This window comes from Simochromis diagramma, unplaced genomic scaffold (assembly GCF_900408965.1).
Source record: "Simochromis diagramma unplaced genomic scaffold, fSimDia1.1 OVJJ01000551.1, whole genome shotgun sequence".
NCBI lineage: Eukaryota > Metazoa > Chordata > Actinopteri > Cichliformes > Cichlidae > Simochromis > Simochromis diagramma.
The window spans coordinates 60,720-126,918 of record NW_024387068.1 but is presented as its reverse complement, the minus strand read 5'-3'; the positions used below and the strand labels follow the sequence as shown (position 1 = coordinate 126,918).

The following is a 66,199-nucleotide window of genomic DNA, read 5'->3' as shown; positions in this document are numbered from 1 at the left end:
CATCCCCTTGTCTAGTTCGCGTCTATGTGTATCTTAAGTTCCTATATCCCCGTGTTCAGTCAGTGTTTTGTGTCTGCCCTGTTCCCACGTCTCTGTTCCCTTTTGTTATGTGCCTGCCCGGAGTCTGTGTTATGTTTCCTGTTTTACTTTGAAAGTCCATGTCTGATGTTAATGTGTCTGGTTTTGCTTCCCCTTGTCTCGTTAGGCCTGATTTGCCCCAGCTGTGTTTCCCTCCTGTTACCCATTCCCTGATTGCTCCCTCTGTGTATTTAAGCCCTGTGTTTCTTGGTGTCTGGGTCGCGATCTACCGTTTACCAAGCTGTGTGTTCTGTCAGTCCGCTGGTATTAGTTTGTTTTTTGATCGTTTCCAGTTATGCTATATTTGAGTTTTACATTAAAACGGTTTTTGAGTTTACATCTGTCTCTGGAGTCTGCACCTTGGGTCCTTTTCCTGTCTGCACACAGCCGCACCTAACAGAAGATCGCGACCAGAACATGGACCCCGCAGACTCTTTTTCCTCGGAGTACAACACCGAGATGGAGCGGATGGTGAGCCTGCTTGACCCATCGCCCAGTCCCCTGATTTAAGGACCATGGCAGTGGGGCTGAGTGCGGTGGAGGCCATCATTCGGTTTAACCCCCGGCTTAGCCAGTTTGCTAAGGACACTAAGTTGAACGACACCATTACTGCCTGGAGAGAGCAAGTCAAGGCTGGTGAGCTTGCTCTCTCTCTCTCTACATCTTCCCCACCGTTACTCCAGGACTACACACACTTTCCTTCTGTTTCAGCACTGCCACGGACTTCCTCCCCTCCCCACACCAGCTGGGTTCTCGTTCACCTGCCTTTTTCCTGGCAGCTATGTGGTCAGAGGATGAGGAGGAGGTCTCTTTTCCTCCACTGGTTCCTGTTTCCTCATCCCGAAGGAAACGGCGTTCTAGCCGCTGCCACAACAGAACTGTTGAGCAGTTTGACTCTGGACTTCTGACATCACACCCACTTCATCTGTTCTGCAAACTGGTTCTGCTGGAGGGTCCGAGGGGCCCGTTCAGCCTCCTGTCTCCGCTGGAGGGTCCGAGGGGCCCGTTCAGCCTCCTGTCTCCGCTGGAGGGTCCGAGGGGCCCGTTCAGCCTCCTGTCCGCGCTGGAGGGCCGAGGGCCCGTTCAGCCTCTGTCACGTCAGCTGGAGGGCCGAGGAGCCCGTTCAGCCTTCTGCCACGTCAGCTGGAGGGCCCGAGGAGCCCGTTCAGCCTTCTGCCACGTCAGCTGGAGGGCCCGAGGAGCCCGTTCAGCCTTCTGCCCGTCAGCTGGAGGGCCCGAGGAGCCCGTTCAGTCTTCTGCCTCTGCTACGTCTGGTCCGGCCTCCGAGTCTGCAGCAGCCTCTGTTCCTGCTTCGGCCTCTGCAGCAGCCTCTGTTCCTGCTTCGGCCTCTGCAGCAGCCTCTGTTCCTGCTTCGGCCTCTGCAGCTTCGCCTGGTCCAGTCTCCGAGTGTTCAGCTTCGTCTGCTCCTGAGGTCTTCATGCTGTTTGTTCCTGCTCGTCCCGCCCGGCCTGCACGTCCCGCCCGGCCTGCTCATCCTGCACGTCCCGCCCGGCCCGCACGTCCCGCCCGGCCCGCACGTCCCGCCCGGCCCGCACGGCCCGCCCCTCCTGTCCGGCCTGCACATCCTGTCCGGCCGATGACTGGACGTCGTTGCCGTCATGGACGGCCCCCTGAACTACTCCGCCACCAGTGCCTCCCGCCCGGCCGGCCTCCTGACCTGCTCGGTCGCCGTCGGTGCCTCCCGCCCGGCCGGCCTCCTGACCTGCTCGGTCGCCGTCGGTTGCCTCCCGCCCGGCCGGCCTCCTGACCTGCTCGGTCGCCGTCGGTGCCTCCCGCCCGGCCGGCCTCCTGACCTGCTCGGTCGCCGTCGGTGCCTCCCGCCCGGCCGGCCTCCTGATCTGCTCGGTCGCCGTCGGTGCCTCCCGCCCGGCCGGCCTCCTGATCTGCTCGGTCGCCGTCGGTGCCTCCCGCCCGGCCGGCCTCCTGAACTGTTTTCTGGGCTCTTGGGCCGTCAGCCTCCGGGCCGGCCCCCTGAACTTTTTGTGAACTGTTTTTCCTGGCTGCCTGCGCCTGTCATGAGCCTGTTTTTTGTTCTGTTGCTTTCCGGGCTCCTGTGTTTGCACTTTTTTTTTTTTTTTGTTTCTGGCTCAATGTGTTTTATTTGTTTCGAGCCCTCCGTCCTGTTTCCCCCGCCGCCCACCCTGGTTGGGTTGTTTTTGTTTTTTTTGATTTTGATGTTTTGGTTTGGGCTGTCTGGAAGCCAGCCCTTAAGGGGGGGGGTACTGTTAGGATGCCTGGGTCGTCGACCCAGGGTTTTTGAGTTATGTATTATTTATACTGTCTAGTTTTTGGTTTCTTTGAGTTCTGTCTTATGGCTTAGGTCTCTGTCTTCTTTAGTTGCTCTGTCTCCCCTATCACCTGCATCCCCTTGTCTAGTTCGCGTCTATGTGTATCTTAAGTTCCTATATCCCCGTGTTCAGTCAGTGTTTGTGTCTGCCCTGTTCCCACGTCTCTGTTCCTTTTGTTTTAGTGCCTGCCCGTGAGTCTGTGTTATGTTTCCTGTTTTACTTTGAAAGTCCATGTCTGATGTTAATGTGTCTGGTTTTGCTTCCCCCGTCTCGTTAGGCCTGATTTGCCCCAGCTGTGTTTCCCTCCTGTTACCCATTCCCTGATTGCTCCCTCTGTGTATTTAAGCCCTGTGTTTCTTGGTGTCTGGGTCGCGATCTACCGTTTACCAAGCTGTGTGTTCTGTCAGTCCGCTGGTATTAGTTTGTTTTTTGATCGTTTCCAGTTATGCTATATTTGAGTTTTACATTAAAACGTTTTTTGAGTTTACATCTGTCTCTGGAGTCTGCACCTTGGGTCCTTTTCCTGTCTGCACACAGCCGCACCTAACATCATTGATATTTATATTTATCTCCTAACCCAGTATGAACCTTCCAGATCCCTCAGGTCATCTGGATCCGGTCTTTTATCAGTTCCCAGAGTCAGAACCAGACACGGAGAAGCTGCATTCAGCTTTTATGCTCCTTATAGGAACAAACTCCCAGAAAGCCTCAGATCAGCTGAAAACTCAGTTTTATTTAAATCCAGGTTGAAGACTCACCTATTCTCAGCTGCATTTGAATAAAGCACCAAATCCACACTTTTAAGCTTAAATTTCAAAACTTACACTAACTACTGATCTTATCTATTTCTGATTTTATCTGTTTTGATCTTATATACTGTTTTGTTCTGATTTTATCTGTTTTGATTTTATATACTGTTTTGTTTGTTAAGTGGGTTTAGAGCTCTGGGTAGCTCCCCAGCTGGGTCTAGACTGGGTCTAGAGAGTATTTTAAATTCAGGGAATTTAAAATAGAAAGTAGCTCGTCCACAGAAGGACTGGTAGCTCCCCTTACGATAAGGGTTCAGATCGCGCGGACAGGTGTGGGATTAGAGCTCTGGGTAGCTCCCCAACTGGGTCTAGACTGGGTCTAGAGAGTGTTTTAAATTCAGGGAATTTAAAATAGAAAGTAGCTCGTCCACAGAAGGACTGGTAGCCCCTTACGATAAGGGTTCAGATCGCAACAGGTGTGGGATTAGAGCTCTGGGTAGCTCCCCAACTGGGTCTAGACTGGGTCTAGAGAGTGTTTTAAATTCAGGGAATTTAAAATAGAAAGTAGCTCGTCCACAGAAGGACTGGTAGCTCCCCTTATGATAAGGGTTCAGATCACGCGAACAGGTGTGGGATTAGAGCTCTGGGTAGCTCCCCGACTGGGTCTAGAGAGTGTTTTAAATTCAGGGAATTTAAAATAGAAAGTAGCTCGTCCACAGAAGGACTGGTAGCTCCCCTTACGATAAGGGTTCAGATCGCGCGAACAGGTGTGGGATTAGAGCTCTGGGTAGCTCCCCAACTGGGTCTAGACTGGGTCTAGAGAGTGTTTTAAATTCAGGGAATTTAAAATAGAAAGTAGCTCGTCCACAGAAGGACTGGTAGCTCCCCTTATGATAAGGGTTCAGATCACGCGAACAGGTGTGGGATTAGAGCTCTGGGTAGCTCCCCAACTGGGTCTAGACTGGGTCTAGAGAGTGTTTTAAATTCAGGGAATTTAAAATAGAAAGTAGCTCGTCCACAGAAGGACTGGTAACTCCCCTTATGATAAGGGTTCAGATCGCCGAACAGGTGTGGGATTAGAGCTCTGGGTAGCTCCCCAACTGGGTCTAGACTGGGTCTAGAGAGTGTTTTAAATTCAGGGAATTTAAAATAGAAAGTAGCTCGTCTACAGAAGGACTGGTAGCTCCCCTTATGATAAGGGTTCAGATCGCGCGAACAGGTGTGAAATGTGTGTGTTTAGTTAGTTTGTTTGTTTGCTTGTTTTAATCAATTTTAAATCATGCTTTTTATTTGTTTTTGTTTCTAATGTCTCTGTAAAGCACTTTGAATAACCTTGTTGTTGAATTGTGCTATACAAATAAATTTGCCTTGCCTTAAAAGTGCAATACTGTAATTTTCTGCTGCTCATTCCTGTTCAATATCCCATCTGCCCTCCTGTCATATTTCTTCAAGATTTTCTTATTTAATCACTAGTGTACATATATTTATATTTATATTTATATTTATAGATACATATATATTTAGTCATCTTTACCATGTCTCTCTAATATTTTGCTCCTTACTATTTTTCTATTTTCTTTATTATTTTATTTTATTATATTTTCTCCTACTGTATCATGCTGCTGAGTGACTGCTGCTCGTCAAACACATTCATTGCAATGTGACCCTGTGCTAACTTGGCATATGACAAATAAAACTAAAACTAAAACTGAAACTGAAACTAATCTCCACCTCAAATGTTTGACCCCACTGACTTTATGCTCAGTTAGTCAAACACATGTTGAACTTAAGGAACAAAAGTTGTGAACCACAAAACTACAAAAAAATCAGTTCAATTTTTTAGATATTAGTGGCACAGGAAGCTTTTAAAAGTGGAAAGGATAAGATCCGTTGAAGATTCAAATGAGTGAGTAAATGATCTCCTGATCCATTTTTGATGTGCGCGGTTTGAACAATAGTTTTACAGTTACACCACAAATTATCGCACATATTTGTGAAATCATGTCTCATAGACGCAACTTCTGCCCATAAACCTTCAGCTCAGTAGGTGACTGCTGTGACTGTTGTTCGTGTTGTGTACCTGTAGCTGCCGAACATCATGCAGCAAGCTGGAACAAGCTTGCTCCTTCAGCTGATATCCACAGCTGATATCCACAGCTGATTCCATGTTGCATCCAGTCTTCAGGGCATGAGTGTGAGTGCTCTCTGATGAGTTTTGAGTGTTTCAGAATCAGAATACTTTATTAAACCCTAAGGAAATTATGTGGATTACAGTTGCTGCAAGACAGTAACAGTAACAGACTAAATATTTACTTAATACAAATAATAATACAATGCATTACAGAGTTTACCACTCTAACTACAAGGTAAGGACAAAGAAATGAGTAAGAAAAGTCAAGCTAAAGAGAAAAAGCAGGAGCAACTGTAACAGACATGCACATATTTTTCTTGTGACAATCTTTGTCTCACAAATAAAAGGGTTTCCAACGTGTAACTGTCATTCCTAACACAGCAGGTGGAACAGGCCCTGGATTCCTTTGCTTTTTGACAGATTAGATTGACTTATAACACAAAGATGGAACTATAGTTTGTGGAGTTATTAAACTTAATGCTCTTGGCTTCTCACAGAACCAAGTGCATGCTGCTGTTAAAGTGACAAAGGACAAATGTATTCTTTAAACTTTAAACAATGAAGAGCAGAGGTCGTGAACATCAGACCAACAACAGCACAATGAGAACACAAACATTGTCATGTTCTGTATGGATCCAGCCCCTCAACATGGACACAAATCTCTACAAATATAAAAATATAAAGCAAATTTGTGTTCATATAGATGAAATAATGGAAACCTGCGTTCAGAAACATGAGGCGAAAGATTAAAAGTTATGAATATTAACTGCTGTAAGACATGAAGTACTTTTCACATAATTGATTGAGTTTAATTTTTGTTAAGTCCTCTATAGCTGAGGCTCAATACCAGTTATTGTGGGAAGCCTTAGGAGACTGGTTTCAGTTAAACAACTGTTTTAAAGTTAAAATAGTCATATATATAATATATATATATATATATATATATATATATATTAAATGATTGATAGGAAAAGATTCATAATTGTGTAAATCTTGTCTTGACCGATTCACTGACAGAATAATGTTTCAGATCACAAACACTAAACTATGGACATAAAAATATTTTAAACATTGCAGCTGGAATAAAAAACTCATGTACAGATTTTAAATTTCATCTTCACAGATTAGATTGCTTTTGTGTCATTAGGCGGTTCTAGCTATGGACAGGAGTAGGCTCACACCACCCAAACACCGGCACACAGTGTATGGGTGGGTGGATGTTACCACCCAATCAAAAGTGAGGAAAATAAGGCTCAGAGAAAACATGAGCACTGTTTCTAACTTCTGATTGGGTGGGCAGTGTACAGCCCATCTTCATATTCTCTGACTGAACACCTTCATACCGTCATCAGATCATCATCAGGTGCAAACAGACAAAGAAGCAGACGCCGTGCTTCGCCTGTGAACTCAGAGGACGACAAACAGGTAGAGCACAAATTTATCTGCCGTTTTTTTCTCAACAGTTAAACTCATCAATAAATGTTTGTTTTTTATGTTTTGGATACTCTGCAGATCTGATTAAATTAAGATACTTTCAATCTTTTCCTGATTTACATCTTTTCATTTTGGCTGCAGGGCACTGAGAGTGAACCCTGCTACTGTGTGTGTTATGATACAGAACTATAATTTAATAAACTGATTTTTTGATAATACTCTTTTATGAATTGACTGCACTGAATGAGCAAAAACATTAAAATAAGGTTATTGTTATATAAATATGATGACATAAATAATATTCATCTCAGCTGACAGAAAAAATTGTATTTAAACCGAAGGGCGAGACAGTTGGCTGAAGAGGAATATTTTAATGTTTTATCTATATGAAAGTTTTAATCTCTCCACTGAAACTGCCACAACCCCACCCCCCATGTACACGAATTATGTGCAGCTGCTCACCTATACCCAGCAGGCTGGAACATGTCCTTGGTATTCCCTTGGTTTTATTGCAGATATCGCCCACACACTCAAATCGGTTTCACTTTATGAGTTTTCAGACTCTGTGATCTCTTCTTATCATCATTCTAGAAAGCCATTTGCTAAATGTAAGATGTGAATATGGTATAATGCAGGTGATGTGGTCTATAGTTGCTCATTTCTATCCAACTGTGCAGATCAGATTTAAATGTGTGCACGATCTGTCATAATCTTCTATGATTAAAAGTAATCGTAAGATATTTGTGGACACACAAGTACATGTGTCACAAATATCTTCAGCTACTTATGGACTGTAAGATTTCTGAAAGCAGAAATGATCTCTGAGGTTGAGAATGTGGAAATAAATCATTCATGCCTCTCCCCCCCCCCCCTTTTTTTTTATATAACACACTCTACATGGTGACCCAACTCCAGACCAACTGAAGCATTGCAATAACCAACCAACATCACAATAAAAACTTTTCTTTTTTGTGCTGTTCCATTTGATCCATTCATGCTTTCCCCGTGAAATTCAAAGAACCTAAAATGCATTTTTTTCCCCTTCCAGTTCATCCCCTGGTCCTTTCAGAAAAGGACATCATGGCAACCAAAACAGCTGGTGAGTCCACTCAATTTCATTGACTAGCAGTGAGGATTTTGCACTTCACACATGTCCAATGTGTCACAGAGAGTAGATTTAGAGAGTAACTGTAACATCTGTTCAGGTCTTGGAAGTAAATTACACAACAAAAAGGTGCAGCAGCAGGGTGGAGCAGGATCCAACTGCCATGTTCATACAGTACTGTTGATAGGAGCAACGTTGGCTGATAAACGTTATACCAACATTGCTCACGTACATGTTCTGCCAATCAGTTAATTCATTTTATCATTTCCAGTCGCTTCAGTACTAAAAGAATGAATGTAAATAAAAAAATAAATACAAAAAGCTGCTTAAAGGCTACTGTGTCTTTACGTGCCCAGCTAATGCATTTCCTTTGTGTGGGCTGTCAAGTTACATTCAAAGACTGACACCACCAACAAGTGTATCTTTGTTGGTGGAGGTTGGGAAGCGTATCTGTAACCGGAAGGTCGCTGGTTCGATCCCTGGCTCTCTGTCATGGTGTTGTGTCCTTGGGCAAGACACTTTACCCTACCGCTACTGGTGTTGGCCAGAGGGGGCCGATGGCGCGATATGGCAGCCTCGCTTCTTTCAGTCTGCCCCAGGGCAGCTGTGGCTTACAACTGTAGCTTGCCTCCAGCAGTGTATGAATGTGAGAGTGAATGAATAGTGGTATGTAAAGCGCTTTTTGGTGCCTTGAAAAGCGCTAGATAAATTCAATCCATTATTATTATAATTTCTACCAGCAATTCCAACAGATGTGTCTCTACCTGCCCTTGATAGACAACAACGTATAGCTAAACCAGCACAATGCTTTCACATCCCACCTAGTGTGCAAAAGCGGGATCAAAAAGGGTTACGTTTTTTTTTTCCCATGCACTGGAGATATTCTGACAGTATATGTGTTCTTAAATCTAATCCATCAATTCAAAGGGTCTGTGGGTTTTTACTGTGCAGTTTTGTTACTTAAAAAAAAAAAAAAAAAAAAAAAAAAATCAGTTTGTTGTTTTTTGTATCCAGAGCCTGTTCTAGCTTTTAATTTCTTCTATTATCCTCACTTTTCACATTCTTGAACTTCTTAGGCCAACATAACTCTGCTATAACACTTAGATCTGCTACTCAACTACTGCGTTTGCTCTGGCTACCCCGGTACCGTGGAATAACCTCCCTCTCACTTTCCACGCCTCTGATTCTATTGCATTGTTTAAATCACGACTAAGGACATATTTATTCAATCTTGCCTTTCCTTCTACTTACTATTGACTTGTGATTTTACATATGTAATTTTATGCTTATTTTAATTCTTTGTTTGAAATGCATCTGCTGCTTCTCCTATCAGTGACAGTGATCTGCTTGCCATACCTAGTTCTTGTTTTGGTCCTATTTCTTTTACCTTTCTTTTATTCTATATATTCACGTGTTAAGCACCTTGTATACACTTGTTTTTAAGTGTGTTTTATAATTAAAGCTTCTTCTTCTTCAGCAAAAAAGCAGATGCCCTTGTGACACGGCCCTTTCCATTTATCTGGGCTTGTGGCCCTCTGTGGCTGGGTATTTGAATATGAACTTTAGGAAGAAGGAGGAACAGAGTGAAATATAAGAGTGGAGGAAAGAGCACACAGGTGGATTCTTGACCTCAACAGGAGGCCGAGATTAAGAGGTCAAGACGTTCACTGGGAGTGAGCAGGGTGGACAAGATTTGAAAGGAGTCCATCAGAGAGGCTAAGATGGTTTGGACATGTGCAGAGGAAGGACAGTGGATTTACTGGATTAATGGACAAAGGATGATGGAGATGAAACTACCAGGCAGGAGGAAAAGAGAAAGACCTCAGAGAAGATTCGTGCCATGAAGGAGGACATGCACAGGGGTTGAGGTGGCAGAGGAAAATGCTGGGATTTTTTTTCTTGTTCCTATGTTTAGTCATCTTGATAATTTCCTGATATATTCGTTTTTCAGGAAAATCAGGGAAATGGTGAACAGGAGGGAAAAACAGCTGGAACTAATTGGGCAGATGAGCCGGGGAAAGAGGCTGAACACAGAGAACCAACACCTAAGAACTAGAAAATCTCAAGATACATAACCAGAATTAAACCAAAAATAAGATAATAGTAATCAAAACAAAACACTGAGTCATCAGACTAAGGAGCATGACAACAGCAAAAAGAAGAAAGCACAATGAGATGATAGCCAGGGTTTCACCAATGGGTGTAGTTCAACAATTGAGCTATGACCAACTTTTCACCACTGCCAAGAAAGCATGGTACCAAAAACCCCTGACATAATGGCTTCTTGCCGACAACAAGAAACACAAAGAAGCTGTGTTGAGGGAAAACAAACAAACAAATGTGGTGCCTCTGTGCTACGCTGAGATGCTTTCTTGGTTTGTTTTGAAAGCAATATTTGGATTTCTTTACTTTCTCTAGTCAGCACTTAGAAACAAGAATTAGAGTCATGGTAGTGATACTGAGATGTGCAGAATAAAGATGTCATATTACTGTGAAAATTTGCTCCATCTATGAAGATGATCAGAACTTTTTAAAAGTATCAGAAGCACGAGACCTGATGGCACATTCATGTAGTACTAAGAGATTTTCCATGTTTAAGTGTTGAGAGATAATTTGAGTTCTTTGTATTTTTGCAGAAGATTTTCAAGAAACTAGAAGATAGCAGCTCTGACATCAACGGACTGTAAGTCAAACTAACAACATTCATGTATCATGAGTAAAATAAAAACAATTTCATTTAAAGTATCAGTTGTAATGCCAAAAGCTATATAATTTAGAAAGGGAGGAATAAAGTTCTACTAATCCTACAATGACATTTCCTTCCTGTGTTGTTAGCCATTGGTCAATCAGATTTTAATCCCACCAGCATGTTCTGGGTCTGGCCTTGGGCCTCCTCCTGATAGGACATGTCCAGAACACCTCACCAGGAGGTGCCCAGGAGGCATTCTAGACATAAGGTGAAACTAAATCAATAAGGTGAACCAAATCAATGCCTTTTGATATGGAGAAATAAGAGCTCCAGTTTGAACCTCTCAAATGACTTAATGTCAACGGCCATGGCCACCAAAACTCAAGTGTACACGAAACACATACAGTTGGGGAATTATTGTTTGCCTTTTATTTACTTCACTATAAATAAAGAAACCTTTTCATTGCAAGAATCCTGCATTTTGGGTCCTACTTCCCCACTCACCCACTGTCTGCCACGGTGACAAATTCAGTACTAAAAGAGAAATGATTGAAATTGTAATATAGTCATCAATCATCATATTCTAATCAGCTCATGAAATGTAATATAAATTTTAAATTATTTACTTATATTCAGTGAATTTGGTTTGTCCGAACATTGACCTACATTTTAATCTCTTAACTCACACTGAGAGTTTTAAAATTCTGCTAGAAGAATAAATTGTTTGGGCATATATTGCTGCACTGCATCATCAAATCAAAAATTCAAATCACTTTTATTGTCACATCACATGTGCAGGTACATTGGTACAGTACATGTGAGTGAAATTCTGTGTGGCAAGCTTCACAAGCAACAAAGTTGTGCAAAATACAATAATGTAAACAAGCAAAATACAAGAATGGCTACATCTGAAACTAATAAATATATGTTCAATATATGATAGTATATGCATTTCTGGATGTGTATACTAAATATTTTTCTGTGTGTGTGTGTGTGTGTGTACACATATTTTACAAATTAAATAGAGTAAACAATAAATAAAATATATAAAAATATACAGGGTTGAGACATGTGCAAAACAGTGGCATTACTAGTATGGAGTGCATAATGTTGAAGTTCCAGTAGTGAAGCTGAGGTGTCTAGTGAAGCTATGGCTATGGATTGAAAATACCCCCCACACCCCACCTTATCTCACTTTTTTTATTTCAAACAATCGACAGAAAATTTCACAGACATATTTTTATGTAATGTTTTTTAAGGCTGCGGTGTTAATTTCTTTTGTAACATGAGCCACGCAGCAACGCTAGGCTAACACGAACTAGCTAGCAAGATTATAAACCTGGTGCTAAACTAAGAGAAGCCACAAAATCAGTTTGAATAAGAATAAACATGTACTCACCAAGTCAGTGTATCAGGTAAAGATTCACAGCAATGACAATAATCTCTTGAGCTGACGCTTTTCCAGGTTTGCTCAACATATTCCATAACAAATGCTGGCACCATGAACATGCGGACTGATCCGAGAGGGAGGAGGACGGTAGTGACGTGGCATTTTCAAAACACATCCTTCCGCACTGAGAAGCAAAACTTCCAGCTTACTACTTAGTTTTCTAAGTTAAGACAACTCAAATAAATTGAGTTTATCAGCGTTTTTGCATAAAATGCACTGGTAAATTATTAAAATCTAGTTCTAATAACAAATTGATAAAAACTGAGTTCAGCCTATTTAATATTTTTAATTAAACACAATATTACATTTTACAGTGTATGCTATTTCGTGGCTAATTATGTTTTGTTTTTTTTTACCCATATTGTTCATATTTTTTTCCTGCCCTCCTTTTAACTAATTCTTTTATTTTGTCTTATGCTATTGCTCTGACCGACTGTGAAGCACTTTGGTTAACTTTGTTGTATTATTATGTGCTATAGATATACATTTTGATTTGATTTGACCATAAATATTACACTAAATTACACTAAAACACAATTTTAAAGTAAAATTAAATCCCTTGTTATTTTAAACTTTTCGACATCCATATCAATTAAAATTAAAGTTATTACCCATATATACATGCTATAACTTGGGTAAAATATTAGAAATGAACACACTAGGTTTTTCTCATACATGTTTTAAAAGCTGTTTTGGGCTGAGGAGGAGCATTATTATTGTACAAAAATGAAACGAAAATGAGGTTAAAAATACCACAGACGGAGACATGAATATTGTTGTTTAAAAAATTTATGAATAAGCAAAATAAAGTGTATTTACATTAAATTTCCATTTTTCAGTAATTGAACTTATTTTTTTAGTGTCTGAGATGAGGGCTGTCCTGATGGGGAACAGCTGGTCTAAGAGGAGCACAGTGGGGAACTTCATACTGGAAGAGACTGTGTTCAACTGTCATGATGAAGCAGACCTCTGTCTGAGAGTCAAAAGAGAGCTGAAAGGGAAAGAAATTGATCTCATCAACACTCCAGACCTGCTGTCACCTAAAATCTCCCCAGAAGATCTGACAAAACATGTTGAGAACTGTGTGAGACTCTCTGCTCCTGGACCTCATGTGTTTCTGCTGGTCTTCCAGCCTGCAGACTTCACTGAGGATTACAAAGAGAGGCTACAAATGGTCCTTGAACTCTTTGGTGATCCATCACTTGATCGTGCACTGGTTCTGATAATGCCCAAAGACAAGAGTTCAACTTCCATTGAAAAGTATCTGCAGCATCCACAGTTAGGAGACATAATCAAGAAATGTAGTGGAAAATTGTTGTGGCAGAACCTGGAACATGAGCAACTGTTAGCAGCCATAGATACAGTGGTGAAGAAGAGCATGGGGGAGGATGTTTCCAGAGAGGAAACATCTGTTTCACTGAGTCAAGATGAGGAAGATAAAGTCCCTGCCAACTTGGATCCTTTAAGAGGTGGTGAGTCTAGGAACAGTATTTTTTGTACAGTATAATGTGATGGTCAGGTTTAAGTTCAGGGTTTTCAGCAGTGTACAAATACTGCAATCCAGGGGGGCTAAATGGACACCACTGCCTGGAAAACTCCTGACAGCTGCTGGAACACTACCTTTCTGACTGAAATACTGAAGATGACATTTTTTAAATGATGCAGTTCTTAAATATTCCACAACTCAGGTTTAGCAGTTTGGTGAAAAATAAAAGAGGCTGAGATGATTTGGAAAAGTGTAGAGTAGGGATAGTGGACATGTTGGAAAACAGAAGATGAAGCTGCTAGGCAGGAGGAAAAGAGGACGATCAGATAACAAGTTCATAGATGTGGTGAAAGAGGACATGTAGAGAGTTGGTGTGACAGAGGAGGATGCTAGAGATTGAGGCAGTTGATCCACTGAGATAACCTCTGAAGAGATCAACTGAAAGAAGACGTATCTCTTAAATATCTCATTCTCAAATTCTACTCATTCATAAATTAAGGTTCTCTTTGTGAGAGTGGTGTTTCGCTTGAAAACAGTTACTGGAACTAGTTCCAAAACTCATGAAACCTAGAGAAGTTGAGTTCTTCTGCTTCTAGCTGTAAACTTTAAACTTCAGTTCAGGTTTGAAGGATCCCAGTTTGAAACAAGGGTCTGAATTCAAGCCCTCCACCTTCACTTGCCCACCACCTTCAGTACATGCTGGGCCCATAGAAGTGCAGTCCCAATAAGTACATTACTCTTGCGCACAGCCAGACCCACCAGTTTGATGGTGATTGGTGCGATAAGCCCCTTTGCTGGGCCTGGTTCCAAGGAAAGGTCCTTGGTATCCCCATTTATATCTGGGGGTAAAATAAATACTGAACACAATACCAATTTTCTAAATAAATATTTTTTTAAAGGTGCTGTGCTGACATGAAACTCTCACCAGATGTTTGTGTCAAACTGTCCGATCTACACACTGAAAAAAGGAATGAAACCATGGTTGTCCATATCCAAAAGTTGATTCCGTTCATCTGGACATAGCGTTTTGTGGGAGAAACGTTTCGTCACTCATCCAAGTGACTTCTTCAGTCTCAGCTGACTGCAAGTTTCCACAATCTTATAAACAGTACATTTTTCCTTCATTCTTTCCTCATTCATTTCTTTCCTTACATTGTTCCTTCATCTGCCCACTGAAGGAACAATGGGCTGGGAGGTCAGTTCCTGAATCTTAATTATGCAAATTCTCATGACCATTGATCAACAAAAACTGACCAAAACCCACTGATCAAAGCCCACTGATCAATGGCCATGAGTACCATTCACAGAGAGTTGGGGAATGACTGCAATCACAGCATTGTAAGATGGCGAAAGATGTGCCATTAGGCCCCCTCCTCGAATCAGAGATGGTCTTTCCCTTTTCACGTAAATGGCCTCTTTGACTCCGCGCTCAAACCAGCGTTCCTCCCTGTCCAAGAGGTGTACATCCTCATCCTTGAAAGAGTGTCCACTGGCCCTTAGGTGTAAATAAAGCTGGAGGCTATAACACAGAGCGAACACCATTCCCACAGACACAGCGGCCAGGGAGGCAGAAGAACAGCACATCAAGAAGGCCCGGAGGAAATGTGGTTATCCCAGCTGGACTTTTGTAAAAGCAGGGAAGGCGCCAAAAGAAATCCAGGAGATCGTCCTTCCAGGAGAGAAGGACAACCACTGCCCAAGCGAAAATGTGTAGTGATCACGAATGTGACTGGAGTATTGGAGCAGTTGAGACGCATTTTTTCTAAAAACCGGGACTCTGTGACTTTTAAACCCCAAAACACCATCCATCCATCTTCATCCGCTTTATCCGAGGCCGGGCCGCGGGGGCAGCAGCCTAAGCAAAGAGGCCCAGACCTCCCTCTCCCCAGCCACCTCCTCCAGCTTATCCGGGGGAACACCAAGGCATTCCCAGGCCAGCCGAGAGATATAATCTCTCCAGCGTCTCCTGGGTCTGCCCCGGGGCCTCCTCCCGGTGGGACATGCCTGGAACACCTCACCCAGGAGGAGCCCAGGGGGCATCCTTGTCAGATGCCCGAGCCACCTCAGCTGGCTCCTTTCGATGTGGAGCAGCAGCGGCTCCACTCTGAGCCCCTCCAGGATGGCCGAACTTCTCACCCTATCTCTAAGGGAGAGGCCAGCCACCCTTCGGAGGAAGCCCATTTCCGCCACTTGTATCCGCGATCTCGTTCTTTTGGTCACTACCCACAGCTTGTGGCCATAGGTGAGGGTAGGGACGTAGATCGACCGGTAAATTGAGAGCTTCGCTTTTACACTCAGCTCCCTCTTCACCACGACGGACCGGTGCAGCGTCTGCATTACTGCAGCTGCAGCCCCATTCCGTCTGTCGATCTCCAGCTCCCTTCTACCATCACTCGCGAACAAGACCCCGAGATACTTGAACTCCTCCACTTGGGGCAGGAACTCATCCCCGACCCGGAGTGGGCACTCCACCCTTTTCCGGCTGTGAACCATGGCCTCAGATTTGGAGGTGCTGATCCTCATTCCCACTGCTTCACACTCGGCTGCGAACCGTTCCAGTGCAAGCTGGAGCCCCTCACCCGATGAAGCCAACAGAACCACATCATCTGCAAAAATCAGAGATGAGATTCTGAGGCCACCAAAGCGAAAGCCCTCCGCCACTTGGCTGCGCCTAGAAATCCTGTCCATAAAAATTATGAACAGAACCGGAGACAAAGGGCAGCCCTGGCGGAGCCCATCACCCACCGGGAACGAGTCCGACTTATTGCCGGCAATGCGAACCAAGCTCTTGCAACGGTTGTATAGGGATTGAATGGCCCGTAGCAATGGGCCAGACACCCCATACTCCCGCAACACCTCCCACAGGACACCCCGAGGGACACGGTCGAATGCCTTCTCCAGGTCCACAAAACACATGTAGACTGGTTGGGCAAACTCCCATGCACCCTCAAGTATCCTGGAGAGGATAAAGAGCTGGTCCAGTGTTCCGCGACCAGGACGAAAACCGCATTGTTCCTCCTATATCCAAGGTTCGACTAGCGGACGAACTCTCCTCTCCAGCACCCTGGCATAGACTTTCCCAGGGAGGCTGAGGAGTGTGATCCCCCTGTAGTTGGAACACACCCTCCGGTCCCCCTTCTTAAAGATGGGGACCACCACCCCGGTCTGCCAGTCCACAGGCACTGCCCCTGATCTCCACGCAACATTGCAGAGACGTGTCAACCAAGACAGCCCTACAACGTCCAGCGCCTTCAGGAACTCGGGGCGGACCTCATCAACACCAGGGGCTCTGCCACCAAGGAGTTGTTTAACTGCCTCAGTGACCTCGCCCCCGGAAATTGGCGGGTCATACCCCTCATCCCCAGACTCTGCTTCCTCCTCGGAAGACGTGTCAGTGGGATTGAGGAGGTCCTCGAAGTATTCCTTCCACCGCCTGACAATTTTCTCAGTCGACGTCAGCAGCGCTCCGCCAGCACTATACACAGTGCAGGTAGAGCACCGCTTTCCCCTCCTGAGACGCCTGACGGTTTGCCAGAATCTCTTTGAGGCAGTCCGAAAGTCTTTTTCCACGGCCTCTCCGAACTCCTCCCACACCCGAGTTTTTGCTTCAGCCATTGCCCGAGCTGCATTCCGCTTGGCCTGTCGATACCTGTCAGCTGCCTCCGGAGTCCCACAGGCTAACCAAGCCCAATAGGACTCCTTCTTCAGCCTGGTGGCTCGCTTCACCTCTGGTGTCCACCATTTGGTTCGGGGATTACCACCACGGCAGGCACCAACCACCTTGTGGCCGCAGCTCAATGCAGCAGCTTCGGCAATGGAGACGCTGAACATGGTCCATTCGGACTCAATGTCCCCAGTCTCCCTCGGAATGCTGTTGAAGCTCTGCCGGAGGTGTGTGTTGAAGATCTCGCAGACTGGGGCCTCCGCTAGACTTTCCCAGCACAGCCTCACTATGCGTTTAGGTGCACCAGGTCTGTCCAGCGCCCTCCACCGCCACCTGATCCAACTCACCACCAGGTGGTGATCAGTTGACAGCTCAGCCCCTCTCTTTACCCGAGTGTCCAGAACATATGGTCGCAGGTCTGGTGATACGATTACAAAATCGATCATCGACCTACGGCCTAGAGCGTCCTGGTGCCACGTGCACTTATGGACACTCTAATGTTCGAACAGGGTGTTCGTTATGGCCAAACTGTGATTAGCACAGAAGTCCAATAACAAAGCACCACTCGGGTTCAGATCAGGGAGGCCGTTCCTCCCAATCACGCCCCTCCAGTTCTCGCTGTCATTACCCACGTGAGCATTGAAGTCTCCCAGCAGGACAACAGTCTCCAGGTGGAGCACCTTCCAGCACCCCCCCAGGGACTCTAAGAAGGCTGGGTACTCCGAACTGCCACTCGGTGCATAAGCACAGATGACAGTCAGGACCCGTTCCCCGACCCTAAGGCGCAGGGAACAAACCCTCTCATCCACCGGGAAAAAACCCCAACGTACCCGCAGCAAGCCGAGGGGATATTAGAATACCAACCCCAGCCCGCCGCCTCTCACCAGGGGCAACTCCAGACTGAGTCCAGCCCCTCTCCAGGAGACTGGTTCCAGAGCCCAAACCATGCGTAGAGGTGAGTCCGACTATATCTAGCCGTACCTCTCAACCTCACGCACTAAGTCAGGCTCCTTCCCCACCAGAGAGGTGACATTCCATGTCCCTATTGCCAGTCTTGGCAGCCGGGGGTTAGTCTGCCAGGGCTTCCGCTCCTGGCCGCCACCTGGCACACAATGCACCCGACCCCTATGGCGCCTCCTGCGGGTGGTGGGCCTGCTGGAGGATGGGCCCATGTCTCCTCTTCGGGCTGTGCCCGGCCGGGCCACCAGACGCTCGCCCTCGGGCACCCTCCCCGGGCCTGGCTCCAGGGCGGGGCCCCGGTGACCCTATCCCGGGCAGGGTAAACTGTTCCCTTGATGTTCTTTTCATAAGGGTCTTCTGAATTGCTCCCTTTCTGGTCCCTCACCCAGGACCAATTTGCCATGGGAGACCCTACCAGGGGGCAAAAGCCCCCAGACAACATAGCCCCTGGGATCCCTGGGACACACAACCCCCTCCACCACGATAAGGTAGCGATTCAAACACGCTGCGCCAAATATTGGTCCACCCCAAGGATCAGGTCCCCCGACTCAGCTCTGTGCTTGTCCTGCTAGACCTCAGTGCAGCGTTCAATACTGTCGACCATAATATTCTATAATATTATAATATTCAATTAGAGCACGCTCTAGGTATTACAGGTACTGCTCTGCAGTGGTTTTAATCATATCTATCTAATAGACTTAAATTTGTGCATATAAATGGAGAGTCCTCTTCACACACTAAGATCAATTATGGTGTTCCAGCGGGTTCAGTGCTAGGGCTAATTCTGTTTACATCATACATGCTTCCCCTAGACCAGGGGTCAGCAACCTGCGGCTCTGGAGCCGCATGCGGCTCTTTAGTCCTTATAGTGCTGTTTGGGAAAATAAATGATAAGTATTTAGTAGGGGTGCAACGATATACAAAATTCACGGTTCGGTTCGATACTTTGGTGTCACGGTTCGATATTTTTTCGATACAAAAAAATGTTCATGCCTTTTTAATTTCTCATTTATTAAAATTATAAATATATATTTTAACTCAAAAGTACAGTTTTTAAATTTAATGATGCTGAAACAAAGTAATAAAAAAATAAATCTATCTGATCAAGAAATCACTCATCTTTGGAAAAGAGAGTTTATTACAGAGAAATGGCTCTTTCCAAAATAAAAGCTATATTATACTCTTCTTCTGGGTTATATTCTCAGCAGCATATTAAACATATCAGGTCCCCATAAGGAGAATCACGTGCTAACGGCTGTCTCAATGACTCTGGTAAAGTTTGTAGCATTCGTGCTTGTTGTTTTTGTCTGCTTCCACTTGTCTTTAGACTAGGATGATGTCGGAGTAAATGTGCAGTCACAATCGTTGTGTTCCCACTAGTGCTGTCAGCGTTAATCTCGTTGAAATGACGTTAACGCCACAACACGGCAAATCTCCGTTAACGAGCTACCGCGGATCGCCCCGCGCATGGGGCTGGACGGCCAACACGTTAACGAGCTAACTGGGCTAAAGCACTAGTTCCCAGCAATATAATTGAGCATTGCATGGCACATCCGACCTACTGTTTTACTTTTGTCCATGACGCGCTTACCTTCAGGGTCATACTTCACATGAAGACCAAAACAGTTCCAAACGCCACATCTGAATCAGGGTGGGGGAGGTTCAATTTGCCATGGTGCAAGGAGAGCTTAACGTCTGAGCTTAACTTCAGGGCAAGCTAGCCCTGCGCTCAGTGAATCTGCGTTCGACTACTCCGCCTAGGCCACACTGTCAGCGCAGATCCACTGAGCGCTCAACACAGACAGCATCGTCAGAAGGAAAGTTGATAAAATAAATTAAAAATTTTGTATTGTTCGATACATATGCGTACCGAACCGAAAGCACTGTATGGAACGGTTCAATATCGATACGAGTATTGTTGCACCCCTAGTATTTAGCTAAAGTGTATTTTATTTATGTTAGTTCTTTTTTAACATGTAGTTCTAAATTGGAAGATTATTGTGATATTGAAATATAAGAATAAAATTATATTCTATTACTTTTTTCATCGCTCAAAATAAGCGTCACACTCGCGGAAGCCGGTATACCCGCCGAAACGCCATGCATTTATCGAGACTTTCAACCCCAGGTAGGCCAATTATGGATCTTCGGATCCACATTATGTCAGCAGCTATTCTCCATCGTGAACTATGTTAAAAAACAAACACCGCTCACGCCTCACCGATGACAGCTTACAGTCCTGCGTAAAGATGAAAGTGACTTCGTACAACCCCGATTTGCAGACACTGTGCGCAATGGTTCAGGAGCAGAAGTCCCATTGTAAACATACCACGGCAGACCAGACGATGTTTCCATGAACATGCTTTTCAGCACCTCTTTATTGACCACTTTTCACACAAGGTTGCTGTACACATACAGCAAGCCGTAGCTTTTCAGCTCACAGCCCGACACACACCAACACAACAGCAGAGAGAACACAAACGTTAAGGCGATGAGGCGTGATTGCGGGTGCCACTCAGCTGCGTCCGCCTCCGCTGCAGCGGCGCTGCAGACCACGCCCCGCCACACACATTAACCAGGTAAAACACACATTTAGGCAGAATTTTGAAAATATCCATTTTCCTTTTTTTTTTTTTTTAGCAACATAGTGCTTTTTTCCAATTATTTTTTAAAAGTCAGGTCAAGGCTCCAAAAGCCCAAAGGCGATATAAGGGTCGCATCTCACAACAGTTTTTGTTTGCTACATGGATCATTTAAGTTCAGCAGGGTGTCTTTCCTTTTGTCATATTTCTTTAAGAGTTCAAAATGTGTTAATTACATAAATAAAATGTAATTTTCTCTGTAGCACTTCATGGATTTCAGAAGAAACACACCTTAGTTTTTCACACAAAGCATAAAGGTAAAAAACAATATATACAGTGTTATCTTCATTTTAGATGTCAAAAAGTATTTGCGGCTTCCAGCGTTTTCCTTTGCCTGGAAACCGGGTCCAAATGGCTCTTCGGGTCTTAAAGGTTGCTGACCCCTGCCCTAGACAGTATCATTAGAGGACACGGTATACATTTTCACTACTATGCAGATGACACCCAGCTCTATCTGTCCATGAAGCCAGATAACACACACCAATTAGTTAAACTGCAGGAATGTCTTAAAGACATAAAAACCTGGATGGCCACTAACTTTCTGCTTCTTAATTCAGATTGACTGAGGTTATTTTACTCGGCCCTGAAAATCTTAGAAATATGGTATCTAACCAGATTCTTACTCTGGATGGCATTACCTTGGCCTCCACTAACACTTCACTTTGTTCCATTTGCGCAACCTCTCTAAAATTAGAAATATCCTGTCTCAGAATATGTCTGTGAAGGTTCTCAGAGTGATGCTGAAAAACTAGTTCATGCATTTATTACTTCCAGGCTGGACTACTGTAATTCATTATTATCAGGATGTCCTCCAAACTCCCTGAAAAGCCTTCCGTTAATCCAAAATGCTGCAGCAAGAGTACTGAGAGGGACTAGAAAGAGAGAGCATGTTTCTCCAGTATTGGCTTCCATTCATTGGCTCCCTGTTAAATCCAGAATTCAGAATTCCTGCTCTTCACATACAAGGTCTTAAATAATCAGGCCCCATCTTATCTCAATGACCTTGTAGTACCACATCACCCTATTACTAACTTAATATACTGTGTTGTGTTGTTTGTGTTGCGTTGTGATGTGTCATACCGTGTCGTGTTGTGTTATATGTAGTGCTGACGTAGGACAGTTTTCCAATTTCATTGTACTACTGTACTATGTATGACTGTGCAATGACAATAAAGAGTTATCTTATCTTATTAGAGCACTTCGCTCTCACACTGCAGGCTTATTTGTTGTTCCTAGAGTATTTAAAAGTAGAATGGGAGGGAGAGCCTTCAGTTTTCAGGCCCCTCTTTTGTGGAACCAGCTGTCCAGTTTGGATTTGCAAGACAGACACTATCTCTACTTTTAAGACTAGGCTTCAAACTTTCCTTTTTGCTAAAGCATATAGTTAGGGCAGGACCAGGTGACCCTGAATCCCCCCTTAGTTATGCTGAAATAGACGTAGGTTGGCGGGGGGATTTACATGATGCATTGAGTTTTTCCTTTCAAGTCACCTTTCTCACTCACTATGTGTTAATAGACCTCTCTGCATTGAATCATATCTGTTATTAATCTCTTTCTCTCTTCCACAGTATGTCTTTATCCTGTTTTCGTTCTCTCACCCCAACCAGTCGCAGCAAATGGCCGCCCCTCCCTGAGCCTGGTTCTGCCGGAGGTTTTTCCTGTTAAAAGGGAGTTTTTCCTTCCCACTGTCACCAAAGTGCTTGCTCATAGGGGGTCATATGATTGTTGGGTTTTCTCTGAATCTATTATTGTACGATCTTCTGTACAATATAAAGCGCCTTGAGGCGACTGTTGTTGTGATTTGGCGCTATATAAATAAGATTGAATTGAATAATTCTTTTCCCTCCTCTGTCTGAAATCTTGCGGAAAGCACCTGGTTGTGGTCAGTTTTTTGGTGAAATTATATTCATTCCACATCCAGAATATGTCCCCAGCATTGCTCACAGAAACCTTCAGTTTTTCGAAAGTCTTCTGTATGCACTGCAATCAATAGTCCAGAAGCACCTCACACAGAATACTCGGTTGAATGCCTTCTCCAAATCCACAAAACACATGTAGACTAGTTGGGCAACCTCCTTGCACCCCCAAATATCCTCGAGAGGATAAAGAGCCAGTTTACTATTCCACAACCGTGACTAAAATGCATTGTTCCTCCTGTATCCAAGTTTTGCCTAATAGATGGACTCTTCTTTCCATCACCTGGGATAGACTTTTCTGCAGATGTGGGGAATGTGCTCCCCCTCCATGCGACACTTTAGAGACATGTTAACCAAGACAGCCCTACATTTTACAGAGCCTCCAGGGACTCAGGGCAAACCTCATTCACTCCAAGGGCTTAGGCAACAAAAGGTTTTTTAACTGCCTCAGTCACATCACCCCCACTGATTAATGACTTTCTCTCCATGATCTCCAGACTCTGCTTTCTCAGTGGAAGGTTTGTCAGATGAATTAAAGTGGTCCTTGAATTGTCCCTTCCGCTGCCGGACAATATCCTCACTTGAAGTCACCTGTATTTTACACCATGGGGGTATAGCACCACTTTCCCCTCCTTGATGATTTGGCAGGATCACTTAGAGAGATTAGATTAGATTAGATAGAACTTTATTAATCCCTCGGTTGGGTTCTTCCGGGAAATTCCAAACTCCTCCAAAGCTATGTTCCACTTGTTCTGCTGGTAACCAATGTCTGCCTCCGAAGTCATAAAGACTAACCAAGCCCAAAAGGACTCCTATTCTTCAGTCTGGTGGCTCCTTTCACCTCTGGTGTCCACATCTGGTTCGTGGATTACCACCATCACTGGCAGTCACAACCTTGCGGCCGCAGCGCAGTGCAGCAGTCTTCCATCTTTCTAGCCACCTCTTCTTACTTATCTGGGGGAATATTGTTTCCTGAGATAAGCTAGAGGCATTCCCAGGGTTCACACACTAGTTCAGGCTCCTTCCCCACCAGAGAGGTGATATTCTATATCCCAGTCTCCAGTCTCTGTAGCAGGGATTGGTCAGCCAGTGTCTCAAACCTTGGCCACTACACGGCACACATTGTACCCTATGGCGTCTCGTGCAAATGGCTCACCTAAAGGAGGCTGGGCCCATGTTCCTTCTTCAGGTTGCACCCAGCAAGAACCTATGGGCTAAGGCTGGCCACCAGATGCTCTCCCTTAGGTACCCTATCAAGTTCTACTGTGCGAGTGGGGCCCGGGTAACCATATGTCTGACAGGGTAAAGTGTTCCCTTGGTCTGGCAATCATAAGGGTCTTAAATTGCTTACTATCTGGTCCCTCACCCAGGACCAATTTGTGATGGGAGACCCAACCAAGTGGCAAAGCCCCCCCAACAAAATACCCCCCTGGGATCCCTGGAACAAATAATCTGTAGTTGTTTTTTTAAAAAAGAAGAAAAATGGTGGTGGTGTAAACATTAGCATTTAACAAATCGGATGATCTGATCAATAATTCAAAAAGTATGTATGTAACACAATGTAGTAAAACTTTGGTTACAGAAATCTGTATTTCATACATTTTGAGGTCATTTACCACTTTCATCTTTTTTTTTTTTTTTTACAGCACATGAGCTCAGGATAATGCTGTTTGGAAAAAGTGAGAACAAAAAATCAGCCCTGGAAAAGCTCCTTATTGGAAAAAAAGACTTTAAAGTCCGTGGAGGAAAGCAACCTCGTGCTGCCTCTGGAGAGTGGAAAGGGAAACCATTAACAGTAGTCAAAACCCCTGACATCTTCAATCTGTCTGTGAAAACTCTGTTAGAAGTGATGAAGAGCTGTGTGAGTCTCTGTCCTCCTGGCCCAAATGTTTTGCTGCTGTTAGTGAAACCTTCTGATTTCACTGAAGAGGACAGACAAACTCTGAATTTGGTCCTGAGCTTGTTTGATCAAGATGCTTTTAATCACTCAATGGTCATTATAACTAAGAAAAAAAGAGACAGGCAATAACTCAGTGGAAAAACTCATTGAAGACTGCAACCAAAGGCAGAACTGGTTTGACAAAATGTATTCTCCTACAGATTACTCAGAGTTGATGGAGGATATAAATAAAATAGTGAGTGAAAACTGGGGAACATATCTAATGTTAAAAGAAGATGTTAAACACAATCTGAAGTCCAGTCTAAAACTGGTTCTGTTTGGGAGGGAGAAGACTTCAGTAGTCAAGTCCATTTTAGGTCAGACAGAGCTTCATTCAGTCTCCAACTCATCAGAGTGTGTTAAACATCAGGGAGAGGTGTGTGGATGTCGGGTTTCCCTGGTGGAGCTGCCTGCCTTGTATGGAAAACCTCAGGAGGCAGTGATGGAGGAATCATTCAAGTGTATCTCCCTCTGTGATCCTGAGGGTGTCCATGCCTTCATCCTGGTCCTACCTGCGGCTGCCATCACTGATGAAGACAAGGGAGAGTTAGAGACCATCCAGGATGCATTCAGCTATCGAGTCAATGACTTCACCATGATTCTGTTCACTGTGGACTCAGATCCTACAGATCCAGCTGTTGAAACTTTTGTAAGTACAGACCAACACATCCAGGAGCTCCTTCAGACCTATGGACAAAGACATGTGGTTCTCAACATCAAAGACAAAAAGAGGATTCCAAAGATGTTTGAGGTTGTGGACAAAATTAGTGAGGCCACAGACAAACCACACTGTTATACAGCTACAACCTTTCTACATGCACAAATGGAGAAAGTCTTAAAACTTGTCAGTGGTAAGTAATCTAGATTAATATTTTCCATTGACATAATGACTCTTGATGTAACTATGTACAAGTGTCAATCTTTAAGCTAACTCAGGTTGTTTTCATGTTTTAGGTGATGAAGTTGGAGAACAGGACTCGAACTGTCTCAGGATTGTGTTAATTGGGAAGACCGGCTGTGGAAAGAGCTCTACAGGAAACACCATTTTAGGAAGAAAGGAGTTTAAAGCTGAATCAAGTCAAATGTCAGTCACAAAAAATTGTGAGAAAGCACATGGTGAGGTGGACAGTCGTCCTGTTATTGTGGTCGATACTCCCGGTCTGTTTGACACAACTTTGACCAATGATGAGGTTCTAGAGGAGATGGTGAAATGTGTCAGTCTCCTGGCGCCAGGACCACATGTCTTCCTGCTAGTGGTACAGATTGGTAGATTCACAACAGAGGAGAAGGAGACACTGGAGCTCATCAAAAAATTTTTTGGGAAGAACTCTCAGAAGTTCACTATCGTCCTTTTAACAAAAGGAGATACACTGGAGTATGACAGCTTCTCTTCAGAGGACTACATCAAGAACAAATGTGATGATTCCTTTAAGAAGCTGGTCTCTGATTGTGGAGGAAGATACCATGTGTTCAATAACCATGACAAAGACAATCAAAAACAAGTCAGTGAGCTGATAGCAAAGATTGACACAATGGTGAAGAAGAATGGAGGACACTGTTTCTCCAACAAGATGCTGCAAGAGGCTGAAACTGCAATAAGGAAGGAGATGGAGAGGATTCTGAAAGAGAAGGAAGAAGAAATTGAGAGAGAAAAGAAAGCAATTGAAAGAAAACATAAGGAAGAAATGGAAGCCATGAAACAAAAAATGGAAGAAGATAGAAAAAAAATGGAAAAGGAGAGGGAACAGAAAGCTCAAGAACTCCAGGAAATGGCAGATAAAATTAAGGAAGAACAAGAAAAAAGAAAAATAGAAGAAGAAAAGAGAGAAAAAGAGAAGAGGGAAAAGGACGCTGAAGAAGAAATACATCGACAACAATTCAAAGAAGAACTTGAAAAATTGGACAGAGAAATTCAGTTGGAAAAAGAAGCAAAGGTAAGTGTTGACAGGAAGCTGGAAGAGACCAGAGAAGAGATGCAACGAAAACAAGAGGAGTGGGAGAAAGAACGAAGAGAAGAGCAAGAGAAACAACAACAAGAAGATGAAAAGAGACGACAGGAGAAAGAAAAACTGGAAAAACTTGAGGAGAAATATAATACAGAAAAACTAATATATGAAAACAAGAAACAAAAAGAGGATCAAATCAGAAAAGAGCAGGGAAGAACAAAAAATACAAGAACTGGAGAAACAACACACGAAATCTCAGGAGGACCTAGAGAAGAAATATAAAGAGGAAATCAGAAAGCTAGCTGAAGAGCTTCATGAATCCAAAATGAAACACAAGGAGGAATTAAAAAGTCAGAGGGAAAACTATGTGAGGGAAATTAATAACTTCATGAAACATGTGATCAAAAAGAGCGAAAACATCAAAAAAATCAAGACTTTAGTGGAAAAAACATGAAAGAGAAATGAGGAATGCAAAAAATGAGGAGAAAAAACAACTTCAGGAAACACAAGAACAACAATTATTTGACCTGATACAACAAATCAGTAATAAGACCAATGACCCATCAGCCTGCAGCATTTTATGAAGAGAAATGTACAGTTTGAGATGTGATTCTATTCCTCCTGTTTAGATAGCAGAATCTCTAAACAATAAAAGTTCATTGCCACAGAAGTCACTTCAGATTGGGTATCAACTAAAATGTCAGATATACTTAAACACTGTTTCAGATAGTCTCCAGTCATGGGAATAACGGCGTTACAAGTAATGGTGTTACTAACGGGGTTCATTTTTGTCAGTAACAAGTAATGTAATTAATTACTATTTCTATCGTTACAACACAGACAGTTGAAGCTGTCTTCAGCCTTATATCAGTTGCACGGAAGTAGCCGTCTACATAAGAAATCTGGGCGCCACAGCTTTAAGCAGCTGCGCATGCTCCCGTAGACGGCAATCACTTTCTGCCAGATGATCACTTTTTGGCACAACACCTGTAGCAAGGGGGCAAAACAATCGCATGAATGCTGCTGTTTGGCTGAGGAAGAATAAAAATGTCTTGGTAAGCCAATCACATGACCACTTCAAGATGACAGAGCAACAAGGTGATGTATAACAGCTTTTAAATTGTGTTCATAGGCGATGTAAAACCAGAGTCATGATAAACAATATACACGCGCCGTTTTTTCCTGAATAGTTTCGTCACGTTTACTGTCTAAGGACAGCGCTAGCAAGCACTCTCTGCTTATGACCAAAAAAAAAAACAACAAAAAAAAACACCCCTTTCATGTTGGTGGGAAAATGCACCATGTCGACCAATTAAAAAAGGATATGCCGACATGACATTTGGTTCTTTAGGAAGAGGGGAAATATTTAGGAGTGAAGGCGAGAGAGAGAGAGAGAGAGAGAGAGAGAGAGAGAGAGAGAGCAGAACAAGAGAGAGAGAGCAAGTTTTGAGATGTGAGAGATTTGTAACGTTTACTATGTATCGAGTGTGTAGTTAATATGTTGTATTGTGTAGTTAGTGTGTAGGGTTGTGGATAGTTTTGTCTTGTGTGTCAGAACAATGAGGCGACTGCTGTCTCCAGGTAGAAAACAGGAGTGATACACCTGCTGCTGTCAGACCATCAGGTATCAGGCTTGTGATTTTCTCCTTTATAGTGGAAAGAAATATTTATTTTGAAGTGGCACAAATAATTTGTGTGGCATCTTATTGAATGCAGAACATCTAATTGTTATGTAAATAGTTTGAAATGGTTATATAAAAAGAGGGTAAAAGGTAAATGGATGCTAATAACGTTGTTGTTTGGAAAACTTGTGCATATGATTTTAAAATTGACAATTTATATTTGCATTTAAAGTTATGAAATATGATTCAATAAACATGTTTGCGGTTGTTACAGTAAAAAATATAACTTTTTCTACTCGGATTTCTTTTTGTCTGATTTTAGATCAATTGTGTTAATACAGTGTGCCAAAATGAAAACATAACTATAAATTCAGATATGTGAGGTTGTGCTGGAAAGGATGATACCAAACAAGGCAAAGTAAATAGTTTTTAAAGGTGAAATGTTGAGGGGAAAATCAAAAGTAGTTAAAAATGGCCATTTATACCCTGGACCCCAGAGGGTTAAACTTTTTTTTAAAGTAACAAATTAGTTACTTTTAAAGTAATTAATTACTTTTAGAATCTTGTAACTCAGTTACTAACTCAGTTACTTTTTTAATGAAGTAACTTATAACTATAATTAATTACTTTTTCAAGGTAACTTGCCCAACACTGACAGTTTCACCATTTATTTTTCTCACCTGGCTTATTCCAGCTTTATTTGATAGACACAGTGAAGGAAGGACAGGAAAGCATGGACAGAGAGAGAAGGGGGAAGACATGCGCCAAATGCACCTATTATTTTTGTCAACTTCTTGTCATGGTTGAATGATGGAATGATGGAAGAATCTAAGTTAAAGAAGAAGAAGAATCTAAGTTAAAAAAGAAACTGGGAAAAGATACTTTTTGAATGTCATCTTGATGTCCTTGTCAGACTTTTTAGTTTAAGTTTGCACTAGGAATTGTTTTGCATGTAATCTTCCATTTCAGTCAGTAGAAAATCTTCATGTTTTGTATTCATTTATGATATATTTCTTTTTGTGGGAATAGATCAGCTGTTAATGATCAATTGTTTTTCCATAAATCCATGTGTGATTAGTAACAAACTGTTTATTATAATGAAATGACTGAACAATCAATCATTTGTGTGTTTTAATTAGATATAATTTACTCTGCTTTCTCTGTGTTGTTTAAATTAGAAATATGATATGAATATCATTTAAACCAAGGGGCAAATCTTGGTTCAGAGTTTTTGTGTTGCTCAGCTCCCAGTAATAATGTCATACATACAGTGGGTTGCAATTAATATTAACCCTTTAAGACCTACCATAGAACCAAGTCCGCCAGAGCTTATATTATATTTTTACATGCTGTGGAGCCATTTTTGGGAGCATTTCAAGTTGCTATACATCAATACAACCATTATAGCCCAGATTTTAATAATATGTATTCATTAATTGCATAGTAATTACATAAATTGCAAAAAAGTGCAATAAACTACAAAAAAATTGAAAATCGTTTTTGATTTTTTAACATATATTTGTAGTTAGAGAAATTTAAGAGGCTTATCCCTCAAAACTGTAAATACAAAAAAGTTGCACAAAATAGTTTCCCACCACAGGAAATTTATTTTGAGTGTCTTCATAGTTTATTTTTGAAATACACCAATTTTTATACATTGCAGGAAAAACGAAAATAAATATTATACTGCAAATTTGCAAAAAAGCAGCATATGCATCAAAATTAACTATTTCCAGCAGTGCAATATGAGTCCTAAGCATCCCAGAAACGACACAGAAAGTCATAAAGTCAAAGATAACTTTTAAAAAGAGCAGTATAGGCCCTGAGGCCCTGATGGCAAAAAAGACTACATTTCCGCGAAAATGACGTCACTTCCGGTTTCGGGCAGGTAATGGCGGAAATGCAAAAGTTCGCGCTGACGTCTATTCCAACGTAGGAAGTGTTATGAACAGCTGATCGGATCGGTAAAGCGTGTTTCTGGAATATTATATTTTTGTTCCTGCAAGCGCTTTTTATGCAGTTTTTGCAAAGCTTTATGTGGAAGGAAACCGTGACCTAGGACAAGCTGATGGCATAAGATGTAAGTACAACTCCTCCGGTTTCATATGCAAAAAAAATTTTTGCGCTAGCTTATGTGGTTGCAGTGCTACTGGGATTTAAAAATAGTTATGCAAAACAGAGCGTTCCCGCTCCGATCGGCTCTAAAGGGTTAAAGGAACGTGATACTTGTAGTTAATCCTTTTCTCATTTGCAAACCTGATTTCAGTTTGGTATATACTATGTTACCTTTAAAAGCAGCATAAATAGCTCAGTAAGCTATTGCTGTGTCCAAGAGTAATTCACAGTGAATAATCACAGATTTTGATATAACACACCAGTTTAAAGGTGGAGCCTTCAGTTATCAAAACTGAGACAAAAAAATAAGTCAAATAACAATTTGTGAAGACAAAAAAGAAAGATGCACAACATTGTTTCAGTCTCTAAACACATCCAAATCCAAATCCAATTTATTTACATAGCACATTTAAAAACATAAAGTTTGCCTAAAGTGCTGTACAGAAACAAAGGGGTAAAACACAAGATAAAACCAATGACACTGACATAAACACATAATAATACACATATTGAACATATCAACTCACACCAGTATAAATGACAAAAGGTATGTTTTGCAAAAGCAACTTAAAAACAGGAAACGAAGATGCCTGTCTAATATTTGAAGGCAGTATATTCCAAAGTTCGGAAGCCATAATTGAAAAGGCTAGTTCTCATCTACATTTAGCCCAGATTTTGGGACAACCAAAATCAGCTGGTCAGCTAATCTAAGGGCCCGCGAAGGTTTTTAAGGCTGAAGTACCTGAGAAAGGTATGGGGGAGCAAGACCATTTAGGCATTTACAAACCAGCTTTAGGACTATGAAATTAATTCTAACATGAACAGGAAGCAGATGAAGAGAGGACAGGATACCAGTCAAGAGGCAGGCAGCAGCATTTTGAACGAGGTGAAGACGTGCAAGGGATCCTTGGCTGACTCCAACATAAAGTGCATTACGGTAGTCAAGCATAGTTGAAATAAAGCCATGTATTACCTTCTCCATGTCATGTCTTGACAAAACTGGCTTAAGGTTTGCTATTTCCCTTTGCTTTATTAATTTTTTTTATTTTTTTATTTATTTTTGCAACACAGAACGAATGTATTTATTCAATTTAAAATTCAAGTCCATAATGACTCCCATATTTGTCCCATGTTGTCTGATATAAGACACAAGGCCACCACAATTCCCAAGTGGGTTGCATGGAATCTTATTAGGTGTAAATACAATCACCTCTGTTTTACTCTGATTGAAACTCAAAAAGTTCAGAGCCGTCCAAGCTTTGACATCTTTAAGGCAGTTCAGAAGGATTTGGATGGAGCCTGGGCCATTTGGTGCTAAAGGCAAATTAATTTGGCAGTCGTCTGTGAAGCAGTGAAAGGATATTTTGCGTTTTCTAAAAATAGACCCCAAAGGGAGCAGGTATAATGAAAAAAGAAGAGGGCCAAAAATTTAGCCCCGGGGCACCCCACAAGAAAGGGGGGCTGAGGCGGACTCAAAATTTTCAACATTAACTCTGAACGTTCTGCCACTCAAATATGAACGAAGCCAAACCAGTGCTGCACCTTTGATGCCAACCGGGTGTTCCAAATGGGAGATAAGAATATTGTGGTCAATGGTATCAAACACTGCAGTAAGATCTAAAAGCCCAAGGATCACAGAACTTCCACAGTCATTAGCTAAAAAGATATTGTTAAAAACCCATAAAAGTGCTGTTTCAGTGGAGTGGAGATGTTTAAAACCTGACTGAAAAACTTCCATGATACCATTAGTATCTAAAAACATATTCAATTGGGTATGTTGTGGAAGTTTTCCATTAAATAAAGCCTGCAGAAAAGCGGTGAGCGGTAGCTAACATTCTTTGATCACAAACTAATAACAGAAAACCAAGCTTGGTGGAGAGCATGCATGATCGTGGGGCAGACGGTCAGCAGAGTCTCTCTGAGCCTAGCATGGCTCTCAGTTAAATACCTTCTTCTGCCTCTATCTCGAAGAGACAAAAGATTCTTCCTGTGGAGTCGTCTGCTTCCCCCAACTTCCTTACCAGACCCCCACTATCTGTCTAACTGCGTGAGTGTGAGACTGTCACGGCTGGCGGAGTGAGCCGTGTGGAGTGGAGGAAAAGGAGGACCCAAAATGCAGCAAACTGATGATACGAGTGAAGTTTATTTACACGGTGGCAGTGGCAAAAACAGGCAATGAAGCATGAGTAATGACAAACCTAAACTGGGAGAAACTAAAGAGCAAACCTGAAATCTACAAAACGGAGAGCGGAGCAGAGAGACGCAGACTAAGGAACAGGATACCAAGAAACACAGACGAGCCGACAACGAACACAGACCGACACCCACTAAATATACACACACAAGGTAATGAGGAGATGACATGCAGGGGTGGACACAGCTGACACTAATGGACATGATGAGAGGCAGACCTACAAAGTAAAACCGGAAACACACAGACTGTTTTGCAACAAAAACGCAGGGACCTGAACGGAGCACAGAAGGGAGACACAGGTAGGGATAATAAACACGACAACCAACCCAAAGAATTAATACAGAATCAGGATAAACACCAAACACAAGATGAACCCAAAAAGAAACACAAAACGCTGGGTCAACGACCCAGGATCATAACAGTGACATGCTAAAATCCAGTGGCACCAAGGTATTATACAATAAAATAATGTGAATAATACATAAATAAAAGAAATTTCTATACAATTCCACCCTTTGATTCTTAAATCAAACCTCAAGAATCACATTAATAACAACATTTCTTTCCTGACATTCTGTATATCACATCAACATTATTGTACACTTAAAGCAGTTTCACACTGTGTATCCTCACTTCAATTCTCCTACCACCCTTTGTTCATCTTTAATCATCCTCACAATCTAAGTTCTCACATGCAAATGGCAACAACAATGATACAAATAAAAGCCCTCTCCAGAATGGTAAATGGCCTGTATTTGTATAACTCTTTACTAGTCCCTAAGGACCCCAAAGCCCTTTACACATTCAGTCATGCACCCATTCACGGCAACCTACATTGTAGCCACAGCCACCCTGGGGCACACTAACAGAGGCGAGGCTGCCGGGCACTGGCCACCGGGCCCTCTGACCACCACCAGTAGGCAAACATGGGGTTAGTATCTTGCCCAAAGCATGCAGCCAGGTGGCAGCCTGGGATCGAACCACTGACCTTCTGATTAGTGGCTGACCTGCTCTGCCACCTGAGCTACACCCACCCCAGACAATTGAACTACACAGCAAAAGCATTGAACTCCAAGTAGGCAAAGTTCTTTGTGTTACTCATATATGAGGGAGAGAACCACGACAAGCGCCGAAACTATTTTGTGCAACTTTTTTGTATTTACAGTTTTGAGGGATAAGCCTCTTAAATTTCTCTAACTAGAATTATATGTTAAAAAAGTTTGTTGCACTTTTTTGCAATTTATGTAATAACTATGCACTTTATGCATACATATTATAAAAATTTGGGCTATGATGGTGTTATTGATGTATAGCAACTTGAAATGCTCCCAAAAATGGCACTACAGCATGTAAAAATATAATATAAGCTCTGGCGAACTTGGTTCTATGGTAGGTCTTAAAGGGTTAACAAATGGTTCAGCCCATAGCAGGACCGGCTTTTTTCTTGTTTTCAGTAGCAAGGAATGCTTATGATTGTGCCAGAGCACATTTTGAACAACACCTTGGGAATTTCGGATTTTACACAGGTGGTTGGATGTTACACTCTGGAAATGGAAGGAAGGTGAGTGTTATTAACCCTCTGTGGTCCATGGACAGGCTGCACCTCCAAATCACATGATTGATTTAAGCTGACATAGCAAAAAGAGTCTCTATTTCAGCCCACATTGAAAGTTCGGACTTCAAAGTTTTTAAATTTTAATTACAGGCCAGTAAATTTCAGAGTTATGATAATATATATAAGCCACGCTTTTTTCTAAATACTGTCGTCATGTTTTTGTGTGTGTGTTAAGCATTTTATAAGGACAGCGCAAAAACAGTAAAGAAAGGAAAAAAAAAGCCACCTCTTTCCTAACGGTGGAAAAATGCACCATGTCGACCAATTTAAAAAAAAAGTCAACACGTGGGATTGGGTTGTTTAGGAAGAGGGGAAAGTTTGGGGGGTGACGGTAACGGGAGCGAGACAGAACGAGCGAGAGAGAGAGAGAGAGAGAGAGATGTGGGAGATTTGTGACGTTTAGTGTGGCGTGTATACTTAGTGTATTGTGTTGTCTTGTGTAGCTGTTCTGTTGTGTAGTCGTTTTGTTTTGTGTGTCAGTGCACTAATGAATGTCACAAAGGCACATTGCAGTGTAAACACTGTCACTAAGTAGAAATCCAGCAGAGTGATACACCTCCTGTTGTCAGGCCTGCAGGCTTATCCCTGTGCTGTTCTCCTCTGTCTTTTGGTGGACAAACTTTTTTTTTTTTTTTTTTTACTGGCACACATCATTTGTGGGGTATCTTATTGGGAAACCTGATTGTTCTCTTACTTTAGTTTTAGTAATGTTTTTAATGGTTGTAGAAAATGAAAAAAACGGCAGGTGTATTGGCTGTATTTTTAGACAAATAGTTGTATATGTTTACAAAATGTACAATTTATATTTGCATTTCAAGTTATAAAAATTTACTCAGCATGTCTGTGTTTTTTTTACAGTAAAAAATACTGCTAGGATTTTAAGTTCTTTTCAGATCAGTAATACTAATGCAGTATGTCAGTGAAAAAACAACAAAATTCAGTTGAGCTGAAAAGAATGAAACCAAACAAGGCAAAGGGAAAAAATGAAACAATTTGAGGGTGAAATACAAACGTAAACTCAAAAGGAGTAAAAAATGGCCGGTTGTATTTCAGACCTCAGTGGGTTAATACAACAAATCATGAAAAATTAGGTTTAAATTTTTGTTCATGACAGTGCAGATTTCTGACGTTTTGTGTAATTTCAGCATCTAACAATGTGATTGTTTTCTAATAAAAAACAGTGAAACTTAAGTTAGACTTGTGTTTGTAAACAAACCACCCCATGTTGTGTAGCTTTTGTATCATTTTAACCATATGTAACCACCTGCATCTGTGTTTGGGGGAGGGGGGGGGGGGGCTTTGATTTTGCCACCCCATTTGATTTTTTTGCCACGCTCATGCCACCCTAAGAAAATTTGTCTAGATCCGCCCCTGCCTCTGACTTTTGCTGTTTTGCTTCCACCACACTTCATGCACAGCTCTCTCTCTCTCTCTTGCTCTCTCAGTATACTTCAAGAACAGTTTCCGGTCTAAAAATCTGTTTTCTGTTCGCTTGCTTGTTACGCACAAGTCTACCGTTGTTTACAGCACTGTCGGCCGCTGTTTTTTTCCCTTTACTTACTTCCGAAAAGAAAGTCTCATATCTGCTTCTGAACAAATGTAAACTTTTTAAAATTATGCAAAATGCAAAACGCTCAGCTGTGTCTCTAATAAAACCGCTGTAACTTCAGAGGTAATGTTCATATGTTGATTAATGGTTTTCTTTCGTTTTTGATGTACTGCAGAATATTTTTATAAAATCCCAGGCCAGGAAAATCACCTTCATGTTTTTCTGTGTTAGATCTTCAACGGTAGCGAAAGCAGCAATTCTGTCATGAACAAGTCCAAAATCACATCCATATAAACTTGTTAACACATTTTTAAAGATAGCCCCCAGAAATAACTAAAAGAAAAAGTTAGTTTGAGGATATATTTGCAAATATTTCACAAAAAACTGACCTTAGCAGCAAATAAAAGAAAGTGCTTATAGTTGATCCTGTCATCTCTTACATATAACATTTGTATTAATTACACAATTGAAAATGTAAACTAAATTAAGAAAAACCTGAAAAAAACAACACGCTTTTATGAATAAACAGATTTACACAAATATAACTTGTGTAATATTTTATAACCGTTTCAGCTTCTGTACAAGTATTTACCTGTACAAGATTTCAACTAAGTTGAGCCTTAAATGACATTGTTACATAACTAATACCAAACACCTACATGAATTTTAATCTTCATTTTAAACATGTAAGCAGGACATTAAGGTTGACTTAGAACATATTGCTAAAAATCATCAGTAAAAATTTCTTACAACATGATACCAAAAGGAAAAATTATCCTGCATTGCAGTCACATGAGGGGAAAGCAATAAAAACATAAGCAGTATAACGTTACTGAACACAAAATGAAAAACTGCAAAGAATTGCAGAAGTGCAGTCTTTGACTTCTCAATGAAACAGATGGTTTTTGAAAGCAAGGACTTTAGAGAGTTTAGCTCCATCCAGTTCCATGAAAGCCTTCTGGAAAACGTCAAAGTTGTAGCGAAGGTCCGCAGGCTAGGCAAGGTTTAATGCATACATGAGTCCAAATATCATTATCACAGCAAATGCTACATTATCCAAATTCTTCGCCACTCTGATGCCTGCAAGGACAACTCTTGTTCATCTGCTGAAGCTTGCTCTTTAAGAAGATAAATTCAAACAGTGGTGTCTTCAACAGTCTCACTGATGGCATGTTCTTCCATGCCCTGTAAAAAAGAAGCCATGTCATTTCATGCCAAGTAAGTAATATGACACTGTGGAAAGTCCGAGAAAAAAAAGACAAGTACATACCACATACTCCCGGATAAGCATGCCAGGGTCTTCACCCATGTAGATACACACTCCCTTGACACACTCAGCATCAACATCTTCACACTGAAATGTAATGTATGTAATTAGCATCTTCATTCAGCCTTGTCCTTCATTTAAGTTTTAATAGTGTACTTTACATGAATGTTTTTAAACTAAAGGCACACAAATTAATAATAGGTTGACAAAGTGAAGGTTAAAAACACAAGCAATGTAAAAATACAATATGAGAGAATTTATCATGGGAAAACATTTGAAATCTTCCACAATTATAAAGTTTCATCCAAAGAGGATCATGTTAAGTGAATGTTCAGGCTTTATCACTTACATTATCCATTTATGCCACAATTCTTTTCAGTATTAGTCCAAGCTCTCCTTTTCTGTTGACCAACTTCACCAGGTTGTTCAAGTGGAGAGCCAGCTGAGCCAGGAACTTTGTCTGAGGGGGGATGGTGGCAATTCTCTTAAACTCAGCGTTGATCTGAAAACATGAGCACAGAGGAATGAGCTTCAAAGGTGTAATACCTGGAAGAAGGCTGCAATCACTCATGCTGAAGAAATGGGCTGTCAAATAACAACTGTGCCTTAACCATTTTAGGCTAATACCGCAAGAACTCCGTGTATGAGGCAAACCTTACCTCATGGACATCAAATAGAGCAGGCCATCTTGCCATGAAAGCCTCCACCATTGGTGCATCACGAACATCTTCATGTCTTCTGTATGAAAAAGTCTTTTCCATCTTGAGTTTCACCAACTCTGATACTCTTTTTTTAATGTCCATGTGGTGGGCTTTGGCATGTCAATAGCTCTAAGAGTCCCTTTGTCTGCTACTTCTGAAACTGAGGTGAGGTTAAGAAACCCATTCCCAAACAAGGAATTCATAAACTGAAGTCTGAAACTGCCCTGAAGACAACACTGTCTCTTGACTTCAACAATGAGATCCTCAGTTGATTCAGGCGCTCCATTAGAGAGTGAGCCTTCGACAGGTTCCATCAGCCAAAACAGTCTTTAGGACCATAGGACTCTGTAGGCAAAAAAGAATTACATATTCAGAAAGAATCATTTCAGTTTAGTTTTCATAAAGCTATCCATACCCAATAGTCAAAGTTATAAAGATCAGACATAAAAAAGAAGAATTTATCTAATGACATACATGCAACTGAACCTATTACACTCATATGAACACCTTTTATTTCTATATGCTTTTTTTTAAAGTGTGGAGCAGGGAAATTATTTTACTGCTATTGTTAAATAATCATCATCATTACCATTGCATTAATAATATAATCTGCAGCATTGATATTGCATTCAGAGGTTTAAACAGTGTGTGTGTCTTTCAGAAAGACTAAAGTCACAGGCTGACAGGAAACTGCAGGCTTGCAGAGAGTTTGCAGAAGTGAAAGCAGAGTCTAAGTTATTCTGAGGAGCAGGTTAGACGAGGCTATTTGAATTACTAGGTTATTCAAATTGTCTTTTATACTTTTATATTCTTTTATTAAGTTTTCATTAGAGGTTCTTGATTAAAACATTTATTTAGTAGATGACATATACATAGTTTCAGTTAGGTTATTACACATAAGGATGAGCCTCTGTTCTGGTGAAAGGTCAGAAGTGCAACAGGTGAGATGAGAAAGCATTTAAGGACGAGACACAGACAGTTAGTAGGCGAAGAGGTGACATGGAGGCTGAGTGAGGTCAACACACACACACACATATTAGTTAGACTTATTTATAGGTGAGGGGTTAGTCATGTCTGGTTGTAACTGCGAAGTTGTCTCTGTAAAAGAGGAACCGTTTCTTGTTGTTTCTGAAAATGAGGAACGAGGTCTTGCACGATGGGTGGCTGAACGGGAAGTCAAAAGGTTGACCAGAGGAATCGGCTATGAAAATAGAAGACGATGTTCTTTTGAACTGTGTTAAAAGTCATTGTGGTTTTGATTTGACGTATGTATATATTCTGTCTGTGACGTATGAAGGGGCGTCATTAATTCAAACCCTGATGCTATAAACATCTGTGTATGCTTTGATTAAGTCGAAGATCAATTGCTGTCTGCGTACAGAGTGATCTTCCCACGTGTGTATTCATTAAAATCAATCGTTTGACCAAGATCTTCTGGACCTCGTTGTTTGTACTCTCCTTCCTCAATATTTGAACCTTAACAAAAGTCACAATGTGGACTGATCCAATCTCATAGTCAACCAATGGATAAGTATCAAGGAATTCACAGAGTGAACCGAGAGTGTATATTCTTGTGGATACTGGGCTGAGCTCAAAAGCTCTGTCGTGCTCTCTGTACCAGCCACCAAGCTCTCTGACAATGTACAATATGCTGTGGTACAATGCAGATATGGTTTTTCAGTATTCTGGCAATCCACCTGCTGCCCTTTCGGCGAGTACCATTCCCTTTCTATAAGTTATGCCCTTTAATGTCACACACTGTGCAAGGTTGACCTCTAGAATGTCAGGGAATATGTACCTAATGACTTAAGCTATCTCCTCTTTAAGCAAATCCACTAGGAAAGGCCGATACAGCTGAGACCTCTAATTCAGACTTGCCAAGAGATGGGGAGTTTAGATGGTAAGCTATCATCAACCGATGTTTTGACTTCTGTAATCATAAAGGTAAAAATTCCACCATCACAAAAACATTAATTTTAATTGAAAAAAAATGTATTCCAGTCCAGAAGAGCATCAATGGTTTCTTTAAAGTACCAATCTTTCTGTCATTTATACATAATGTTTTGAGAAGCAGCTCACATATGTTCTACACAAAGTAGAGAAAAAAGAGGGGGGGGGTAAAGGGTCCTAATTTTTGTTAGGACGATGTTGGAAAATTCACAATACATCACTTAATAAGACATACTCCGTTGAACAAACGTATCTCCTTGTAGATATCTGCTGTATTATTTGGGCTTGACCAATAGAATAGTCAAGTAAGTGACACTTCACCTAAAACAATGACTAAATGGAAAAATTATTTGGCATTTATGGGCACAGGTTCTTAAACCCACGTCTAAGGTGGCAGGATCCTTATTATAACTTGAGTGCGTGTCAGCAGCAAGAATTAAGGTATGGCACTGTGCTCCCAGCTTCTTAAACTCTGACGGTTACAGCCGGACTAATTAGCCACTGTAGCCATAACTAGCACGAGTAACACAAACACTATTGCTCTCTCAGTGATGTTTAAAAGCATCAGTGCTCTCTGTCACATGCATAAATTCCATATCTGACCGACAACAGCTGCAATTTGTTACTATTTTTCAGCTTTAGCCACAAAGCTAATACCAACTTTAGCTAGTGTTACGAGTTCAAAATATTGGGGATGGACACCATAGGAAAAACCCACAATAACAACACTGGTCCGGTCGGGTTGAGTCAAACGATGATTTAATGATCACACACGTGGGAGATGGACACTGTATGCAGACAGTCTCAGATCTCTCTTCAAAAAACACATCACCATAGTTTTGTAAAATCAGGGTATTAGAACGCCCCTTCATGCGTAGTGACAGGTGTAATACAATCAATGTTGACAATTTTATTTAACACAAAGAATAACATTGTCTCCTTCCCGAGGGCAGACGCTGACTGCCCCCCGTCTCCTGGAACCATCTGTACCCTGCTAAGACACAACATGGCAGCTACAAGGACTCTTTCATTTATTAAGACCATCAGTGTGTATTGCTCTAAATCAAGCATATAATATTAAATGAATATTGCTGGATCAGCTACTTCTACTTAAAACATATTAAAACATGACTAAGCACAAAATCACCAAGAATAACATCTTATAAGTGCTGTGTAAGCGGGTGCGGCCTTCCAAGCTCAAAGCCTTTGCCCTCCATAGATCAGCCAGACATCACGCTGGCTGTAGCTTTTAACCTTTAATTACCTTGAGCACAACTCTAGAATAAGCAACAAACTGCAATGTGTATGGAATGATCATGGTTACATCTGCAATGGAAAATCATGTTATTATTCTGGTACCTGTAAGAGAAGCTCAAACTAAAGTTATAACAATCACTGTAATGCAAAGAATAATGTAAGGTCAAAAACTTCAATTTATGTTTAATGCAAAGCTGGTTATATACTTCTGATGAACTAATAATGCCATATTAAAATATTAAATGATAATGAGAAAAACATCCCCTCCTTATTCTACAATTCCCTCTGTTGACCTCTGGAGAATCCAGAGGTCACAAAAGTTGTTTCCCTCCTTGGCCTACACATTCAGTTCCACATGCATCATTGGCATCATGGACATTGGAGTAATGACTCCAGGGTCCACTGCCCTCACAGACATACTTTTGAACATTCTTCTGGCACAAGGGATGAGACAACAACAAATAACCATAATACCCACCACAATAGATAAAGAAAACATGACCGAAGCGATAACCCCCTTCCACCGTCCGAACACTGAGGTCAGCCAGCCTTCCAACGGACTATCAACACCGGAGTGATCATGCATAGTTTCAGAAAGGCTCTTTAGGCCCTCCAGAGCCTTGGTTACCGACCCATCTGGAGCAGTGTTATTTGGAATAAAGGTGCAACACTGATCGGCAAACATAGCACAAACGCCCCCTTTTTCCGCTAACAACATATCAAGGGCCATTCTATTCTGCACTCCCATTAACGAGGTCGGACCCACCTGCTCCGCCAACCCCTCCATGCCGTCTCTGGTGAGGTTAGAGAGTCTCAGTACATTATAGTGAACATAATTGATCCTATCTACGTTCTTGTTTGGGGTCACTGGAAAGAAAGCAGAAATTATTGGAATATTTTCAAACCCGGCTGCTGTTTGATCAACAAGTTTAAACTCATTTGGAACCCCCCTGGGCACTCCAATGGAGTCGATCCAGGTGGGGGAATTCATCCTAGGGTCATAGGCGTGTGTGTCATGAATTCCTCTCTTCCTCAAAATGTGTCTTTTGCGCCTGGCTGCCAATGTGCGCGTATTGTGTGGGGGAATTGATTTTACCTTATCTCCGATTAGCATAAGTGGCGCTCCTAGTCTCACCATCGCGCACGTCCCCACGCTCCCAAGAGGAACACGAGCCAGTAGAGTCCTGTGCCCGCAATAGTAATACAGCCCGCTCCTAGCCCAAGTCCCAATTAGGGTGGCTGCATCACTCACATTGTTGGTGGTCCTCCCCGTCTGGGTGACCGAACACCAACTGGGGTCAATTTCCCCCAACCGATATTTAACTTTATCTGTGGAAAACTTAAAGCACGTATAATTATCTTTCCGGGGCATAAACGGCCCTACTTGCGTGAGCTTGCCAATAGGGGGAAATAGGCTGGACAACACAGTGCAGTTCCCCGTATTCACAGCTCCTCTAGTCATCCGCAGCATACAATCATAGCCCCACTGATCCTCTGGATGCAGAGGTGCAGGCTCTATAAATAAACGCGGCCTTGCAGAAGCGCAAGCTACACAATTAGCCACTTTTTGTTCTCTAGCATTTTGGGCTATCCAGTCCAGCCAGATATTACTGTCACTGAACCCGGTAGCGCGTTCAATCAAATCCTGAGGTTTCAAGGTGGTGTAGTCCACCGACACTACTCGCCTCTCCCTTGGTTCGTGCTCCTCTGGTGTAGCTTCCGACGACCCGCTCCTCTCCTGCCCTGTAAAAGATGCAACAGAGCTGGGGGGACTGGAAATCACACGAGTTGTCATGTCTTCTCTACCTGACGGTACGTGATTAGTTTTTTCTAGGAAATTAACTTTAACTAACCCTTTTGGATCAACCCCCGATGTTTCCACCCCCAGAACCAAATACATAGATTGTTTGCGATGCCAATTCCCCAATGATAAGGTTAACGCGTTTCCAGAGGGGCTAAAATCCCTCTGTAGTTTAAGCTCGTTTTCTGATCCTAGTTCTAACGGTTCCCAATTTTGCCCAGTGTAACCCCTTACCTGGTCCCAATCACGGCACCAGCTGTCATATGGACGATTTCCCCTCTCGCAGTGCGTACTCACTGAATAATCCCAACAGAGCCACACATTATATCCCCTCCAGGCACTGCCGGCGTCCCTACAATTAACAACATCACACAGATCAAACATAAAAGAAGTTGTGGAGCCAATGACATAATCTAATTCTAAACCACCATATGTGCTGAGACACTCATCCTTTTTGCCAGAGACCTCGCGCTTCACTCTTGCCCGCAGCTTTAAATCACTATCGATCACGCGTGATGTAATTGGTGTATCAAACAACGCCGGACTGGCATGGCCTCCATGCTCAGACTGGTTTCCCGGGTCGGTCTGCAACAAACAAATCAAAAAACAAATAGCCATGATTAGCAACATAATTGACATCAAACTCATAATAATTTTGAACATTGTGATGGCTTTTGAAACTCTTCTTTCATCACCAGTGTCTGATTGTTGTGGTGGCATGGTTGTATGTGAATGTTATGGTGTAGTAAAAAGTTCAAAGCCCTTTATCAGAGCCTCTCTCTTGTTCTAGGTGTTCAGTGTGGTACCGCTCCTTTTCGTTGGCGCGGTGATCTCCTCCTAGGCTGCTCTTCTTTCTTCGACCTTCCGGGTAGACCACCGGTCGGCCCGTTGCACAGGTGTGAGGGTTTATTCTGCCTCTGAATTTCACCTGTGTTGGGTGGAGATTGATCCTTCCCCACCAAGCCCTCGTGCGCGGCTGCGCACTGCGTCCAGTGGTACCAGGTGTCGCCTTTCCCCTTCAGTTGGACCGCTGTCGCCGTCCGAGCCGATACCTCATATGGACCAATCCAGCGGGGTTCCTTCCACTTGCGTTTGATGACTCTCAGCCACACTGCTTTCTCGTCCGGGACCTCTCCTTCTCCTGTGGGCCCTTTACAAGCCGCCTGTTTTGTGAAACTGGAAACAAGCGCCTTTAACTCGTTCCAGTAGTCTGCGTGGGACCGATTCCCCTTTTTGTGCCGTTCAACCGAGCCCACCGTCCAAGGTGCCGGAAACTGTCTCCCGGTTTGCAGCTCGTATGGTGTAAAACCTGTGGATTGATTAACAGAACATCTTATGGTCATCAACGCAACCGGCAGGGCTGCGACCCAATTTAGCCCTGTTTGCGCGCAGATTTTTGCCAATTTGTTTTTCAAATTTAGGTTCATTCTTTCTACTTTTCCCTGAGACTGAGGATGATAGACTGTTCCAAATTTATGCTGGACGCCCAACATTTTTTCTACTTTTGCCAAATCTTGATTTTTAAAATGGGTTCCATTATCTGATCTAATTCTTTTGGGGAACCCATGACGAGGAATGTAATGATTGATTAAACACTTAATGACAGTCCTAGCATCCTCCTTTTTTGTAGCCCAGGCCTCTGGCCAGCCAGTCAAAGCATCAACACACACTAACAAATATCTTACACCGCCAGGCCCGGAATCAATCATATCAGTGAAATCAATAACAATCTCCTCTCCCGGCCTCTCAGGGGGCCGAAACTTACCCACTTCCGGTTTTACTGCTGGCTTAGGATTGTGTGCCCCACAGATTAAGCACATCCTGGCCTTTTCTCTTATCATTCCTCGCAGCTCCGGATGCCACCAATGACACAAATTTCTTTCCATCTGGGCAATCCCCACGTGGGCAAGTCCGTGGGCTTCATCCACCTTCTGTTCTGCCATTTTGGCTGTCAACACGGGGCGCCCGTCTGGCCCCCTCCACAAATGTCCATCCTGCCAGGCTCCTTTGCTTTTTCCACACCCCCTTTTCCTCTGGGGATGCCTCCTCCTGGGCCTGTTTGACTTCCTCAATCAGGTCAACAGATATCTCCTCTTCTGATATTACCTGTATCATTTGTCTCCGTCCTTTGTAGCCTGCGGCCTCCTTTGCGGCTTCATCTGCTCTCTGGTTTCCTTTTTCCACCATGCTGGTTCCTTGGGAGTGAGCTTTGCATTTTATGATGCTCACCTCCTCTGGGTCAGCCAAGGCCTTTTCCAGTTCCTCCATTTCATGTTTGTGGGAAATAGGTGCATTGGTTGCTGTTCTGAATCCTGCTCTTTTCCACTGAGGCAGCTCCACATGCGCTGCTCCAAACGCATATGCCGAATCGGTGTAGATGTTCACTCTTCTGTTCTTGGCTAGTCTCAAAGCTCGAGCTAAGGCTATCACTTCAGCTCTCTGGGCCGACTGCTTTCCCTCAATCCTTCCTGACTCTCTGACCTGATAATCTCCTTCTACTCTGCAAACCACCGCATAGCCTGCTTTCAGTCCTCCTTCGTCTCGGTGGCAACATCCATCGGTGAACCAGTCCTCAGCTCCCGGTATGGGTTCAGCCTTCAGGTCCTCTCTAATCTTTTCCTCAATCTCTGCTCTTTTAGCGCAGTCATGTGGTTCCCCTACACCCATTAAATCTGCCATGTTAATTCCTTCATGTGTAAATGTCAAATTTGGGGCCTCTAAGACTTTGCTCAGTCTCTGTTGTGCCCGTGGTGACATACAAAATGCTTGTGAATTCACGTATGCCACTATACTATGTGTAGTAAGTATTTTTAGTGGGTGTTCTCTCACTACATGTGCTGTTTTTTGGATAATTCTAGCGACCCCTGCTGCATGTTGTGTGCATGTAGGATGCTTTGCTTCTGTTGGGTGTAGTTTTACACTAACATACATGAGTACCTCTCTACCCCCCCCTTTTTTCTGAAACAACACTCCATTTACAATTGAGTTTGTTTCAGAAACATCCAAATAGAATGGCTCATCATAATTAGGTGTGACTAAATCTGAGGCCCTTGACAAATCCTGTTTTACCCTAATAAATGCGGCTTCGGCTTCAGGCGTCCAAGGCAACTCAGCCTTAAGGTTTCGAACGCCAACTTGCTTCATTAGGCCCCTTAAAGGGGCAGTTTTGCCTGCATAATCCGGAATGAACTGCCTGCTGTAACCTGTTAAACCAAGAAAAGAAAGCATTTCTCTCACAGTGCGCGGTTTTGGGTGTGTCAGAATTTGGTCTCTGTGTGTGTTCATCAAACCCACTGATTTGTGTGCGATTACCCGGCCCAAAAAGGTCACTTCAGGGCGAACTAACTGCAGCTTGTCTTTACTTACTTTAAAGCCGCATTCTGCCAACCTATTCAACACAACGAGCGACGCCGCTGTACAATCCGCTGCTGACGGGGCTGCAATGAGAAGATCATCAACATATTGTATTAATGTACAATCATCAGGCAAATTACATGACGACAGGGCTTCTTTAAGCACCTGATTGAAAATACCTGGAGAAAGTGCAAAGCCTTGTGGCAACCGTGTGTATCTGAGTTGTTGGCCTCTGTATGTGAATGAAAAAATGTCTCTGAGTGACTCATGCAGAGGAAGACAAAAGAATGCATTTGCCAGGTCAATGCACGTGAACCACTTTTGGTCACATGTGATAGCTGATAAAGCTGTGTACGGATTTGGTACTGGTGCAGTAGTAGAGAGCAATATTTCATTAATGGCTCTCAAATCATGTGCCATGCGATATTTTCCTGTTCCATGTTTCTCCACTGGTAGAATTGGTGTGTTCCACAGTGAGTGAGAGGGCTCTAACACCCCAGCCCTTAACAGGCCTTCTATTGTTTCTGTAATTCCTTCCTCTGCTTCAGGTTTGTGTTTATACTGTGGTCTATTGATTGGTATGTGTGATGTCAGCTGGAACAAGACAGGAGGACACTTAGCTAGGCCAACATCCGTGGGCCCTTTTGACCACAGACTGTCGGGCAGATTTGACAGTCCAGCAACTGCGTGAGGATGGTCTACACACTCCTCACCATGTGTTTTTGAAATTTCTTTATGTTCCAAGATCACTGTATCCTCACAGGCACACGTTATACGATAGATTTTACAATTTGGAGCATAAGATAAGTTAGGAATTTGGGTTCTTTGCCACCCTGTGTCGTCCAGTGCTCGCCTGACCATTGGACCTAGATCACCTGCACCATGACCTTGGTGGACCGCCAATGTAATGTGAGGGGTTGAATTTTCTTCCACATTGTACCAAAGCAGTTGTTCATCAGTTAATTTCACAGCCGCGGCTACACCTTCTGGTCCGATGTAGATGTCATGTGTTTGCACATTCCACGTCTGACCCTCAAGATCAGACTGAAATAATTCACGATAGGTGTCGTCACTATCTTTATCATAAAACAAAGCCACGTGGTAAGGTTCGCGCGGGGGGAAGTAAACTGCCAAGCTCATTATCCAGGGTCTCCACAGCTGAAATTGCCTCAGAACATCCTCTTTCACTAGTCTCCCCCAGTAAATGTCGGCTTTTGCTCTTTCACAGTCTTGAAGCAGATATTGAGTCTTTGAATTTGTTCCCAGGCACGGGAAATGCTGTCCCCCTGGCAGAGTCACAGATAATCCATCTGCTGAACATGTGATTGTAGCGCCTAACTTCACGAGCAGGTCCCTGCCCATGAGATTTACTGGCGCTTGCGATGACACCACATAGTTATGTTTCAAAGTCTGCTTGCCCAGCTTTGTCAAAGCTGGGTCAGTCACTGGCAGAGTGATTGGGATCCCGGAAAAACCCACCACGTTCACTGTGTGGCAGGACAACTTTGCACTGTCTGGTGCTGCTCTCAAGGTTGAATAGGTTGCTCCAGTGTCCACTAAGAAGGGCAGTTCTGTCCCTTCTATAGTCATCGACAGCATGGGATCTGCCATTTCCATGCTGTTTGGTCCCTCCGGGTCCCTTCAGTACTGGTCCTCCCTCCAGTCAGCCACTGGATACTGCGCGGCTGGTGCTGCACTCGGGTTTGGGGCCTGATATGCTCCCCTAGAGCCATCTCTTGCTCTCGGAGCTCCGCGTGCCTGGGATTGGTAGCCTCTTCTTTGATAGTTCTGACGACGTTCTGGGCAATTTCTGTTCCAATGACCCTCTGCTCCACACCTCCAACAGACATTCCAAGGCACACTGCTGAGATTCCCCGTGTTACGAGCTCTTTGTACTCCCCCCGCTGAACCACCACGCCCTCTGTACGATCCACCGGTTCCCGAATTCCCTGTGGGTTGGTTCTGCCTTGGTGCATTGGCGGGCCATCCGTCATTAGTGCAGGGACCCGGGCCACTATCTGGCCATTCAGGCCCAGGACCAGGCTGGGTCGCAACTATCATCATTTTTTCTGTTTTTTCTTTTTCCTCTTTTTTCTTTTCACAGGCTTTGTTTCTGGCCTCCGCCAACTGTAGTTTGAGTAGAGACGCTTGTGCCTCCTCCAACTCTTTTTTCTGCTTGTTCGCCCTGTCCTGCTCCAGCTGCAAACGATGTGAAACGTGTCTTTCCCACTGCACCGAATCTGCTACGGCAAAATCTGGATTTTTCTGTAGATCTTCTATGACCTGGTTTGGCAGCCCTGCCAGCACCGCTGAACGAAACCACGCTCGGTGTTCACCTTCTCTACCCGGATGGGTACCTGTTTCTAACAACCACTGATCTCTGGCTTTTTCTAAAAACTCTCTAGGTGTGTTTTGGGGGTCCCAAGTTATTTTAGGTATGGCACCTGTGTTAGGGGTTGGGTACTTTTCACGGACTGCATCAGACAAAGCACATTGCACTTCATGATAAGGCAAATCATTTGCATAGCGAATTGTGTGAGCTATGGCCTCTACATCTGCTAGCCCACCACCGAGCATACACCGCGCAGAAATAGCGCGAAAATCACCAATAGCAAGCTCTTCTCCTTCTGTTAGCCTACCTAATTCTCGCAACCACCTTGCTCCTCCTCCCGTTATAGGTGGAAGCTGTTTAACCAATGCCTCCAAATCTCTTACTTTGTATGCGCGGTACACTGGTTCGTTTTTTGCATCAGCCACTAAAGGCAAATTATAATGAGGGCCCGCAGCTTTTTCTGTTTTGGTCACCGTTTTACACTGTCCCAATTTTCCCTTGCCTTTTGAACTCTTAAAAATAGGCCTCCTCTGTCCCTGCTCTTTTTTCACCTGTCTTGACCTAAGATTCCTGGCTATACTTGGTTCTGACGCGACTCCTCCTCTGTCTTTGTCTTCGTCATCATCTTCCTCCTCTGAGGTAGATGAATCATTGTCGCTTTCCTCTTCTGCCATGCTTTTGGTCATTTTATCCTTTACGGTCTTCAGCGTATTTAGTACTTCCAATAGCCCTTGCGGGGCTTCAAGCATTCGTCCGAATACTTCTCCTGCCCATGTGTCTGACTTGGCCGTTGCTTTGGAGTGTTTTGACCTGCTGGTCTGGGCCTGGTCTTCTCTTGCTGGTGTTGGCAGCTCAATGAAAGCCGGTTGTGCCATCCTTTCCACCGGTGAAATCATTTCTTCGTTTTTTGGGGACCGATCCGCTTCTCCAATCTGGTCTGGCAGGCTTTCTTTTGATGTCTCGGGTCCTGGCCTGTCTCCTCTCTCATGTGAACTAGAAGATGAAGTCAAGCCTTCATCTGCGGCTGCTGCTATCTCTTTCCCTCTTCCACTTAGGGACTGACATTTAACTGTCATAGGCCCTTCATTATGAAACACCAGTGGTGCCCTGGTGTATTCAACATCAGCTAGTCCTCCTACAACCATTGCAGTCTGTCCATCTGGGCCATGAACTTGTCCTCCTCTAAGGGTCATTACAGGCATGACATGTTGTCGTCCTACAGCATTAGATGTTAATGTGGCCCAAGGAAGAATCTCTGCTGTGTGATACTTGTTAGCATCTCCTGGTTTTGGAATCCAGTTCTTCATTTGGTCTTCCAGCTTCTTATTTTGCTTTTTCAGTTGTTTCAAAGCCTCCACTATGCTTTCCATATCTTCTGTTTCAGCTGTGTCATCCTCCTCCATCCAGGAAGATGCTCCGTTCCACAAGAACATCCACTTGCAACACTTTGCATGAGTTTGCTGTAGTTCCTTGATTTGTTGGTTAATTCTCCAGTTAATTGAACGTTTCTCTGTCTCGGTTTGCAGTTGTTCCAGTTGCTGTTCACATCTCTCTCCTTCTATTTTGAGCACAAGACTTAGGGCTATTTTGTCATCCAGCCCTCTCTGTTGGGAAGCAATGAGCTTGCTTAGCTCAGCCTCCATTGCTTTGCATTCCTTCTCAGCTAATTTTGATGATCCAGGAGAAGCCAGGCGAATGGCTCTTTTTAGCTGTTCCAGCTGCTCCTTCAGAGGCTTATAGCCTCTGTGCCCAGTGGGTGTCATGCTCGGGCCGTCAGCCATTATCCTAGAACACAGGCTTACCTCCCTTTTTGTGACGTTATCCGGCTCCTCCTCTCGGGTCAGCCCGCAGCGTCTGCCTGTTAAGTTTCAGAATTACTTTCACTCCTCCAAGGGTCACTGTCTCCTTGTGATCTGCTTGGTAAGACACACAGCCAACACAGTGTGTCAAGACTTAACCAAGCCTCTTTCAATATTCACTTTTAATGACCACTTTTCACTCTGTAACATAAATGTTATAAACTCATACACACTGCATTTTAACTTTGGGGCACAAAACAATAACACAGCTCAAATGCATTCATACAGCCTTAAATTTTTTCACAGAAAATTGCTCCAAAGCAATATCATGTTTGCTCATAAACTGACAAATACACCCTATTATTTACCGAGCGAGGGAGCAATGGATCAATTAAATCCAATCTCCTCAATAATTAGCTGTATAGCTCGCTCTGCTTCAATGTCAAACCATAATACTGTGATTAGCTTTCTTCAAATCAAACCTATGTTTCAAAGCCTTCCAAACACACACCCAAACACACAATTTCAACCACACACTTTCGAGCCCACATTTGTCTCCTTTAAATCTACCAATCACTTGGAGACATCTCCACAAATAATTACATTATTTCCCAAGCAAGCATATCAAAATCAAAACCGTCTACTACAGACTCTATCATGGCCTGAGCAAAGTGGGCGGCCTCTGTGGGCTCCCAATTTGGATCATTTTCATTCTCAGTTATCTCCTTTAAGCCTCGAAATAGAAATAGGCAACGTTGTATATAGACATTTAACTCATACAGCTCGATCTCGGACCACACTGTCATCTCATAAGGTGAAACACCTTCCTCAGTCACTATGTGACATTTACAGGTCACCTCCAGCCGACCCTCTTCCTCTGCAATTTGTATGTTACAGGTTGCAAAATACAGCACAGGCATGTTTGCTTGTATTCTATTTAAACAACGATTTAACAGTATTAAATGGGACTGTTTAGTGCATGGGACACCGTATAATCATTTATTGTTGAAGGGACAAATGTCAAAGGGGGTTCTAACAGGTCCACTTTATTGCGTGCTCATAAATTTTGTTATCTGGGTCACTCACCCGATGTGCTTTATTTTGATATTATTAATTATGTCACGCTTATTAGTGGCTCATATTTATTTACGGCCTATGTTTGAACTTGACAACAAAGGCAGAGCATCATTTCATCCTTTCAGGGTGAAACACTCCACTTTCTCTGTGTCATGGCAGCTCAGAAAACTTCATGAACTTTACTTATTTAAAGGTATAGCTTAAAATCAGTTGTGTTATCAGCATAAAATATTTAAGATTTAATTAAATTGTTTTCAATTAACTTACAGCAGCTTATTCTGGTCTAGGAACGCTCTCTTATCCTCCTCAAAGACTGAAGTTACTCAGTCTTAAATACTTTTTATATTACATAAATCAATTCTAATCATAACCTATGTGTGTGTAAGCTTGTTTGCAATTAGCCCTCTGCACTCAAGGCATTTACTACACTTTATCAATCCGGACAGTCACGCCGAATGAAGCTTCTGACCTTCAAAGGCCGAGTGCCAACTCATTATAAGCATAGTTGCAAGGTGTGTCTGAAAATTATTGAAACCACTCTTTTTCAATTAGAAGCCATTATATTGTTATAACATCAAAACCAGCAGCTTATTTACAGGATTTCAGCAATAAAAAGCCTTCTGCTTATAAGGCTCACACGCACTCTGGGCAGGAAGTGAAAAGCTCCGTTCTCCTCCCAGCCACCAGCTCATTTGCATATTCACACACCGTCTAAAAATAGCTCGCAGCGCTGCAGCTGCGCTCTCGTCAACACAGAGGGTTACACAAAGCTCAGACAAAACTCTTTTATTTTATATTACAAAGACATCTTATATTTACAATCACTGACAGGCCTGACAGATTCAGCACCTAACAAATTTCGACAAATTTAATATAACGGGTCTCACCGAAGAAAGTCTCACTTTTTTGTAATCAATCAAACAGTATCTGTTACTTCTGGGAACAGTTTCTGACCTAACTTCTAAAGAGCGCCTACACAATTTCGACAAATTTAAAATAACGGGTCTCACCGAAGAAAGTTTCACTTTTTTGTAATCAATTAAACAGTATCTGTTACTTCTGGGAACAGTTTCTGGTCTAATTTCTAAAGTCCCTAACTCAATTTAACAGTATCCAAAAAAGCACATGACACCATTTAAAACGGTGAGGAGACTCGGTAACTCCTAGCTTGATTCCGGGATGCCCTGTACCCCACAGTTAAGCCAAACTGAACTATCCCTGTTCGCCGACAGGTCAAAGCCGCGCGTCCACGACCAGGAGGGAGCGTAAACTCCGGGCTATGCGCTTCTTAGCAGACTTCTGGGCTGCCGTCCTATAATAATTTTCACCTAACCGATTTTGACAAATTTTACCATAACGGGTCTCACCGAAGAAAGTTAACTTTTTTACGACCAATTAAACAGTCTCTGTTACTTCTGGGAACAGTTTCTGTCCTAATTTGTAAAACTATTAACCAGTCTCTGTTACTTCTGGGAACAGTTTCTGTCCTAATTTCCCTACCAAACTACCTGAGCCTTCAGCTCAATATCCAGGGACTCAAACCCAACATTCTCTGTTACTTCTGGGAACAGTTTCATATTTCTTCAACTTCATTAAATACTCTTAAGCAACTTTAACTGCATAACACACGGTGATTCTCATCAAAATCAAAACAGACACCCACCAGCAACGTCAGTGAGTAAACTTTTAATTTAATGCAGCCCAATTTGGCACAATTTGGGAATCAACTCAACAGGCAGTGCCTTACCTTTAGAAGCACCCGCGGAGCTCACTCACATCAGATCCCTGGTCCGTGCCTGTCCGCTCGACCACCTCAGACCGTCCACACTTCACACTTCCACACTTCCACCCCAATACCACAGGACGAGCCCCCAAGCTGTTACGAGTTCAAAATATTGGGGATGGACACCATAGGAAAAACCCACAATAACAACACTGGTCCGGTCGGGTTGAGTCAAACGATGATTTAATGATCACACACGTGGGAGATGGACACTGTATGCAGACAGTCTCAGATCTCTCTTCAAAAAACACATCACCATAGTTTTGTAAAATCAGGGTATTAGAACGCCCCTTCATGCGTAGTGACAGGTGTAATACAATCAATGTTGACAATTTTATTTAACACAAAGAATAACATTGTCTCCTTCCCGAGGGCAGACGCTGACTGCCCCCCGTCTCCTGGAACCATCTGTACCCTGCTAAGACACAACATGGCAGCTACAAGGACTCTTTCATTTATTAAGACCATCAGTGTGTATTGCTCTAAATCAAGCATATAATATTAAATGAATATTGCTGGATCAGCTACTTCTACTTAAAACATATTAAAACATGACTAAGCACAAAATCACCAAGAATAACATCTTATAAGTGCTGTGTAAGCGGGTGCGGCCTTCCAAGCTCAAAGCCTTTGCCCTCCATAGATCAGCCAGACATCACGCTGGCTGTAGCTTTTAACCTTTAATTACCTTGAGCACAACTCTAGAATAAGCAACAAACTGCAATGTGTATGGAATGATCATGGTTACATCTGCAATGGAAAATCATGTTATTATTCTGGTACCTGTAAGAGAAGCTCAAACTAAAGTTATAACAATCACTGTAATGCAAAGAATAATGTAAGGTCAAAAACTTCAATTTATGTTTAATGCAAAGCTGGTTATATACTTCTGATGAACTAATAATGCCATATTAAAATATTAAATGATAATGAGAAAAACATCCCCTCCTTATTCTACATTAGTTAAGAGAAGGTTGACACGATGGCTCTTCTAGTAGCACATATGAACCACACAAAAAATGATCTGTTTCATTTCTTCACAAATGTTATTCTACTCACAACCATCGGCCTCCTCAAAGTGCACTAGTGTGACAAACCTGTTCTTTCTAACTAGTTTGCTAGCTTACCATCACCAGTGTGTGAATGTGTGTGTGAATGGGTGGATGACTGGATGTGTAAAGCGCTATACAAATACAGGCCATTTAGTTTTAGAGTTTTCTGGTGTTTTTGACCCTAAAGAACGTCTTACAATGGCAGCCGCCAGTCACTGGCAATCAGACTGAGATGGATCGAATCATCCTTTACATGAGTAGTGAAGAAAAGAACTGGATAGTGATGGACATGATGTCCAAGCTGAACTAAACAGCGAGTGACTTTGAACATTCAGGGAGGGCTGTAAATTAAAAGGTTTGCTTCTAAAATTTTAAAGCTTCTGATTTGCTGATGTTGTTTATCCAGCAGGTCCTTTGGTTCCTCTGAGAGCCAGCAGGACCGTCTTTCTCCCTCTGTGGAACAATGTGGACTACAGCGGGGAGGTGTGGATGGAAGCCACTGATAAAGAGACAGCGGGTCAGGAAGCAGAAGAAGAGCCAGAGGAAGGTATCTATGGCGTCATTAAAAAAACATTCCTTCAAACAAACCCGCTGACTTCTTATTTTTACCATTTATCTGGAAGCCTTTCTTCTCATTGCCTGTCCCCAGAGAGCAGGTGGGTGTGGTGTCTGTCTCTCAATGACATCACACAAATATAAGAGTAGAAAAAAACAGTGTGATTGCCACTTTTAACGTTATCATCGACTGCTAGTACAGGAGATATATGACAGAAGATTGTAATAGTAAATTATAGAATTATAAAATACAAAGTGAGTTAAGACAAATCGGTTCAAACAGTGGATTCATGTCGTTCTTGTTGGCTGGATTGGCTGTGTGTGTTAACAGGACGATGTCCTGCTGTGACCATATCCGAGTTGCGTGAGTCCTACCTGTACGGTCGCCGGGGCATCACCAGAGGCGCCGTCCAACACGAACTGATTGTACGCATCATCAAAAAATCACATCTCATGTATTACGGGAGAACAGACCGGAACTGTGAGTGTCCTTATAAGGTTAGTGTGCACCATTATTACACTGGCAAAAACATTAATACAGATTTCTATTATTTATTTACCTATTCACTGTTTAAACTAACTCAAACTTAAACAACATCAGACAGTGTAAACAAGCATTAATTGCTATACCAGCAGGGGAAAATTGCTCATTCAGTCTCATATTTTGTCCAATTCTGGAATATTTGGGTATTATTTGTCAAATTTATCTTAATTGTTTTAAAGAGCCACTCAAGTGAAACAGATAAAGACAGTTAACAGCCATACGTAACACGCCTTTGTTCATAGTAGTACAAAGGATGCAATTACCAGAGGACCTAATGCTGATCCCTGAGGAACTCCAGACTTTATAAACTGTTCTCTCGCTCCCTCTGCTTCAGGCGGTGCTGGAGGTGAACGATCGGACAGGAAATGTGTGGGTGGTGTTGTGGAACAGTGTATGTGTCAGCTGGTACCGCTGCCTCAAGCCCGGTGACATCATCAGCCTGAGACGCTATCGAGTCAAACAGCATTACCAGGCTGAGCTCAACGACATAGGTACACAGGACCAAAGCAATGAGACTTTTTTAGTCATTTTTTCCTTTTTCAAACTCCGGTACTTTGGGGTAAAAGGTGTTTTATGATGTGCAGATTTTAAAGCTTAACATGTTATTATATTTACTTCACCCTAAAACTCAGTTTGAACTGGTGATTCTTTGCTTTTGTGCCCAGTGGGCGTCTCATTGAGTCTCCCCACTTGTGTTATTCACACACGTCTATATTTAATCTTTCATTTTAGCCTTTTCAACTTCTCAGTTACCTTTAAATCTCACCACAGGTTAGAAGGCAGACTTATTCTAACTGAACATTGTATACGTGGGAACCTGTGACTCACAGTTATCGCTTTGATTCTTTTTTTCTGTGCAGAGATCAGTGTGAACAGCAGAAATCCTGCTGCACGGATTTCTGTCCTCCAAGAATCCACTGTTTCATCTGACTCTCTTCCCCCTGCACCCACCTACAGCTTCTACAACAGGTACATGATCCTGTTTGCACATGAGGACTCTACTCAAACCCTTAGAGCAGTGTTTCCCAAACTCTTTGAGCCACGGCACATATTTCACATCAGAAAAATCACAAAGCACACCACCAAACAAAAATGTCACAAAAACCATTTTTATTGAAATATAATGATAATCTGCTCTCAATTTACTTACTTAGTGTGAAACCAGGCCTGCGTAGTTGAACACAAAGCTGATATTCTTGCAGGAACTGAAGAAAGACACACAGGAAGTTCTTCCTCAACAGCTCTGAGTCTCTTTTTTTCCTCTTTATTGCAGTCGTACTATAATACTACTCTGTACATTAGTATTTCTTCTTGTCTTCTTCTGTTTTACTGGCGGTTGGCAGTATTCATGGATTTTTTTTTTCACATTCTGTCTCTCACAGTTGAAGTGTACCTCTGGTGCAAATTACTGACCTCTGTCATCATTTTAGGTGGGGGAACTTGCACAATCGGTGGCTGACTAAATACTTTTTTGCCCCACTGTAGATGAAACAAGGAGATGTCCTTACTGAATCATCAGAGCTGAACAGGTGATGGAGAAACAGGTTTACCTTTTAGGTGACATGAATGAGTTGAATGGAAGTTATGAACTGTTTCTGAGAGATAAATAACACCAGGATCCTTTTCTAAGTAGCTGACAGCTGGTAACTGTGCAGGGGTGGGTCTAGCAAAGTTTTGCAAGGGGGGCAGGTAGGGCATTAACAGGGAGAGGGGGGCACAAAGAAATACTTTCTTATTCTCATTTAAAATGTCTAGCTTTTAATAAATAATTATCTGAGTCTTACAACAAACGATTGATAGATTGATACATATATACCATCAAGACAGTGTACATCACTGTCACAACAGTGTTTGTTTTCATTCAAAGGCTTTATGATCTTTGCTATAATGGTGGGCCGGTCTATAGTCAAAATGCCCGGGCTGATTTTTTGTCCCAGTCCAGCCCTGTATGCAACTCATCTGCAGTCTGGAGTTACCTACATCTTCCTATTCGGAAGGGAGAATTTCTGAGTTCTGAGTACAATCAAAAGCACCACGACTGCAGTTTTTGTGTTGGAGGGGCAGCACAGTGGCACGGTGGTTAGCACTGTTGCCGCACAGCAAGAAGGGCCTGAGTTCAATTCCAACATCAGGCCAGGGTCTTTCTGTGTGGAGTTTGCCTGTTCTCCCCGTGTTTGCGTGGGTTCTCTCCGGGTACTCCGGCTTCCTCCCACCATTGTTCCCTGTATAAAAGAACAGGTATGTGCGTTATGCAGAACATCGTTGTTTTAACAACCCTGAAAATGGCAAAGAGACACGCTTATGAAGCACAGTTTAAACTGAAGGCAATCAGCTACGCGGAGGAACAAGGAAATCGAGCAGCCACGAGAGAATTTAAGATTAATGAATCGATGGTTCGCAAGTGGAGGAAGCTGGAAAACGAGCTCCGATAGGTCAAGAAGACGCAGCTGAGTGTCCGCGGACATAAGGCGAGGTGGCCCGAGTTGGAGGAAAGACTCGAGCAAAGAACAAGTGGGAGAAGCGTTTTGACAGTCACCATTCGACTAAAAGCAGTAACGTTAGAAGAAGAAATGAAAATTTAACATTTCCAAGGAGGTCTGTCTTAGTACTTTCGTTTCATGAAACGGTGCCATTTTTCCATCCGGACCAGGACTACGGTAGCGCAGCAGCTTCCAGCGGATTATAATGAAAAGCTGGCCATCTTTCGCTCCTACTGCAGCAAACACATCGCCGACAAACACATCCAGCCCAGCCACATCACTAACATGGACGAGGTGCCGCTCACTTTCAACATCCCGGTGAGTCACACTGTGGATAAGAAGGGGACCAGCACGGTAGCAATACGCACAACGGGGCATGAAAAGTCTTCTTTTACTGTTGTGCTTGGCTGCCATGCTAATGGACAGAAACTGCCGCCTATGGTGATTTTTAAGCGAAAGACTTTGCCTAAAGAGAAGTTTCCAGCAGGAGTCATCATTAAGGCAAATGAAAAGGGCTGGATGGATGAGGAAATGATGAAAGAGTGGCTGAGGGAGGTGTATGTAAGGAGACCAGGTGGTTTTTTCCACGCATCACCATCGCTGTTGATCTGTGACTCTATGTGCCCATCTCACAGCCAATGTGAAAAAACAAGTGAAGCAAATGAACTGTGAGCTTGCTGTCAATCCGGGAGGCCTGACAAAGGAACTCCAACCGCTGGACATCGGTGTGAACCGGCCGTTCAAAGTAAGGCTGCGAGCGGCGTGGGAGCGATGGATGGCCGATGGAGACCACAGTTTCACCAAGAGTGGAAGGCAGCGCCGGGCGAGTTACGCCACAATTTGCCAATGGATTGTAGATGCTTGGGCTAACATGTCGGCTGGCACTGTTGTTCGAGCTTTCGCAAAAGCCGGCATCATTTCCGAGGAGGAAAGTGAACCTGGAATGTTTGATGGAGATTTAGCGCAGCTGTTCAATTCAGAAACAGAGGATGAGGACTTCGATGGGTTTGATTGATGACGATTACCGGTAATAAAAATGTGAGTACCAAACTCAGTTTTGCTCCCGCTTTATCTTTAAATACGCATACTTGTATGCGTCCTATAATCAGGTGTGCCTTATGTGTGTGTTAAATACAGTAATGGCACACATAACTGAGACTGCGCCTTTTAGAACGGTGTGTCTTATGGTCGTGAAAATATGGTAAAAAAAGCCAAGCATGCGAGGTGAACTACCTGCCAAACTTCCCTAAAGGACAAGATGCTAACAGCTTTGACAATGTTAGACAAATATAATCTCAAAAAAATAATTCAAGAAGTCAAGAGAAGTGAAAAAAATCTCCTGTTGATTGACAAGCTCATGCAGATGACCTTTGCACTTCGTCACCTAGAGATTGTCAAGGAAGACCCAATTATCGGCGAGTTCTTACAGAAATGGCCCGCTTTACGCATTGATTGACAGGTTAAATGTGTTCTTTTTTTATTTATTTGAGTAGATTTTTCAGAAGTGTTTAACAATTCTTTTCCTTTTGCTATTTTGTAGATTTGTGCTGAGTTTCATTGCATCACAAAGGTGAACTTGCGAAACCAATTTTATTCTGAGCTGGACAGACTGACACCCAGACTGGTGATCTTGTTGAGACAGAAAGCGGCTCGAACTGGCAAGACTGCAGAGGCTCTGCGCAGCATGCTGAATCTATATGATAAACAGGTGAAGTGTAACTACATGGTGTAAAATACTTACGTATTTGTTTCGCTAGGTTGAAGATGCATCAAAGTAGGTCTGGGTCAGTTATGTTCAAATTAATCACCAAGACATTTTAATTTAGTGAATAAGTAAGTTCTTGAATTTAAAATACCAACATCAATCCCATTTGCATTTGTATATATACACACACAAATAGTGTTGCTGTATGAGGAGTTTTGTTTTTTAATTTGAAAATGCTGGACAGCTTAGATATTTCATGAGAGGTGAACTGTATCATTTCCCAACAACATAGCCACCCCCTCTATTGGTAAGGTTGGGCATACTGCAACGAGGAAAAATCCCGTAACAAGCTCTGATTTTATATAGACCTGGTGAACTGGTCTGGGAGCATAACCCATCTCTATTCCACGCAGCACAACATTAAAACCACATGAACTATCCGCTGAGAAAGGTAAAACACTAGAAAGGATTATAGTCTGAGACCCTCCAGTGTCTCTCAATATGCGCACCGGTTTCAGATCAGTAGATTTATCAGTTAGTGATACCAAACCATCAAAGGCCACCACCTCCTGGGCTTTGCCAGTCAGTTTACACTGCAATAAAAGCAAAATGCAGCCGACATGGCGCTCAAACAGGGAAGAGGGCAGATGAAAAAATTTTTTTTTAACACACATTCTCTCTTTCACAAATGGGGAATTCTCCTTATGGGGAAAAGGAGATCCCGGACGAGCCCCCACTTATGTTACTACCCCCTCTGCTACGCGAGAGGAGGGAAGTAACATACAAAACCCCCACACAAACATTGAGTAAAAATAAAAGGGTTTATTGCAAACTTTTAACAGTATATGCAACAAGTAAATAAATTGTGAACTGAATTAAATAAAATTAGACAATCTCGAAATTTTTAATGGAAAATCTGAAAAATGTACATTGTGCAAGTCCATGTTAAAGTGTCCAGTTTTGTTGTGAGGCTGAGAAGAGTCAGGTTGGGAAACTATAAAACCAAAAAGTAAAAAAAAAAGAGGCACCTGAGCCTGAGCCACACGGCACAAGACGGCACTGTGTGGGTAGAGGAGGACATCGGAATGCCCAGTGCAGTAGCAAAACACTCATGCTTCACTGCACAAGCTGGACCCAAAGAGTCTGCTAAGATTTGTCATTGCCATAGTACATATGATATTTATATAACCCTATTTAGAGTGAGGTTCATGTAAATTTACCATTCTCTATTTGTTTATCTTCCGACAGCGTAAGATTACAAGTGTGCTCTAAAGCTTCCTTTCCCTGTTAGATGGGGGAATGCTGCAGACCATCAGGGAGTGTACGTGTCATGAAACGCTGTGTGGCAGGCAGGAGATGTGGACCTAAAATGCAGGCGCTCAGACTCAAGGTGTTAACTCAAAGTCACATCTTTATTGGCTGGCTGGAAAAACATACAAACTAAACTGGGAAACAACCTAAAACTCACCGTGAGACAAAGGGAGATCCAAACAGCATGAGGGACGACACAACACAGACTCAGAGAAACACAGGGTTTAAATACACTGGGAAGTAATGAGGGGAATGAGACACAGAAGGAGGGCACAGCTGGGAGAAATCAGGACTGATGAGACAAGCAAAGCCGGACGCATTCACATAAGACACGGACCTTCAAAGTAAAACAGGAAGTATCACACAGAGACGCGAACTTAACACGGTGGAGACAGCAACTAAGAAACAGAGACATAAACCATAAGGCAGAGGACTCTAAGAACCGAAAGACACAGAGGGAAACTCAAACATGCAGACACAGACATACACAGAACAGAGGGGACACAGAGAAACATGAAGGGCAAGGGATCGAAACTAGAAACCATAGAATAACTCACACAAGTACAATAATACAAAAAAATCACAAAGAACTAAACATGCTGGGTCATGGGACCCAGGACCCTGACAGTACGTCCATCAAGCCCGCAGAACAGAGCCGGACTGGAATTTGTCAATTCATGAACTGGCATTTTCATGAATGGCATTCATTTCAATTCTGTTTATAAGAGCAATCATGTGCTCCGTTGGTTCCATTGTGGATTGCTGGTCAGAAAGATTTCTGGTGCCAATAATCAAAGAGACAATGTCCCGAGATAGATTCATTTCAGTTATGCAAAACATTCGATTTGATCTGAAAACAGACAACTTTGCAGCAATCTCCAACATCTGGACACGCTTCAACAAGAACTGTGCTAAGAGTTTCACTCCAGGAGAACACATGACCAATGTTCCCTCTAAGCTGTGCGCGTGCACAATTGCGCACTGCTGGCATGGTCTCTGCGCACAGAAAATCTGCGTTGCGCACAGAAAAAAAAAATCTAACCTGAGTTGAAATTAAAATTAATACTTTAACAATTCTGTTTTGCAGTGTTGGTCAATAAGTGACTGGCTGCTCACGTATGGGATTAGAACGATGCCACCTTATCCCATAGTCCAGCCAATAATACGATTCACATTCGTATATACGCAGCTAATCAACGTCGTTGACAGGCTATGACAGCGTCCTTGTGTGCCGTCACCGGTGTTTTAGCTAGCAAAGCGACGTGGCTGATGTGGAGTGAAGCTACGTTAGGTTCAAGGTTCAAGGTTCTTTATTATTTCTCACATGCATAGTTATACAAGTATAACACACAGTGAAATGTAGCCTGACACGCTCCTTGACATGTGCAAAAATTGGGGGGGGGGGGGGGGGGGGGTGTAGAGGAGGAACATTATATATAACTAACACCCAGCACGCCCCTGCGGGCGGTTTATCCTTCAAGCTCGGGTCCTCTACCAGAGGCCTGGGAGCTTGAGGGTCCTGCGCAGTATCTTAGCTGTTCCCAGGACTGCGCTCTTCTGGACAGAGATCTCCGATGTTGTTCCCGGGATCTGCTGGAGCCACTCGCCTAGCTTGGGAGTCACCACACCTAGTGCTCCGATTACCACGGGGACCACCGTTACCTTCACCCTCCACATCCTCTCGAGCTCTTCTCTGAGCCCTTGGTATTTCTCCAGCTTCTCGTGTTCCTTCTTCCTGATATTGCTGTCATTCGGAACCGCTACATCGATCACTACGGCCGTCTTCTTCTGTTTGTCTACCACCACTATGTCCGGTTGGTTAGCCACCACCATTTTGTCCGTCTGTATTTGGAAGTCCCACAGGATCTTAGCTCGGTCATTCTCCACCACCCTTGGGGGCATCTCCCATTTTGACCTCGGGACTTCCAGGTTATACTCGGCACAGATGTTCCTGTACACTATGCCGGCCACTTGGTTATGGCGTTCCATGTATGCCTTGCCTGCTAGCATCTTGCACCCTGCTGTTATGTGCTGGATTGTCTCTGGGGCATCTTTACACAGCCTGCACCTGGGGTCTTGCCTGGTGTGATAGACCCCAGCCTCTATGGCTCTTGTACTCAGAGCTTGTTCTTGTGCTGCCATGATTAGTGCCTCTGTGCTGTCTTTCAGTCCAGCTTTGTCCAGCCACTGGTAGGATTTCTGGATATCAGCCACCTCCTCTATCTGCCGGTGGTACATACCGTGCAGGGGCCTGTCCTTCCATGATGGTTCCTCGTCTCCCTCCTCTTTCTTGGGTTTCTGCTGCCTGAGGTATTCACTGAGCACTCGGTCAGTTGGGGCCATCTTCCCAATGTATTCTTGGATGTTCGTTGTCTCATCCTGGACTGTGGTGCTGACACTCACCAGTCCCCGGCCCCCTTCCTTCCGCTTAGCGTACAGCCTCAGGGTGCTGGACTTGGGGTGAAACCCTCCATGCATGGTAAGGAGCTTTCTTGTCTTTATGTCAGTGGCTTCTATCTCCTCCTTTGGCCAGCCTATTACCCCAGCAGGGTACCTGATCACGGGCAGGGCGTAGGTGTTGATGGCCCGGATCTTGTTCTTACCATTCAGCTGACTCCTCAGGACTTGCCTGACCCTCTGCAGGTACTTGGTGGTTGCAGCCTTTCTAGCGGCCTCTTCATGGTTCCCATTTGCCTGCGGGATCCCCAGGTACTTGTAACTGTCCTCTATGTCTGCAATGTTGCCTTCTGGTAGTTCAATCCCCTCAGTTCTGACTACCTTCCCTCTCTTTGTTACCATCCGACTACACTTCTCCAGTCCGAACGACATTCCAATGTCATTGCTGTATAGCCTGGTAGTGTGGATCAGTGAATCGATGTCTCGTTCACTCTTGGCATACAGCTTGATGTCATCCATGTACAGGAGGTGGCTGACAACTGCTCCGTTCCGTAGTCGGTATCCGTAGCCAGTCTTGTTAATGATCTCACTGAGGGGGTTCAGGCCTATGCAGAAGAGCAGTGGGGACAGAGCATCTCCTTGGTAGATCCCGCACTTGATGGTGACTTGTGCTATGGGCTTGGAGTTGGCCTCTAGTGTTGTACGCCACATCCCCATTGAGTTCCTGATGAAGGCTCTTAGGGTCCCATTGATCTTGTACAATTCTAGGCATTCCAGTATCCAGCTGTGGGGCATTGAGTCATAGGCCTTCTTGTAATCAATCCAGGCAGTGCACAGGTTGGTCAGTCTGGTCTTGCAGTCTCGGCTGACTGTTCTGTCTACCAGTAGCTGGTGTTTTGCGCCTCTGGTATTCTTGCCAATTCCTTTCTGTGTCCCACTCATGTATTGACCCATGTGCCTGTTCATCTTAGCCGATATGATGCCTGACAGGAGCTTCCATGTGGTACTGAGGCAGGTTATTGGTCGGTAGTTGGAGGGGACCGGTCCCTTCTTGGGGTCCTTGAGGATCAGGACCGTCCAACCTTCGGTTAGCCATTCCGGGTGTCTCTCGTTAACTAGCAGCTGGTTCATTTGTGCTGCCAGACGCTCGTGGAGTGCAGTCAGCTTCTTTAGCCAGTAGGCGTGAACCATGTCGGGCCCTGGTGCTGTCCAACTCTTCATACTGGAGACCCTTTCTTGGATATCTGCCACTGTGATGGTTACTGGACCCTGTTCAGGGAGGTCGCTGTGGTCTGCCCTCAGATCCACTAGCCACTGAGCATTGCCGTTATGGGTTGCGTCCTTCTCCCATATGCTCTTCCAGTATTGCTCCGTCTCCAGCCTTGGTGGTGCTGTTCTCTTATTATTGTTCCCTTGCCACTGAGAGTACACCTTTGCTGGTTCTGTGGAGAACAGCTGGTTTATTCTCCTGCCTTCTATCTCTCTGGTGTACCTCCTCAAGCGGCTGGCCAAGGCTGTGAGTCTTTGCTTGGCAGTTTCCAAGGCCTCAGGTATGGACAGCTTGCTGTATTTCTTATGCACCTTCTTTGTCGCACCTTTCTGCAACTCCGTTAGTTGGCTAACCTCCCTCCGTGCTACTTTGATCTGCCCTCTAGCCTCCTTCTCCATGGAGGGTACTGCCCCTTGTGGCTGTTCAACTTGTAGCCAAGCATCTCACTGATCACTGCTGCCGTATTGTAGATCAGCTTGTTAGTGTCGGTAATCGTGGTTGTAGGTATCGTCCGTAGTGCTGCATTAACATCATCTAGCAGACCTTCTGAGGGTACTTCACGTAATCTTGGTAACCGGCTACGGGGGATCCAGGTTTCAAAAATAGGATATATATATATATATATATATATATATATATATATATATATATATATATATATACACATATAGTATATACACTGGGTGAATGTGCAGTAGTAGCAGCAAGCAGGTGAATTCTGTACATTAATATGAATAGATATCTGACTATTTTACAGGATAGACAATATAAACATATTTAAAATTAAAGGAATTGAAATGTACATTGTGCCTTGGTTTAGTGTCTGGAAGAGTCCTGTCTCAGTCAATTATAGATGATGTGAGAGGGCGTGTGTGTGTGTTTAGGGCACAGATGGCTTGGGGATAGAAGCTCCTCTTGAGTCTCTCTGTCCTTTCCCGGAAGATGCGGAACCTTCTACCAGATTGCAGAAGTTGGAACAGTTTGTTGCCAGGATGGGACGGGTCCTTCAGTATCTGCGCTGCTCTAGTCCGGCATCTCCTGGTGTAGGTGTCCTGAAGCGGGGGGAGAGCAATCCTGCAGCAGTGTTCTGCTGTACGGATCACTCTCTGGAGAGCTTTTTGGTCCTTCACACAGCTGTTCCCGAACCACGATGTCATGTTCTGTGTGAGGATGCTCTCCACAGCGCCTGTATAGAAAATCCTGAGGATCTTTGGAGAGACCCTGAACTTCCTCAGTTGTCGTAGGTGATACAGGCGCTGCCTAGCCTTTTTGGTCTGGACCTGAATGTGGGCAGCCCATGTCAGGTCTGAGGAGATGTGGACACCAAGATACTTGAAGGACTGCACCCTCTCCACTGGAGCTCCATTGATGATAATGGGCTTGTAGTCTCTGTGCTGACCCCTTCTGAAGTCCACCACCAGCTCCTTGGTCTTGCTGACGTTCAGCTGGAGGTGGTTGTCCTGGCACCACGATGCCAGATTCTTCACTTAATCCATGTAGGCCGCCTCATCGTTGTTGGAGATGGCACCCAACACCACTGTGTCGTCAGCAAACTTCACAATGGTGTTGGAGCCATGGGTGGCCACACAGTCTGAAGTATAGAGGGAGTAGAGCAGTGGCGAGAGGACACATCCCTGAGGTGCTCCTGTGTTGATGGTGATGCTGTTGGAGAAGCACCTGCCCACCCTCACCACCTGAGTTCTGCCAGTGAGGAAGTCCAACACCCATGCACACAGACGGCTGTTAAGTCCCAGATCCCTCAGCTTTGTGAACAGTCTGCAGGGCACGATTGTGTTAAACGCTGAACTGTAATCAACAAACAGCATTCGCACATAGTTACCCTGTTTCTTGTCCACGTGGCTGAGAGTGGTGTGTAGGACGTGGGCGGTGGCATCCTCTGTGGATCTGTTGGATCTGTAGGCGAACTGCAGCGGATCTGTGTGTTCTGATGAGAGGAGGAATAAAGGTTCT

At 43.3% G+C, this 66,199-nt stretch overlaps 5 protein-coding genes across 5 annotated transcripts; 3 read left to right on the top strand and 2 right to left on the bottom strand.

Annotated features, from left to right (window-relative positions):
- The first annotated feature begins 12,813 nt into the window (after positions 1-12,813).
- On the top strand, positions 12,814-15,145 carry LOC120742151 (GTPase IMAP family member 6-like). Its single transcript, XM_040045279.1, has 2 exons — positions 12,814-13,417; positions 15,069-15,145. The coding sequence occupies exons 1-2, from the start codon at positions 12,814-12,816 to the stop codon at positions 15,143-15,145; spliced, it is 681 nt and encodes a 226-aa protein (XP_039901213.1).
- Positions 15,146-24,724: 9,579 nt separating this feature from the next.
- LOC120742149 (immune-associated nucleotide-binding protein 12-like) lies at positions 24,725-26,780 on the top strand. Its single transcript, XM_040045278.1, has 2 exons — positions 24,725-25,403; positions 25,507-26,780. Exons 1-2 carry the CDS (start codon positions 24,728-24,730, stop codon positions 26,778-26,780), a joined length of 1,950 nt encoding a protein of 649 aa, XP_039901212.1. The 5' UTR covers positions 24,725-24,727.
- Positions 26,781-40,253: 13,473 nt separating this feature from the next.
- LOC120742153 lies at positions 40,254-44,578 on the bottom strand. The gene is made up of 2 exons (XM_040045281.1): positions 44,335-44,578; positions 40,254-43,878 (listed from the first exon to the last, which is right to left on the bottom strand). The coding sequence occupies exons 1-2, from the start codon at positions 44,510-44,512 to the stop codon at positions 43,364-43,366; spliced, it is 693 nt and encodes a 230-aa protein (XP_039901215.1). The 5' UTR covers positions 44,513-44,578; the 3' UTR covers positions 40,254-43,363.
- On the bottom strand, positions 44,521-45,248 carry LOC120742148 (ribonuclease H-like). The gene is made up of 2 exons (XM_040045277.1): positions 44,705-45,248; positions 44,521-44,618 (listed from the first exon to the last, which is right to left on the bottom strand). Exons 1-2 carry the CDS (start codon positions 45,246-45,248, stop codon positions 44,521-44,523), a joined length of 642 nt encoding a protein of 213 aa, XP_039901211.1.
- Positions 45,249-51,439: 6,191 nt separating this feature from the next.
- Positions 51,440-56,403, top strand: LOC120742154 (RPA-related protein RADX-like). Its single transcript, XM_040045283.1, has 5 exons — positions 51,440-51,450; positions 54,373-54,513; positions 54,853-55,019; positions 55,400-55,556; positions 55,926-56,403. The coding sequence occupies exons 2-5, from the start codon at positions 54,456-54,458 to the stop codon at positions 56,180-56,182; spliced, it is 639 nt and encodes a 212-aa protein (XP_039901217.1). The 5' UTR covers positions 51,440-51,450; positions 54,373-54,455; the 3' UTR covers positions 56,183-56,403.
- Positions 56,404-66,199: the final 9,796 nt, after the last annotated feature.

Bases quoted from the DNA above. Each gene is read 5' to 3' on its own strand.
- LOC120742149 (XM_040045278.1), top strand. From the start codon at position 24,728: ATGGAGGATATAAATAAAATAGTGAGTGAAAACTGGGGAACATATCTA. The intron at 25,404-25,506 runs GTAAGTAATCTA...TTCATGTTTTAG, and splicing joins AGTCTTAAAACTTGTCAGTG to GTGATGAAGTTGGAGAACAG.
- LOC120742151 (XM_040045279.1), top strand. From the start codon at position 12,814: ATGAGGGCTGTCCTGATGGGGAACAGCTGGTCTAAGAGGAGCACAGTG. The intron at 13,418-15,068 runs GTGAGTCTAGGA...TTGTAAAAGCAG, and splicing joins CTTGGATCCTTTAAGAGGTG to GGAAGGCGCCAAAAGAAATC.
- LOC120742148 (XM_040045277.1), bottom strand. From the start codon at position 45,248: ATGGCAGATTTAATGGGTGTAGGGGAACCACATGACTGCGCTAAAAGA. The intron at 44,619-44,704 runs GCTACAAAGGAC...AAACAGGCCCAG, and splicing joins AGCCGCAAAGGAGGCCGCAG to GAGGAGGCATCCCCAGAGGA.
- LOC120742154 (XM_040045283.1), top strand. From the start codon at position 54,456: ATGGAAGCCACTGATAAAGAGACAGCGGGTCAGGAAGCAGAAGAAGAG. The intron at 54,514-54,852 runs GTATCTATGGCG...GTGTGTTAACAG, and splicing joins AGAAGAAGAGCCAGAGGAAG to GACGATGTCCTGCTGTGACC. The intron at 55,020-55,399 runs GTTAGTGTGCAC...CCTCTGCTTCAG, and splicing joins ACTGTGAGTGTCCTTATAAG to GCGGTGCTGGAGGTGAACGA.
- LOC120742153 (XM_040045281.1), bottom strand. From the start codon at position 44,512: ATGGCAGAACAGAAGGTGGATGAAGCCCACGGACTTGCCCACGTGGGG. The intron at 43,879-44,334 runs GTAAGTTTCGGC...ATCAATCCACAG, and splicing joins AGCAGTAAAACCGGAAGTGG to GTTTTACACCATACGAGCTG.